Source organism: Podarcis gaigeae (assembly GCF_964106915.1).
Source record: "Podarcis gaigeae genome assembly, chromosome: 7".
Lineage (NCBI taxonomy): Eukaryota > Metazoa > Chordata > Lepidosauria > Squamata > Lacertidae > Podarcis > Podarcis gaigeae.
Window position 1 is genome coordinate 30,347,326 of NC_139683.1, and position 72,089 is coordinate 30,419,414.

At 43.0% G+C, this 72,089-nt stretch overlaps 2 protein-coding genes across 2 annotated transcripts; one reads left to right on the plus strand and one right to left on the minus strand.

Moving 5' to 3' along the window:
* Positions 1-1,270: 1,270 nt before the first annotated feature.
* Positions 1,271-7,239, plus strand: HEY1 (hes related family bHLH transcription factor with YRPW motif 1). Its single transcript, XM_083748026.1, has 5 exons — positions 1,271-1,614; positions 2,444-2,519; positions 2,608-2,691; positions 2,832-2,913; positions 4,362-7,239. The coding sequence occupies exons 1-5, from the start codon at positions 1,523-1,525 to the stop codon at positions 4,946-4,948; spliced, it is 921 nt and encodes a 306-aa protein (XP_083604152.1). The 5' UTR covers positions 1,271-1,522; the 3' UTR covers positions 4,949-7,239.
* A 13,551-nt stretch (positions 7,240-20,790) lies between these two features.
* STMN2 (stathmin 2) lies at positions 20,791-51,811 on the minus strand. Its single transcript, XM_083748106.1, has 5 exons — positions 51,567-51,811; positions 29,328-29,423; positions 28,912-29,084; positions 23,928-24,119; positions 20,791-22,366 (listed from the first exon to the last, which is right to left on the minus strand). Exons 1-5 carry the CDS (start codon positions 51,583-51,585, stop codon positions 22,307-22,309), a joined length of 540 nt encoding a protein of 179 aa, XP_083604232.1. The 5' UTR covers positions 51,586-51,811; the 3' UTR covers positions 20,791-22,306.
* Positions 51,812-72,089: the final 20,278 nt, after the last annotated feature.

Consider the following 72,089-nt stretch of genomic DNA (forward strand, 5'->3'; position numbering starts at 1 on the left):
GTTTAAAGGATGGTTCAAACCAGGTTGGTCACATTTCATCTTTATGTATTTTATTTACCAACCTTCCCTTATAGGAACAAAGGCTAGCAGTCATGAGGTTTTTCAAATTGTCCATCCAGGTACAAAGTAGGGCCAGCCCAACTTTTTCATGAATAGAAAGAACTACATGAGATGATTTCAGATCATTATTTACAATGAATGGTTTTCTGGCTCACTTCTACTATGCAGACAAGGTTGGGGACAACTCAGTTCACAATTGCCTTGCTGACTGAGCACAGTCAATTTCCTCTCCCCACCTAAAGTGCAGCCCATATTTATGGTTAATTTTATATATATACAAAACATTGAATTTAGTCTACAGTGTCCTCTGAATTATGGAATAACTAGCATGTCACTTGATTGACATGTTTTTAGCGACTGAAAGGGGCATGTAAACTGACTCTATAAGTCAGTTATAAGTTACCGCTTGTGATACAGAGCACAACTCTATTCCAGTCTACTCGAAGCAAACTTCCATTGTTTTGAATGCAGTTTACTCGCAGGCAAACGTGTAGAAAATTGCTACCAGTCGCCGTCAGGAAGCGACCAGCTGGACGTGTGCACGAAGTGCGGGCAGCACTACGTTTTCTAAAACGCTCTAGGGTCGGGCCTTACGCGGAGTGAAGTGCTGCTGCTGAACCTACAAGCGATTCTTCATCGCAAGCGCAACAAATGCCCGACAGCAGGCAAAGCCGGAGAGCGAATCGCGGGCTCCCGAGTTGTTAGCGATCCCTCGGGCTCATCCCCGGCTGGGCTCCGCGGCGCGGCGCCGGTGGCTGAGAACAGGCAACTCAGCGCAACAGCCGCCGTTGGCCCGAGTGCCACCGCCGCTCCACCCCGCGCCCAGGGGAGGTTCACACGCGGCAGCCGCCGCTCCTGCACGCCCCGCTCAGTGCCGCCGCCGCCGCCGGCCCCGCTTGGCCGCCAGCCGGGCACAGAGCAACTTTCCCACGGCCGCCCGGCCACGCGTGTGGCTCCGCAGGCCCCCAACTGGCCCCGAGCCCAGCCAGTTGCACAAGCGCGGGGAGGTCGGCGTGGGCGGAGGCGGAGGAGGGAACGGGAGAGGAGCTTCGAACGCGGCCGTGTAGCAAATCCTAATGCTTCCAGCCAATGAGCGGCGGCGGGCGAGAGGGCGTGCCGTCGAGTATCTCCCTGAGTCGGCGGCCATTGGCTCAGGGCGGCGGGGGCGCAGCCAATCGGAGGCGCCAGGGCGGTATGTCGGCTGCTCGGAGTTGCCTGGAGCCGGGAGCGCTTGGCGCGCCTCCCAGGCTGCCCCTCCCCCGGGTAAGAGGCGAAGCGTGGGAACGCGATGGGGGAGACGGAGCCAGAGGGCGAGCGGCGTCGGCGGTGGGAGCAGAGGGCGCGCTGAGCTGGCACCGGGGAATCGCCGCTCGTTCGCACCAGGCGGGCAGCAGGAGCAGGACCAGGACCTCCCCTCCCCATTCCGGACGGTTGTTTAGAGGGAGCCGGCAGCAGCAGCAGCATGAAGCGCTCGCACCCGGACTACAGCTCCTCCGACAGCGAGGAGCTGGATGAGCCCATCGAGGTGGAGAAGGAGAGCGGAGACGAGAATGGGTGAGGGTGCTGGGGGGTCGGGCCGCGGGGAGACCGGGAGGGGTCCCCAGCCCCTGGCACAGCAGCGGCACTTGGTCCGAGTTGGTCTGTGCCAGGTGCAGGATTGAAGCTGTAGGCAAACTCCCGCTGCTGACACGCAGAGACAACCATCTCCGCGGCAGCCCCTGGTGCGGCTTCGATCCTGTGCGCACTTACCCGGGAGTAAGCCCGGTCACGCTCAGCGAGAGTTAAATCAGAGTAACCATGCGCTACCGTCTCCGGTACGGCCCCTTGGTTGCCTTTTGCTAAAAAGCCGGTTCCATAATTACTGTACACCCGATTTATTTCCTAGTGAATTTGTTGGTGCATTAAAACAAAACACACGGGGAATCGGGTGGGGGGACGGATCTCACCCTCTTGATTTGGACGCCTTTGTTTTAAGGAGAGGAGGGTGCTTCTGGCTAGATTCCTTTGGTGGCGAAGGAAAGGCCCTCTGCACTCACTCAAGGCAACCTCGTTCTAGGTCGTCTTCTCACTTTCCGGAAGACTGCGGCTGCAACCTGACACACACTTGCCTGGTGGCACAGGGCCAGACGGCGAATCTTGGCATTGAAAACGGGAGGAAAAAGGATGGGTCTTTGCACAAATTAAACCATGCTCCATTGCCTGCTGCCCATGCTCTACATTTGGCACTGGGTTACCTGGGATTACCCAGGCGTTTCTGCGCTACAACTATTTCTGTGCCTACAGGCTTTCCAGCTGTTTATTGTGGAAATCACTGCTCCCCAACCTCACTCCTTTTCTGTGCCTTCTCAGTATTGACACCCGATTTCTTTCTTGCTGGTTTCAGAAACTTGAGCTCCGCTCCAGGTTCCATGTCTCCAACCACCACTTCCCAAATTCTGGCTCGGAAAAGACGCAGAGGGGTAGGTCTCTTTCTGCTCTGCTTGAAGTCCCTTCTCTTTCTGCTCTGCTTGAAGCCCCCTTGAAAAAATATTCCTGCTTCCCTTTCAGATTATTGAAAAACGTCGCAGGGATCGGATCAACAATAGCTTGTCAGAGCTGAGGAGGCTGGTGCCTAGTGCTTTTGAAAAGCAGGTAATTTTGAGGCAGCCCTCTGTGTATGCTGCAATTCGGGTGCAGTATTATTAGGCAGCAATGTGCTATTTCTGTGCTGCCTCCTTCCCTTGGCTTGACTCCAGCTGCCTTTATGCTGATCTTTGCCTTCAATTTCTTAGGGATCAGCTAAACTGGAGAAAGCTGAAATCCTGCAGATGACTGTGGATCACCTGAAAATGTTGCACACAGCAGGGGGGAAAGGTAAGGTCCTTAACCTGGCATGGAAGTCAATTTTGTGTACTAATTCCGATCAGATTTTTTGAATGTGGTTCCCTAGGTAGCCAAAGCGAAGCATCATTGTTGAGCTTGGGGGAGACCCAAGGTTTCTGGAAGTACTAAAAAGGTGGGGAAAGCCCTTAAGGTGTGTGTGGGTGGGGGTGTCCTCCCTCAACAGCTCAGGAAGGAATGGGCATGGGATGTTGACTGTCTGTTGCAGGGAGGAGTGGGCAAAGAAGGGGAATGGATTGGAGTATTCTGGAAAGAGCATGGCTGGCTGGCTGGAACTGAGTGGAAGCATGCGACACTGCAACATCTCATTGCAGGTCCCACTGTCTCTGTGTTATAATAAATTTGTTAAAAATTCAGCCACCCTTTAGCAGCACATCTGCAGCCTGCTTACTACCTACCAGTCTAAATGGTAAAAGCTCTACTTCAAAATAAGTGAGGTATGGATCTCACCTGAAGGGCAGGAAGCATTTGTGTTTGGCAAGCACAATTTTGTGTTCGTTTGCTAACTTCAGTGGAAAGTACAGCCAATTAAGTTTGTGAATGATCTGGCTGTGCATGATTTCCCTTTGGCTGGAGGAATCTTCCTGTGTGCCAAAGGCACTGGATCTCATGTACGTGTCACTGTCTCAGCCATTTAGTATTTTTCATTTTGTTCTAGTATCTTAAAGGCTGTTGGTAGCTGAGCTGCTAAGATTATAATCCGTGAGCCACATTGAAGGCTCCTGATGGGCCAAAAGACAGGACATACATTTAACAAAATGGTAAAATAAGAGAGCAGCATGTGTGCATATATATCTATATAGTAGTCATACTAAATGTTTAATATGCTGTTATTAAGCTTGCAATAAACTATATACTGGTGGATAGTAGCAGCAAATCTTGGACTGTACTTCATAACCCAGTAACTGCAGAACAATCCCATAAAAAACCCCTGGAGTTTGTGCTTCAGAGTATCTTGATTGATTGTGGACTTTTAACTGGCGCTTAGACTCTTTGCTGAGAACATCACAGGTGCTTATTGGCTGTTTTGAGGTTGGGTCTGTGTGGACTTGGAGCAGATCACTGAAATCTAGATCCTGTTCTCATTCATGAGATTTGGCTTCTCGAAATAACCAGCTTTGCACCTATATATTGCCTTGGGTTCCACGGTGGAAGAAAGGTGGAATATAAAATAAAATAAAAATTATGGGCACAGTCACAATGAGACATGCAGTGTACTTTCCAGACACTTCCCTTCACTACGGTCTGATCAATATTTCTATTGCTCATGGGTTTCTATAAAGTGAATGTGGAGGAGCACATCTTTAGTGGGGCATACCCTGGAGAAAACCCATCTTCTTGAGAGAGATGGCCGCAAATGAGGGATGGAAATTGCTGCCCATGCTTAAGACATCACTCTTCCTTCTGTTCCTTTCTTCTAGGCTACTTTGATGCTCACGCTCTTGCTATGGACTATCGCAGTCTGGGCTTCCGAGAGTGTTTGGCCGAAGTTGCCCGCTACCTGAGCATCATCGAAGGTCTGGACACTTCTGATCCTCTCCGTGTCCGCCTTGTGTCTCACCTGAATAATTACGCCTCTCAGAGGGAAGCCGCAAGCAGTTCCCATACAGGGCTTGGACACATCCCTTGGGGCAGTGCCTTTGGACATCATCCCCACATCTCCCACCCATTACTGCTGCCTCAGAATGGGCATACTACTACGAGTGGCAGCGCAGCTTCCACAGAAGGTCATCATCACCACAGCAGAAGTGGTCCTCCCCATGCTGAATCATCTTCACTGAGAGCGCCCCCTAATGGCAGCATTGGACCAGTGCTTCCCGTGGTCACTTCAGCTTCTAAACTCTCTCCTCCCTTGCTGTCTTCCATGGCTTCCCTGTCTGCATTCCCCTTTTCTTTTGGTTCGTTCCATCTGTTGTCCCCCAATGCTCTCAGTCCGTCTACACCGGCACAGTCGGCCGGCCTTGGCAAACCTTACAGACCATGGGGAACGGAGATTGGTGCATTTTAAGAACTAGCAGGGTGGTGAAGGGGTGCATTGTCTGTAAAATAGCCAGCTGAGCTGGGGCATCTGAACTCCTTTTAACAGTTTGTTATCAAAGGTACAGTTCCAATTTTAACAGAGTTTGTACAAAGAAAATGTTTCTCCCCACCTGCTTTCTATTAGCAGATTTTTAAAAAGCAGCAGTTGCCAGAAGTTTATCCATTTTTTTGTAAAATCTTCATAGATGTTAATTTAAAAATGATAATAAAATAGAATTTTGCTGACTCGTTCGTTATCTTAATGGCATTTCTCAAATGATCCTGCTTGTCTGAAAACACTGGATCTTTTTTTTTAAAGAGTAGAATTTTTGTCTTTCTCTCCCCCCCACCCCGCAAGAGAGCCTTAACTCACATTTTTGTTTGGTTATGGGGGTTTTGTGATACTGAGATGTTTTTCAAGGGAGAAATTGTTTGTAAACTATGTTTTGACTTTTGTATTGCCGAGCAAAAGCGTTGACAAATCAGATGGACCAGCTTTATCTCAGATGTTGGTGGTGGACCTGTGGGCCTCTGGAGCTCCCATCAGCCCCAGCTAGCATGGCTTATAGCTGTCAACATTTTCCTTTTTTAAAGGGAAATTCCCTTATTCTGAATAGGATTCCTCGCAAGAAAAGGGAAAAGTTGACAGCTATGGCATGGCTAATGTTCAGGGGATGATAGGAGCTCTAGTATAACAACACCTTGAGGGACACTGGTTCTCCATCAGTATTCTAAGAAGAATAGAATCTTTCTGTGACTAGTGCAGTGCTTCAATCTGCCTTGCAAGTTTATCCTGCTCCCCAATAGGTATATTTATCCCCATTACAGAATCACTGTTTTGTTTCTTGTGCCAAATTTTGTTGCAGTTTTCTTCCATTGGGGCAAACAACACTAAAAAGTTGCAGGTCAAATCCTAATTCTAGAAGCTTTACCACTGCAACTAAGTTCAACCAACTTTGTCCAGCTCCAATCCATTGGATGTTTTTTGTTTTGTTTTTTAAGATGGAGGGATTATGAACATTAGAGCTTTGGGGATAGATTGTGCTGGGTTTGGGGATGTAGGGACAGAGACCATCGCCTGCTATGTTGCTGGAACGTAGGATGTGTCTTCAACTTGAAGTTCCTGCAAGCAGATGTGCCAAGTTCCAATCCAGAGAACAGGAGTTGCCTCTAAATTAAGTTGGTTGCACTTGGGTTTCATTCAGTGGGACTTGACATGAGTCATGATGACTAAGAGTTGTGTCCAACTTTATTCTGTTCAGATTAGACCCACTGAAATGAGTCGTGTCCATAAATTTCACTGGATCTATTCTGAGGATGACTATTGGTGGACACTACCCTATAGTCTGCCTTGCCTTTCTTGACTGGACATGGAAATAGTCCTGCTCCTGCCTGCAGGTATGGGATAGCTGGATGGACAAGGGGCAGAATAGGTGGGGAAAGCCACAGTTCCTTGTCCCATGTTTTATTGGTGTGTTTGAAGGTTGCAATCTGGTAGACATCCGTAACACACTTAGCTGTATCCCATAAAAAGCTGCAATGTTGTGGTCATAACTGTGATTGGAAAACATGGCAGCTGAAATAGAATCTAATAGTTCCTTTGAGAACTTGAGCAAAGCTTTTGTTTTTTTAAAGCAAGTTTCAGCATTAACCCCCCCCAAAACAATTGCATAAAGAGCTGCTATCCAGTACCTAGAAACTTGAAGGCTTTATATGGCCTTCCATTAGTTGAGAAGTGAAAATTTGGTCCAGCACAAGTTTTAGTTGCCTCCCAGTGCTCTTCATTAATGTTTCTTGAGCCTGCCTTTCTATTGTTACATAATGTTCTGTTCAGAGCAAGCAAAACTGGAGAAAACGAAAGTGATTATTCTATGTTTAAAAATACAACCAAAATTAAGATACTGAATCATTGTTCGGTTTGTCTAAATCTGCATACTTTATCCTTCTAGTATGATTGTAGTTTTCACATCACAGAATGTGGGATTTTGTAGTACAGTGATCCTGCATTCCAGGGCAAAAGCCAGGTGAGCAGCAGCTATGGATAGCCACAAAATCGATTGCTGTGATGTATATACATACTGTGCAGAAAAGTACCGTCGTCACTGCATTTTTGTAGGGTTTAAAATGAATTCAAGAGGGTAATCTGAAGAGGATCCCTATCTATTCTCAACAGGCTTGTTCCTTTAAATGACTATTCTAAAGAGGGTTCCACCAAATTGAATTTGATCACTTTTGTATTTGCATTGTGCCTAAATAAAAGAATTGAGAACAAAAAAAAAAGTTGACTGGCAAGTTTGTCTAGCTACATGAGAGAAAAAGGGTGTTTTAAACAGATTATGGTATAATTACCTTTGTGTGTGTTGCTTTAAGTGTACTCTTCAGTGCATCTTCTGTTTTCCTGTTCTGTTTTCTAATTTTGGCCCATGAAGTGATATTTCAAGACATTGTTCATGAAGTGGACGTTAAAAATAACTGAAAATTTGATAGTTCATTTATGCAGTAGAAGAGGAGAGCACTATTCACATGTTCATTGTTGGGTGGGATGTAAGAGACAGAAAATCTGGTTTGAACCTACTGCCCCAGCTTCACTTATTATTCTGATGGTTTTAACAAACCCTGCATAGGTACAGCTGACTGCGCATAAACCTCGTGTACTGAATTGGAGACCTTGCCTTTTGCAACTTGTACATGGGGAAGCTTTGTTCCAGGGGTGGACAGATGTTTCATGTTGAGGACTGCATTCCTTTTGGTTGTAGCATCTCTTGGGGCCCACCTGCCAGGGCTAGGCAGGTCTAGTTGGTGGGTGGCAACCCAACATGAACTATGCTACTTTCCTTACTGGTGTTCTGAAACCTTCTGGTCTTCTATGATGAATATTAGGCATTTCCCCCGCAAAGTGTCCCCCTTCTCCCATCCCCAAAGTGGCACAAAGAAATTAAATAAACATGGTTGTGTCATTGCAAGTATGTCATATGAGCTCCACAGGTTGGATTTCTGCTTATTGTATAGTTACTTAAGGCAGCACCTGCATGTTTAGGAAATGAGCTGACAATCTAATTCTACAGGAACATATAAGGGAGATTCCCCAAATTGCTCAATGTTGCCTTGGTTCACTGAATACTATGGCACAGGGTGTGTGGGTGTACCTAGAATAGGGTTGTTTGGCTCTACAGCCAGCCAGCATTGCCAATGGCTAAGCATGATAGATGTTTTAGTCAAACAACATCTGGAGGGCCACAGGTTCCCCACTCCTGATATTTTTTTTTTAAAAATATCATATTAAGTAAGGCTGCCAGTTATCTATTACAATGGAATGGTACCAATTGGCAGAAGATTGGTGTGCACCTGGTTACTTTAAGTAGCATGTCAATCCAGCAATATAATTTGTCTTGCTTACCTGCCTGCAACGATCTTTGCAGGTTGGCTTTTCCCAACGTAGTGCCTTCTAGATACTCAGCTACTAGCTTTTATTAGCCACAGGCATCATGGCAGATGGTTGGAGATGATGGGAGATTCCAAAATATATGGAGGTTGGAGAAGGCAGACCAAGTGCTTCTGTATCATGAAGGGAAAGTTTTGTGCTTTGGGAAGAATCTACATACATTCAATTATCACTGTATTTCTTGTATTTCACTTTCCTTACACCTCACAGCTAACATGACTCTCTACATCTATGTGTTTTAACTACTTCAGAACTCAGGAAAACTTTCCATTTCAGGAATTAGAATCTAGTCCATAACAGCATGGACTGTAATAAATTGGTAAGTCTTTTAAGAGGCTACAAAACTCTGCATTGTTTGAACAGGTAGGAATGCCCTCTTTAACATAAGGCATATTTATTTCATTCTGTCTGAATTGATTCCCAAAACATTTCAAAGCAAGTTAATAATAAAAAAATGAAAACATTTAAAATAATTTCACATATAAAAACAAATTCAGATCCAGTACACATACAGATACAGAATGAGATAAAAACAAAACTTTTTTTTTTGCTTGTTGGAAAATGAAGGTCTTGCAACAGGTCGGGGATGCAATGGGTAGTGGTGTGGGGAGAGTATCAAAGGGTTAGGTGCTGCCATGAAAAGACCTGATTTCATCTTGCAGAGCAGGCTTCCTGATAAGATGGTCTCCGCATCTGCAGATAATGACAACATTATTGTGGGAAACCAAAGCTCATAAACTATGACACTTTCCCCCATTATAAACTGAATCCCTATTTAAGTCTTATTGCTCTTGCACCCAGAAAAGGTTACATTATTTCAAAATAAATAAATAAAATTAGAAGATCTACGAAATAACCATCAAATAAGGGTGGGCGGTTGAAGTTTGCTCAGGAGCTGTGGGACAATCCCCCCCCCCTCCACCTCTGGGCATGTTTATACACACATTTTGTGACTGCCCAGCCAAGGAATGGGATATAAACTTTCCTTCTTACTAGATGAACCCTGGGGGTATGAGCTGTAAACATGCTCCAGGCTTGCATCCCTGGCCTAGAAGGGACAGGACCCCCAAAGCCATGTGCTTTGGGTGGTAACTCATGAGTGTCCTCTATCCAAAAAAGCTTCAGGGTAGCAGTTGACTGTTATCATAATCTCCTTCACTAGCCAGACTGGCCAGAACAACTGTAGCTCTACAGTATTAAACAGGCAAAATACAGGAGTCCCGAGTGCCAATCAGGGGTTTGCTCCAAAATTCCTACTCAGGAATTAAGGCTTAATTCCAGTCCGAGGGCCCCCAAAACTCATTCCAACTTGAGTCACTTCCAAGATAAGGAGGGTGCCATTCATTCTCATTCCCATTCTCACCAGTTGATGAAGGCCACATTTAACAAACCTGAATGCTGGGTGTATAGATGCACTTTGCAATGTCTATAGTTTACAGTACTGTACGCACACAAGTGTGATAGAAATGGAATGTAATCCGGACACAAAAGTTGCTGAGCTTTTCTTGGCAAAGTTTTTGAGCTATTTTTAAGGAAAATCACCAAAAATGACACTGCTGACAGGGGTTGCCATATGTCTAGATTTTCGCTGACATTTTAGCGATTTCCACCTGGGCACCGCTTCCGACTGCAGTATTCCGGCTATGTCCAGGAAATTCCGGACATATGGCATCCCAATGTACCCAGCATTATGATGACATGTTAAAAATAGCAGTTCTCTGTATTGCTTTGCAAGGAACACATCCATTAAGTTGAACAATGTCCTTTGCATCATATCGATGCCTCGCTGTCTGTAGTTTCCCCCTTTGAATTTTATTTGAGCATTATTGCATCTTTTTTTTAAAGGAAGCTATAAACAACAAGGGGGAAATCCTGTACTAGTACTGAATGGTCCTTATTGAAAAGGGGCTTCCTTTCTGGAGGAAAGTGTATGTAGTCAGCACAGCACTCCATGAAACAGATGGATTATTATAGCAAGGAGATAGTATTTTATTGAGAGGGAGAGAAAGAGAGAAAACTGCTATTATCCTATACAAGAAAAACAAAACTTTTAAACTGGAAGTGCTTCTATCTCATCTCTGTGCTCCCTCCAGATGTTTTGGATGATATTTTGGGCCGGGCTGATGTCCAAAACATCAGAAGAGCTTCAGCTTGTCCAAGGCTGATTTAAGGACTAGGAGGAGGAAGGTCAGATTTCTTAGATACTTTTATAAATGTGCTTCATTTGATCATAGTGATCACACGACGTTATGCACATTTTAGGAACATAAGCATTGCAAAATACATCATTGTAAATACCCTGGACTCTTAAAAATAAGTTTGAACATTAATTGTGAGAAGCAGAACTCTGAAGCATATTGGCCATCATCAAGGCACAAATCCATACTTGTTTAACATCAAAATGAGAAGAAGACTTAAGAGCCCCATTCATGTACTTGTGTGTGTGTGTGTAAGGCCAGGGGGGTGTTAAGTTGTGGGCAAACATAGCAGACGACACAGCAATTCTTCAAACAGCTCTTCTTTATTCAGATGTCAGAACAGAACTAAGCTGAGGGATCAGTCAGCCTGCTTATATAGAGCTCCAGAACAATGTAACTGTTGCCATTTTCTAAAACTATCCAATCACTGAACATCACTTTTCGATCCTTCATTTGCATACAAACTATCCAATCACTGAGCGTCACTTTTCGATCCTTCATTTGCATAACTATCTATAGTATCCCCCTGCTGGCCCAGGGTGAGAACTTCAGTACATAACAGGGGGTAAATGTGGTCCTCCAAGCCTCTCTGTCTGGTCCTTGATACTGGAATTTCCAATGAATCAAAGGGGAAGTACAACACTGTCATATTGTTTGCAATGTGTTTTAGGAGTGGTTCAAAGTCACTGCTTGCCTGACACACTCAAAAGATAATTATTTCACCACAGGCCCCGTTTGCAACTCAATCCACATTTGCTGTGCAACTGCTCCACAGACTTTTGACCTCGCTCTGGCTAATGCGGGATATACATGGCTTGGATTGCAAAGGAATGTCTATGGCAATGCAATCACACAAGCACCTCATTACCTCTTGAGCTCAGGTCAGGTCTACTCAATTCTCAGGCTAGCCAGACCACTTTGGTTGCACGAACTGACTCCTGGAAAACCCTATGCAGAATGCTAAACTCATTTCCCAATAATAAAATATATTGCCTGTCCGTTTAAAACAGAAACAAACAAACAACAAAAAGATCCAACCTCGGCAAACAAATGTCAGTGTAATCAAGGTTTGCACAGTTCAACTTTTCTTTTTTCTTTCTTCCTGAGAAATCCTTAAATGCTTCTGCAGCTCTTTTGTTTGGTAAAGCAGGATTCTCTCCCACCCACGCTTGAAAGTGACACAAAACATCAATATTCCATTTCACAAGAACGATTGGCTTCCGTACGGTTTCTTGTGTGTGACTTGAACAGGTTTTTAGCAGCAGTGTGGTTTTAAAAAGTCTCACATGCTTTCATGATGTACGAGCAGTTAAACTTAAAGCAAAGTGTCGCCCTGCTACATCTGTTGCCTTATTACACGTGATATTTCCAGTGAGCTGATCTGCTTCAGTGCTGAGGTTGATCGACTTGGATTCTTAACACTGACTATAATATGGAAGGATAAATGGAAACACAGAGCAAAAGTTCCATATTTTGGACACCACCAGTGCTTTTCCTCTAGAAAAAAAGGGTGCCAGCACCGTGCACCCCTGAGTACCCCCAGAAAATGAACACCTGCCTTTGCTTGTCTTCTCTCTCTCTCTCTCTCTCTCTCTCTCTCTCTCTCTCTCTCCCTCCCCCCTCTCAGCCATTAAGCCCCTCTTGTCCCACAAGTGTCTCAAAGAAAAAAAGCCCCTTCTGAAAGGCTGACTGCTCTTTCGAGTGCTTACGAACAAATACTGTTTTACCACCACTAAACAGGTCATGGGCCTTGACTAGTATCACAAACACTAGCCTTGTACAATAGGTAATCCTTATTGGTTCAATAGTTTCAACGGTTATGCAGGCCTGAAGTTGTGCTCCCAAGGCAAGGGTGGAGCGGCAGCAGCAGTGGGGATTCTCAGGTTGTATCTGCATTTTTTACAGCACATGAGGAATGGGTCTCCTAGCTCCACCACTGGCTATGGCTTCTGTCCCCTCTTCTTGCTGGTTCCTCATTGATAGCTAGGACCCAACCTTTTGGCGTCACATACTGGGAGCCAAGCCTCTTGAGGCACTCATCTGTCATGAAGTGTGAATAGCTCATATGAACCTACTGGAAGCCCAAAGTTCACCATCAGAAGCCTTGGTATCTGGTCCATTACTAACTAGTGAAGATCAAAATGATGGAAACTTAGTGGCCCCACAGCTGTGGAATTATTATTATTATTATTATTATTATTATTATTATTATTATTACAGTGGTAACTCGGGTTACAGATGCTTCAGGTTACAGACTCCGCTAATCCAGAAATAGTACCTCGGGTTAAGAACTTTGCTTCAGGATGAGAACAGAAATCGTGCAGTGGCAGCACAGCGGCAGCGGGAGGCCCCATTAGCTAAAGTGGTGCTTCAGGTTAAGAACAGTTTCAGGTTAAGAACGGAACTCCGGACCGAATTAAGCTCTTAACGTGAGGTACCACTGTATTATTATTATTATTATTATTATTATTATTATTATTATTATTATTATTATTATTTTGTATACTGCCCTATATACAGCAGGTCTCAGGGCGGTTCACAGAATAAGATCACAGTATAAAAACACAAAATACATAATCAAAATGAAAACAAAAGCAACCCAATACCCCCCCCCCCCATTTTAAAAGGACATTGGATGTGCGTCAACCAAAGGCCTGGTTAAAGAGGAATATCTTTGCCTGGTAAATTCCCTCATTGGAAAGCTCTATCAAACCCCTCTCCCCTTTATCAATCCATCCATCCATCCATCCATCCATCCATCCATCCATCCATCTATCCATCATTTCATTGGTATGCCTCCTTTCCAAAGTTAAAGCCATGCTTAATGTGCCTTACAACTGGGGCTGGGTGATAAATTGTCTGAAACCAGTATGGTTCTCACATTGTTGGCTTGGTGATGAAAGGGATGGAACAAGTAAGAGGATGTTCCCAGGCAAGTAGGAGAATATATGTAGCTCCTCCCTCCTCCTCTCAGCTCACGGTAGGAGTCTCTCTCACAGAGTTCTCTCTCTGCAAAGTCTGAGCTGCATGCTCAGACAACATTTAAACTAGACCTAAGTATGTCTTTGTAACTGAATTACCATTTTAAGCCTGCCTGAACAAAGCTGCTGTTCAAAAGCACGTAATGCAAGTAGATAAATAGGTACCGCTCCGGTGGGAAGGTAAACGGTGTTTCCGTGTGCTTCTCTGGCTTTGCTAGAAGTGGCTTAGTGGCTAGTGACTTCCTGGCCACATGACCCGGAAAAACTGTCTGCGGAAGCAGACAAATGCCGGCTCCCTCGGCTTGTAAAGTGAGATGAACGCTGCAACTCCAGAGTCGTTCGTGACTGGACTTAAATGTCAGGGGTCCCTTTAGCTTTTCTACCAGGAGAATAGCAGCCTGCCTTAAAGCATTGGTTTTAAACAGAAAAGCTAAGCTTCTTTTTAAGCTGCAAAGAGATGGCACTCTGCAGAACTCACAAACATGAGGAAGGAAGGCTAATAAATATATCCTCTCCTAGCCTCTATTCACATCTTGACAAAGAGGATCACAGCTCCAGGACTCTGTTTCAGAGCAGAAGCATTGTCTATCGAAGCACCTGGGTAAATGATGCACTCTCTTTGTTTTGGCAAATGAATGAGATAATAATGAGGTAATATTTATATATATGAAACATGTAGAATAAGGCTGGGTACTTACTTCCTTTTCTTTGCTGGGGTTCATAGTTCATGTTAGCAGTTTAAATGGTATCATTTCCTTGCCATACTGATTGCAAAGCAAAAGTTAGAAGGTGGATTTCAGCTGGCTGAAGATCTTTTATTAAAACTCCATGTCTGTTACAAGCTGAGCTGAGTTCAGTGGATCTGACTTCCAGGAGTGATGCACAGGATTGAAGAAATCATGCTAATCCTAATAAATTAGGTATTACACAGCTAATTGGTATGCATGAAATTAGCTATGGGGGCTGTCATTATGAGCTCCTTTGCTTTAAGATTTACCACTGAACAACTGTACTGGTTGCTGGCTGTTGTATATCTGGTAAGGCTGATCAGTAGCACAATTTTTTTTCCTGCAGATGTACAGTGGTACCTCAGGTTAAGTACTTAATTCGTTCCGGAGGTCCGTACTTAACCTGAAACTGTTCTTAACCTGAAGCACCACTTTAGCTAATGGGGCCTCCTGCTGCCGCTGTGCTGCCGGAGCACAATTTCTGTTCTTATCCTGAAGCAAAGTTCTTAACCGAGAAGCACTATTTCTGGGTTAGCGGAGTCTGTAACCTGAAGCGTATGTAACCTGAAGCTTATGTAACCTGAGGTACCACTGTATTGTGTTCTTTCCACTTGTGTGAAGATTGGATCGTTGCTGAGGTCAAAACCCATAACCAGTGGCGTAGCGTGGGTTGTCAGCACCCGGGGCAAGGCAAGTAATTTGCGCCCCCTAACTGAGAGAGAGTGAGTGAGCCAGGTAGGGGCAGAGAGCTGCGAGTGCGAGTGCGCCCCCCCCAGATGTTGCGCCTGGTGCGGCCGCCCCCCCTGCACCCCCCATGCTACGCCACTGCCCATAACTCAGATGAACTGAGGATCACTGCAGAGAGAGCCTAGACATGGTAATTATGTTCACCAGTCATAGGTTTAGGAACTATATTATTATTATTATTATTATTATTATTATTATTATGCTTGAGAAATCTGTGTTTTCTTTTCATAACTAGTTGTTAGAACAAGTGGGAAAGTAGCTTATTAAAGCAAGTGCTAAAATGACTGGCTTTTTCTTCCATTCGTTTTCTTCTTTGAAAGCCTTTCAAATATGAGAAAAGAGCAGCAGCGATGAATAGAAAATGAACAAACAGATATAAAAAATGGTGCTGGTAGTGGGGAAGAAGGGATGAAATGCATTTCTGGCATAACAAATAACGGTGCAAAGGAAGAATGATATAGACGGTGACAAATTATTACAGCAAGATAATAGCAAGGTGTCTATTATTATTATTAAGAATTAGCTAGAAATATGTGATGGAAGCAAAACAAGCTGGTGTACTTGTGAGTGTTTTTGCATGCGAGAACACAATTATCTGAAGCTCAGAAGAAAAGGCATTTCTAACAGCATGTTTCTTAAAGCAGTCTGCTCCAACAAGACCTTGCATGTTGAGGAGCCAGCATATTATCGAGATGGGTCTGACAACATATGGCAAAATGGGTGTGTGTATTTGTAGGGAAGAAGCATTGCAGGAGCAGCTGTCCAGAACAGATGTCTTCTCCTTCCAGTGGATGGGCCCAGCCCATTTCTGAGATGTAACTCGGCTTGACAACCAATCTAAACAGGGAAGCAGCTCTTGCAAACAGCCGTCCGGTTGACTTTGTTAAGACGATTCACATCAGAAATGAATGCGAGCTGATCTGTCACTTGACTTGCAGTAGCTCCTCCCAGTTCCAGCTCGCTCGGTGCTCTTGCCATTGTCTCAAGCTAACATCACCTAATGGAGACGTTCTCCAAAGTGGTGTGTGACAGGATGATGCACAGCCCCAGCACGTTGCCGCTAGGTAGATCGGCAAGCGTGTGCTGAACACAACAGGGCACACAAAGTTCAAAGAGCTGGAGTGCTGTGTCTTATTGTGGTTCTGGTCTCTGCGGAGGGCTATGAGTGGCAGGTTTATTCGAGTGCTGCTAGAGCTTTCTGTGCAACTACGTACATGAGCAATTGCTGTGATTCAATTGCAGGGTATATTGTCACGCCTGCTTTTGAACACGTTGGTGGGGAGACGGGCTGTGTGGGTGACATTCAACAGATCAGCGTTGATCTGTATGTAATTTACTTTTAGATGCATGGCGACATTCCTGTTCTGAAAGCACAGGCTAGGTGATCTAGCTTCATTTTACGTCTTTCATGAGACTATTTGTGTGTTCTGCTGAATGTGCTCAGAATCCTCCATGTGATTGAGGATTCTAAACACAAATTGGTTGGACCCATTGAAATGCTCCCTTCAGACTTTCCCACTCAATGTATGAAGGTCTAAGGATGAAGGGATGGTGAAGCTGGAGATGAGGCCAGTGTGTGCAGCCCTATACCCCCCTCTGTGCATTTCTGTCAAATGCCTGAATGGGGCTATTCTTTAGAAAGGTTCTAGTCCTGTGTAGCATAGAGCAACATTTTGGCCAAAAATGCAAATGCATTCTAACTTGGCCATTCATAGATATATAGACTATTCTGACCTTGAAATAATTCACATAGGGAATGTTCAGTGCTTGTAGTGTATTGTTATTACTGTTTACCAGAAAAAGACTCACCTCAGAGATATATATATATATAGACCGAGAATGAGAAGCTCAGGGCTTCTTGAACGCGCTTTGGGGCTGCTGCTAATGTTATTGTTATGCATTCTTCCTTTTTAAGAGCTAGGAAATTCCAAAACAGCACTTACAAGGCTTAGTTTCCATTGAATAAGGGAGCTGTGGAGACTAGGGCGACATACACATGGTGCCTTTAGAGCACATTCAAAACACATACCCACCCTGCTTCGCCACAATTTGTTAAGGGCTGCTGGGAATTGTAATTCTGTGAGGTGCAAACTACAGTGCCGAGGATTATTTGAGGGAAAGAATGTGTTTTGTATGTGTGCATGCAATTTTAAAAATAATATTTGCTTTGTTTACAAATACGCAAGCAGAGCATGTACACTCCTATGAGCAGACGGCAAAACTGATAATCCTTCATCACTATTAAAGGACAACTTCACCCCAAGAATGACACAGCATTGGCCAATTCACAGCTCCCTCTGCTTGATTTTGCTTAAAAAGCAATTTCTTCATATTTAATGATCCTATATTGCCCTCTAGTGATAAACTAGGATTTTACATGTTCCTCAGAAATCTAACGTGAAATCAGATGAGGCCCTGGTGTGTGTTGGTGTGTGTTTTAAGAAAAGACTACAGCATTAATAGGACTTATGATCTGCAAATATAAGTGTTTGTTTGTTTGTTTGCTGCTAGTTTTGGATGTTTGAATTGCCTCTTACAGGTTTTCTGGAAGATGCTCAGGGATAAATTGATGTAGAAGAAGAGAGATCCACAGTTGTGACTTACCTCTGGGAAATCTGCATCATATATGCGTCTGATATTATATCTTGCAAAAAGGGATTTAACAGTTGCCAACAGATGAGGTAATGAAGAGAGTCCAGGCCACTGAAAACACTGCAGCTCTCACTGTTTCTCTCTTAGCCTTAACAGAGAATTTCTGTGTGGTATTTGTTCCAAAGCCCACTCTTCCCTCCCTCCTGCTCTGTATGTGGAGCTGGGATGTGTGGAGAAAATAATACATCCCGCTGTTCTATGCCCTTTATGCCCTGTGTTTCTTTGTTTGCATTTCTGAAATACAGGCGACTCCCCATTTACTTGGGGGTTATGTTCTGGCTCCCTGCTCACATAAATGAAATGCACTTAAGTGGGGAGTGCCTTCAGCTTATGGGAAGCCTGTACCCAGAGCCCAAAGGAGATGTCCCCTTTGGCCTCTAGGAAGGGTCTCCTCACATGCCGGAGGCACAACGGGGCTTTGCTGTTGCTCTTCAGGTCTCTCCCCCGCTTCCAGGTTTCCAGCGCCACGTGTATGCGTGGTTATGCATGACTTGAATGTGCGTCATGTTAAGCATAATTGTTTAATTCACACAGAAATGGAAAATACCTATGTCTTATTGCTGAAGGATTAACATGGTTTTTCTCCACAGTGGCATAGTATGGAACTCTAAGCTCCTAAATGGGTTAATGATTGTTCTCTGCTCTGAGTTGAATGTAACCTTTGATCATGTGATGAGGTTATTGAGTTGCTAATTCGCCATCTTGGAAGGGTGGTGGCTGGAGTCTTTCTCGACCCGCTATTTTTCTAAGTCTGGGTTTTTGGTTTTGGATGGAGGAACATTTGCTCATGCAAGATTCATTTCCAGTTTTGAAGAGGCACAATCCAGGCATAGGATTTCTGAGAACTCAGCCTGAGACTAGATTCTGAAAGTATGGCACAGCGCTGTGTGCTGTTGCCCTTGGAAATGTGCTTCTGATCCATTATCATGATGCTCATCTAAGCTCTGTTGACCAGGCCCATGTAGAGCTTGTCTGGGGTCTGAGTTGGGAGTCATGTCAGAATACAATTATAAAACTCAAACAAAAAAGCAGCTGGTCCCTGTTGGGCCCCCCCAGTCAGCTTAGCCCTCTGAGGCCTGGGGGAAGTGTACCTGGATGCCCCTGCTCTCTGCTGTTGACCCAGACAGATGCGTCTTTCAATGCCAATGGGAATATTCACATTGAATTCATATTCAATGGGAACATTCACAGCCCCCAATTGTTGTCTGAATATTTGCTTCCAGCTATAGCTAGATCGGAGGCTAGAGTTCAATATACGATTTCCCTTCACTCAGCTCTCCTTCTCCCCTCTTGTGTGCATGTGTACATGTACATACTCTCTAATATGACACGGCCCAAATCCGGGACACCATCTTCTGAGTCTGAAATCCCGTGTGAATCATGAGACCCATGTGAGATTGTGGACCTGGAAAACGCGCTTTTGGGGGCAAGACCTTGGCTCGAAATCACATGAGAGTAAAGTGCCCCAAATTGCTGTATTCTCACTGGGGGTGGGGGGTGGGGCAGGATGTCCCGGTTTTTCCAAGTAATTGACAGGTATGTGTGCACCGCTTAGTTATACTAGATGTGACTGAAAGGACTGACTGAAAATATAGGAACACAGGAAGCTGCCTTGTGCTAAGTCATACCACTGGACCACTGGCAGTTTCCAGGTCTTCAAATGAGTCTTTCCCAGCACTTCACAGAACTTTCTGCATGCAAAGTTATGTGGCCTACCACTGAACTACATATATATGGTGCTACTTCAAATATAAGACGATTAAATGGAAGCATTAGTCTTGTGGCGCTGTGGAAGTGATTCAGGAACTTCCACTGGTGCTCTTATAGGAACCTCTTGGTTTCGACTAGGGTTGCGTGCTCAGTTTTAAATGAATAAATACAGTGGTACCTCGGGTTACATATGCTTCAGGTTACATACGCTTCAGGTTACAGACTCCGCTAACCCAGAAATAGTACCTCAGGTTAAGAACTTTGCTTCAGGATGAGAACAGAAATCGTGCTCCGGCGGCGCGGCTGCAGCGGGAGGCCCCATTAGCTAATGTGGTGCTTCAGGTTAAGAACAGTTTCAGCTTAAGAACGGACCTCCGGAACGAATTAAGTACTTAACCTGAGGTACTACTGTATCAATATGAAGGACGCCCCCTCCCTTTGTTTGTTCATTGATACATTACAAATGAATGGGGATCTGCCAAATGAAAACTCATTCATTCACACACACATGTAGTGTGATGCCCTGGAGCAGGGGTCACCAACCTTTTTGGGCACATTTGTGAAGTGGAGAAGCTATTGTGAGCTGCAAGCAACCACAGCCTCAGATTATGAGAGAATGCTCATTTTGAGCCTTATTTCAGGAGGGAGGGTAAAATGTGAGTCCAAGGGAAGGCCTCTGCAGGTGCATATTCACCCAGAGGTGCCCCTCCCATTGGTGAGTGCCAGAATGTCTTCAAAAATGTGCCAATGGTCACCCACATTGTGAGCCGAAGAAATGCAGCAGGTGCTTCCATTAATGAAATGGAAAGGTTATAAGGTGGTATATCTTCTTTCGTCCAGGGGCGGAGCTACCTGCCCCGGCCCCCGGAGAGAGGGCGGGGCTTGCCGCCCGCACAGTGAGCATCCTTAGCTGCCTGCCACCTGCGTGGTGATTGTTGCGAGGGGCGTCGCTAGCCGCCTGCTGCAGCATCGTCCCTAGTATCCTGCCGCTCATGCAGCGAGTGTCTGGGGCCACCACCCGTGCAAGCTAGGGTGGGTGGGTGGCGCGGCGATGTCACCCGCCCTCACGGCTGACACCTGGTGTGCACCCGCCTTCCTCCGCCAGTACTTTCATTGCCTATAAAACAGGGACTCTTTATCCAATCTGAAATTTGGGTGGTCTGATGCCCAGTGTCATTTGGATGGGAAATGCCCCTTGGTTGGAAAATGACTCACAGAAAAAATCACAACCAATGAGCAAAGGCAGGTCAAAATGCTTGGGGATATGAAGTGAAACAAACGGACAAATGAAACGGGAATTTTCTCTCTTAGCTTATATGGACCGACACTTTTCACGCTGGGAGAAGGGAATGAGCGAGTCAGCAGACCAGTCCTTTTTAAGTTCACAGAACCCCAATTCTTTATTAATCACAGCTTGCTCACAATGACATACAGGAAAAATAGCACAAATGAAGAGTAGACTATGCAGGCAGCAATTCCCAGGAGGGAGAGGGACAACTTCAAACTGGCAGCTCTATGGGGAAAGCAGGCGAGCGATGCCACACCTGGCTCAAGCATCCTGGCTCCTAGTCGCTCCTGCTGCTTCAGCCCTTGTCATTCTTGGTACCTTTTTAAAACTAGGCAGGAGAGGAGAAGTCAGCAGGATTAAAAATAAGCTTGTTGAGTCTGGATGAAAAATGTCCTACCGTCTTGTCTTGTGCCGTAATGAAACAGATTAGATTAAGGCTTGGATCCTTCCCACAAAAGTGCACCTGGTTGCCCCACTGATTTTAGCAATGGTGGGCAGGACTGTGGCCTAAGATAAATAGAACAGGTCACAGCATCTACACTTAAAAGCTTCTTGACTCAAGTTAAATAATTTCTTCATTGGTGAAGAGGCAGATTTTGAGTTATTTTTAAATCCAGCTTCCCCAAAACCCATAAGCTTCTTTTGGCCAGATATATGATTGGTCATTCTCAGCTGCACGCAATGCCTATTTTTTAAAAAGTCAAAACTTGCTTCTGGTTGCCTCCTTGTCAGTGACACTTGCCTTTGAAAAACAGAAGCATTTTTCTTCAAAAGGCAGAAGAAATTGTTCCTGTGAATACTAATTTGCAGCACAACGCTGTGCATGTTTACTCAGAAGTAAGTCTCACTGTGTTCCGTGGCGCCTACTCCTTTGTAAGTGTGTTTATGCCTGCAGCCTTTTCTTACCTTCTCCAATGGGTGTTAAGTCCCATTGAATTTGATGGGGTCTGACTTCTGTGTAGAGATGTAACAAGAGATGTGTGGTGCACTGCAATTTTGTTGTTGTTGTTGTTTAGTGGAGCACTGAGGCTGTAATTAAAACATGACTGCTTAATGATTTAGGGGGGTGTTTCAGGACTGCTCTGTCAAGTCCCAATGCCTGTAATTTGCTTATTGTTTTAAGGAAGTGTATTGATCGCAAACCTTTCTAGGTAATTAAGCAATGGCTAGACTCTAGCACCATAGACCTTCCACTGACTTAGATGTTCACTTGGAATGAATGGAGGTTGCTGCAGGGAACTTCATAGGAACAGATCTAACAAATTCAACCAAATGGAAATAGACAACATCAAAAGCCTGTTACAGGACATGTAAAGATTATGAAATAACTTGCATAATGCAATACTTGTATTTTTTAACAAAAATGTAAGTATTTACAAAATAAGATCCAAGTTTTATTTTTAAACATCAAGCAAATCATTCTGCAAAAACTGCATTGTTTTATTTTTTTGTTTTGTTTTCTATTGAGTTCTTGATTCTTCTTCTTCTTTTTTTAAACCGTGTCATACATTTCCCATACTAATATCTCATGATCTGTAATAATATAGGCAGGGGAGTTTGAGGAGGGGTGGGGACTTATCCCACCCTCTCCACTGCTGGGCTCAGCCAGACAGTTCCACCTGGAGCTCCTTGTTTCTGCGGACCTCTGCAGCATGCCTCTCCTAGGAGGAAGAAAATAAAAATAAAAATAAAAACAGGAAACATTTAACCCCCACCTTCCTTCTCCAGAAAGAATTTTAGAAGACAACCATTATTTGGTTTCATGTACTGCAAAGTAAGCAAGGATATTAGAAGCATTTTAAACTAGGTAGAACAGGCAGGGAGCCTGTGGTACTCCTTCAGATGTTGTTCAAATCTACTGTATTTTCCATCAACCACAGCCAACATTGGCAATGATCAGAGATGATGTGGAATTGTAGACTGGAGGCCCGCTGGTTCCCCACCTCTGAGGCAGAATATAACCCATGCTCCTTGGCTAGGATAACTAATGGTCCTTTCCATTCCTCTTTGGATTAGAGGGAACTGGAGAACAGAGACAGAAAGAGGGTTTGGGCCACCCTTTAAGTGTGAAGCAGCTGTGCTTGATAGGGAGCAGAGTCATTGAACCCCCAGGTTCAATGAACTTCCACATAGAATTTCTGGAGTCATTAACATGGGTCAACATAAATGGTACTTAAGTGGGTATAGACACTAATAAATATGATGTCCAGTGTGTGGACAGGTAGTTGGTCTAGAGCAGCCTTCTCCATACTGATGCCACCTTCAGAGGTTGTTGGACTCCCATCCTCATTATTGGTCATGCTGCCTGGTGGGAGCTGGCTGCCCTGCATTAGAGTCAGGCTAGGCACACCTGAGAGGGTAGGAGGTAAGCAGACATGATTGTGCTTCCACACCACATGCCATCTTTGCACGCTTATCTCTGAATCCATCTGAAAGAAAGTTATGACATCTTTGGGACATCACCTTTAGACTGAGGCAGGAAATAAGCTGAAAGCATGTCTGCTGCCTTTGGTCCCTTTCCTACACCTTCTGGGGAAAGCAGAGTGAATTTCCCCCATGTCTGCACAGCTTTCTTGGGCTGTTTCTCTCTTCGCCTTTAGCACCTGGGCAGCCTTTCCCAACCTGGTGCCCTCTAGGCTGCATTGAGACACAAGGCATCTTGATTTAGTTTTTCTCATTATAATACTCTGTACTTCTGTCCCATTTTCTGACGTTCCTTTTGCACTGCAGTACCTGATGCATTATGGAACTGTGGCTTTTTAAGTGATAAAACTGGCATGTTGTGCTAAATTTTATTCACACCAGTTTGACATGACAACAAATGCTACCCTGCACTTTTTGCACATACATCTTCTATTCCTGCATGATTCCCCCATGAATACAGCAGGAAAGAACTGTATGCTGGCAAACTACCTCAAATTACATCACTTTACTCCCCTGATTTTCTGGGTTTAAGGGGCTGCAAATGGATTTTTTCTGGAATCAAATAACATGGAAATCAGCACTAAGCATGCACTATATTCCCTTAGTTTTCTAGAAGTGTCTTTTACATCGTGTGAACGTTCAAATCCATGCAGAAATTAATAGCTAGGGAAACACTGGGGAAATGGAGTAAACTGTCACATGAATCCAGTCCAGATGTTTTGGACTACAATGCCCATCATGCATATTGAAATACAGATGACCACTTCCCCCCTCCTAAAATAATCTCAGCCTGGTTACCTTCTCCTGGAGGCGTTCAATAAGAGCAGCTAAGTTAGCTTCACGGTTTTCTTTGATCTGTTCCATTTTCAGTATCAGTTTTTCCTCTGCCATTTTGCTGAAGTTATTGTTCTCCTCCAAAGCCTTCTGAAGGACTTCTCGTTCATGTTCTCTCTTTTCCGCCAGTTGTTTCAGCACCACAGCCTCCTGGGACTGTGAAAGGAAGGGGAAAGAAAGAGACCCAAGGGGGTAGTTTGTTTGAAAAGCATTCAGCCAAGGTTGGAAGGATAATGTGTGAACTTCAGTTTGTCTAAAGCAAGGATGGTGAAGCTGTGTGGCCTTCCAGATGCTGTTGGACTCCAACTCCCATCAACCACAGCTGGCATGGGTAATAAGGGATTATGGGAGTTGTAGTCCAATGGTATGTGGTCAGAGGTCTCCCACCTCTGGTCTGAAATGCCAATAAAAATGTCTGAAAATTTTTGAGAGCCTCTGACAAACATGAATCCCTGAGTAGCACTCTTACTAACAGAACCTCCTCCAAATATTCTGCCATTCTATTTTTGTTGTTCTATGGGATTGTAGGCAAATTTTATGGGTTGCTTTAAAAACTACATTTTGATTGGGAGTAATGCTTCTGATGCACCAACTCCCCCTTCCTTCTGCAGTCTAGCACCACATCTTATATTGTTTCAGCGGGTTCACCTATCCTCTGGAGTACATTATGTTGGGAAGGGGCAAAGGGAGCTGTCAGAAGGCAGAGAAATCAACAGAAATGGCTTCCTCTGGTGGGAGCCACTGCTAGATCACAGCCTGTGCATTTTGTATTTCACTCAAGTTATGTATTCTGCAGTATATTTGTTTAATTGATTGCAGATTGTCTCAGGAGTTAACATTTCCTCCATATCCTACGGAATTCACGATTTCAAAATGCCCCAAATGTTTTGTTGTTTAATCTGGCTTCAAACCCAAGGAGTTACCGAAAGTAATTTTTCTTAACTAAAGAGCTGGAATGTGTTTATAACCCTTGGATACTTTAGCGGTAGCATACTGTCTTGATTACTGCCCACTAAAAGTTACAGAAACAGAGAGCTAGTTTTTGAGTTTTATAAGACTCTTCTTACTGCTGCATGTTGTTAAGCAAAAAGGCAACCCCTTCACCATTGAAGTTAACTTTGGCTTTCCTCCTTAATACAGGTATTATTACATTACTGTTTGGATTGTTTTGAATGGGTGGACAAAACTATCTGCATTTAAAAATCTCTTTTACTTTCCATATTTAACTTTATTCATCTAAATATTGATTAAATATTTAAAGGTAGCATGCGGGGATGACCCAAATTCTCAAGGTTATTTTCCGTCCTGAAGCTGGCCTTTACTGTCAGCTGGGGGATGATTCACACAACCTGTGAACTGGTGTCAGATGATGACATCTGGTTGGGAACCTTTGGCTCCTCAGAAATCGCTGGACTACAATTCCCATCAGCCTTGATTATTGGCCATGTTTGCTAGGACTGATGGGAAGTGTAGTTCAGCAACATCTGGCAGGCCCAAGGTTCCTCACACCTGGTGTACACACCACTTCAGTTGTGTATTTACACACACACACACACATCGCCATTAACTACTCTGAATGTGAATTGGGTTCCAGTGATATAAGGCAGTGAGAAGTCCATGATTAAATCCCCTACAGTTTTTCAAAAGGAGAAAGATAATGGGAATATGGCACTGGAGGGAGAAGAGTTAACCCTTTCCCTCATGCACTTATTACAATTCATATCCTCCCTAGAGTTGTTATTTGCCCTTCAGGGGAAGCATACAGTTACTGTATCTCCCTGCTCCATGATAATTGCATTTACTCTCACTTACCAACTCCAGTTTTATACCTCCTGCTGTCTTGTCTAGTTTGCTCATTAAATATGGCAGGAAAACAAAAAAATCCTGCACATGGTATGTGAAATGAATACAGTCAGCTCACCAGGAGAGAACTAATATGTGCAGTGATTTCCATCAACTACTGCATGCTTAGTGGTTTTAAAGACTGGTGTGTGTGTGTGTGTGTGTGTGTGTGTGTGTGTGTGTGTGTTATCTTGCTTGTATTAATGATTTAATATGGGTTCAGACTGCGAGGGGCCAATTTCCACTTCAGAAGATCTCAGAAAGATCTGAGCTGCTCACAGAACTGAGCTAACACACCACACTGTTGAATTTACTAGAGGCTTGGGCCAGGCAGATCAATTGCAGAGTCAGGAATGAGCTCCTAAACTAGTCCCAAAGTATTCTTCTCCACAGTCAAAAAGAATCTGAGCATAGCTGTACATGTAACTATATAGTGGGGCAAGTTTGTATTCTCTATCTGAGCTCAATAAATTCTAAGATTAAACACAAACTTTGAGAGAGCGGGTCATGGGCAGAGACGCTTGTTTTGCATTGAGAACCCTGAACCTACCAGAAAAGGAGATCATGAACAGTCTTCTAGTATATTTAAGTAAGAAGCAAAGGAGGAGGCATACACCTCCCCTTCCCACTGGCTTGTTTTAAAATAAAGGTTAAAAATAAAGGTTTATTTAGCTTCTGCATTCACAGACTAGAAAAGGAAATTGGATGGCATTGCCCACCTGCTGTAACAGAGAAGATTTTGCTGATGATTAGGTGGAAGCTTCTTTTGCATATAGTCATTATGGTGAGTGATATTAACAAGCAAAAGATGGTCACTGAGCAGCTGACAGCATGAATACTTAAAAGGGTGAACATTATCCCCAATTCTATGGAATGTTAAACAGCAGGGGCTTCCCAATTACCTTTCACATAAATGCAAATCCATTAATAGGATCACATGTAATTTCTGCACCATAATCCAAAAGCTACTAAGAATATGAATCCCTTTGGAATATAATTCATATTAATGTTCTGGCTAAGGAAGATCCTACTGTACAACTCAATCTTTGCTTTTAAAACCTTGGAAGTTGGTTTAACAGCTAAGTATTTTGAGACTCCCAGTTTTAGAAACCTTCGCCAATGTGATCCCCTCCAGATTTTTTGGACTATAACTCCCATCAGCCACAGCTATCCAAAGTTTTGGGAGGACACTCAATTGGGGAAGGACTGGGTAATAGATGCTATGGCATGAATTCTGCCTTTCACTGATATTCAGATACATTTTTTTTAGTGGATTGGGGACCATATATTTGGATGGATTTTATTTGTGGTTCTTGAAAATGAGAGGGGTGGATGTGAAATAATATACTACTACAGGCACTGGTGCTAATAATGATACAGCCAACCACATAGCACCACCAAAGCACAGCTGTCAACTTTCCCCCTTTTTTTTGCGAGGAATCCTATTTGGAAAAAGGGAATTTCCCTTAAAAAAAGGGAAACATTGACAGCTATGCACCAAAGCTTCAATTCAGGGTTTAGATGACAAGCTAAACTGTAGCTAATTATGACAGAGGTGGAAGTGGGAGGGGAAATAAGCCATGGTTATCCTGACATAGTTCATGAGTATCATGACAGGGAGTTCACACACTACATTAAGCAAGTGAACAATATGTATACACAAAAAGTTGAGCTGTACACTTGTACAGTTATTCACTTGCAGTGTTTGAGTGTGCAATCTGTGTACCCAACAGTGGAGCCGTACAAATCAACAAGCGCAGAGTCTTCCAAACAACCACTTGTACTTGTGTGGAGATGGCTTGCACCTGTGCTCAGTGTAACCCGCAAGCAAGCCTGTAGTCTTCAGGTGTAAACTTGATACCAATTGTACACAGGTGAGTGCTATTGATCTAAGTGGGGAGGAATGTGAATGAGAAACTAGGTACAAAATTGGGATGTGTGAAAAAGCAAGTGATCTACCGATTTCTTGAATGTGTAGGGACTGATTTTTACCTTTTCTGAATTGTATTTCCTGTATACCACTTAGAGACTATTGCAGTTAGGCGACATTTAAATTGTTTAAAGCATAGTAGTAGCAGTAAGAGCAATAGTACACACACATACACAATATTGGCTCTCCTATGTGTCTAACTTCATTTTGAAGTGTTGTTTCACACTCCTGCCTTTGGGGGACAGTGTAAGAATTCAAAACAGCTAGGAATCCCATGGGAGTCTTGGGCACAAATAGATTTACCATGACATATGTTTTCTGATGCTGTGGGCTCTGGTCTACAAAAAGCTTATGCCACAATAAATATGCTAGTCTTAAAAGTGCCACAAGACTTTTAAGAGACCTTTGAAGACCATATCTTAACTAGGTTACAGAAATCCAGAGGGGTTAAGATGCCTGTTTGCAGAAATGAATGTGCCATAGTAGAAATTCATGTTAGCATCAGCTCAGGCCCCTTTTCATGCTGCAACAACGGGAAATGTTCTCATCAAGCAGTCATGCTATATCAGATTATGGTCCATCTAACTCAGTATTGCCTGGGATTTTAGGGTGGGGTCTTTTCCTAGCTCAACCTGGAAGATGCTGGGTTTTGAACCTGGGATACTTTACATGCAAAGCATGTATCACTGAGCCTTGTCCGCTCAGCATTGAATGAGTCATATGCTTGGTTATTCTTAAGTGACAGCTCCATCTGCTTTCAGACACAGACCATAGATTTATGCAAACGAAGCAGCTCATTGATTCAATGTGGAGCACTATGTGTTAAGGAAAGCAATGAAGAATTGCATCTTTCCTCACAGTTTCAATTCCCAGCATCTCCAGGTAGGGCCGAGGGAGACCCTTGCCAGAAACTCTGGAGAGCCACGGAAGAAGAAGAAGAAGAAGAAGAAGAAGAAGAAGAAGAAGAAGAAGAAGAAGAAGAAGAAGAAGAAGAAGAACAACAACAACAACAACAACAACAACAACAACAACAACAACATTTTTGCAATGTATAACTTGTAACCTGCACCATTTTTGGTGTCAATAATAACATGGATTGCAAGTAGATTAACTTGAATGGATCCCTTCTCCTCCTCCCAGTTACATGTTTTGACCGTGAAGTAAGTGGCTAGATACCTTTCTCCTCTCCTCTGCAGCTTCCAGCTTTTTCTGGATCTCTCCAAGGGACAGATCTTTCTTCTTTGGAGAGGCTAAAGTCCGTGGTGCTTCTGAGACTGGAGAAGGTGGCTTCAAGATCAGCTCAAAAGCTTGGCCAGAGGCACGCTTATTGATCTGTTTCACTTCCATGTCTGTAAAGGAAAAGTTTAAACATTTCAACCCAATATTGTGCTAGTAATCTGTGCTGATAAAAGACCAATGGCAACAGATAATGCACATGGCTTCTTGGGCTGCCACAGACATTAGAATACACACACACACACACACACACACACACACACTCACACTATATAAGGGTGGGTTAGCACCCCTTATAAAAGGCAGCCCAAGGAATCCTTTGCTAAACCAAAGAATATCCACTGAAAGTTACTTACCATCATATGTGTATATGTTCAGGTTTCGAGGTTCAGGGTAAAAACAGGAGCAGATCAAAGAAAGCATCGACAGCTCCTTCATCTTTTCCTTGTAGGCTGAAATGAAAGAGACTGTATTAATCTGTTTCACCTCTCCTGATTCCTGTCTTACAGAATGTTTAATTTAAATGGCAATTAGTGTTGCTGGTAGATCTGCAAAATGAATTGCTCAACTAAAACTTTGTAAAAAATATCTAAGAAGATGAAAGATTTCTCATAAATGGTGGCTTTTTAAAATAATTTATTATGCATTGAAGAATCTTTGATCTCTCTCATACATAAACACACACACTCATCGTTCCAGTAGCAGTAAATATGACTAAGGCTGCAGTTTCTGCCTTTTTTCCTCATCCATCAGGGATCGTCTTTCGCTTATGGGCAGTTAAAGACTGAGAACTGTTTATTTCCAATGAGAAGTGAAAGAATAAAGTCTCCCCACGAAGGGCACTGAGAAGTCTTGCTTCAGCCTCTCCTTCCCCAAGGCTCTCAAGTAGGTCCAGAAGCTCTAAGTTCTGCCCAACATTGGGGGGGACGACTGTCATGCGTGTGTGATGCCACACACATGATGCACAGTGTGCTGTCATGCAAACATGTGATGTGCAACATGAGGCCTAGCAAGGCCTACTGCTGTAATGAGGCCTGGTGAGGTGCACCGCCATGAAGCCCAGCCCTTCAAGATGGGGGTGGGGGGCACTCAACCCCATCCCAAAAACTTAGGGGGGTCTGAAGACACCTCAGCCATATGGAGTTGGCATCTATGCACAGGTCTTTCTGATGGCTCTTATTGGCCAGTTCTCTGCTGTGGAGAGGGGAGGAAAATTGGAACATATAATGTATGCCAATCTGCATTTATGAAGCCAGGATCCAGCACCACAGTGCCAACTATTCAAGTACTGAGACCTCCCCTCCAAGGTCCAGCTTATGTGAATGCAAAGAAAACTCACAAAGACAAGAGGCTACTTTTAGCCTTGAACTGTCTGTCTCATATATGTAGCAAGTACATCAACATCTAACCTGTATGTTTCTCAGCAAGATTGCCAATAGGATGTACTTTGGCTGGGATTCCAAAACCTACTTTCAGTATCCCCCCACCCCTCTTTGAGTGGCATTCTCATCAATCCCCTACCTCACTGCCATGTCACAAACTCCTGTCAGTGTCAAAAGAGCTCTGCAAAATGACATGGGGAGCCTAAACGCAGGTCCAAAGTCCATAGTTCTTTGAATCTAGGGCTTTAAGTAAAATATAGTAAGCTGTGAGTGGCGTGCAAAACATCTGAGGAATGAACTGCATAACAATGCACTTCATTTAAATAATGCTGCATGAAACATACACCGTAGATCTAAATATAAATTTTAGCTAACAAGTGAGATTGTCTTGTTTGGTTTTGAATGTATTATTAGTATTATTTCATACGGTCTGGTGGCCAAATTGCATGTGTATAGTCTGGGTTTGTGTGATTCTTTTAAAAACTAAGTAGCAGCTGAATGGGATGTAAACAATCCCATCAGAGAAATCTCAGTAGGAGGTAACTTTGGAAGAATCTCACAGCAAAACTGTACTGTGGCTACATCTGCATGTTACAAGAAACTACGGTTTATTATGGCAGTGGTGACCTTTGATTCTGCATACCCCTTCCTTTTCTCTCCATTCGAATGGCACCTAGAAGCTCAGAGACCTTTGCTTCTAAACTGCAGCTAATATGAACTATGGATTGTTGAAACAAGCCAACTTTATAATCCTTGTTTGAAGTTGGCTTATTTCACTCACTGCAGTCCAATCTTGCTCAACTCCCTTCCCAGCAGCTGCTATTTAAAATTTTAAAAAGAATCATGCAATGTCAAGCTACATATTTAACATATTTTGGACTTGAGATTATAAAATAGAATTGAAATGTTTTCAGTGAGGTTACAGATTAAATTTTTCCTACAGAGATGGATGTATGGACATACACTGCTATGCCTGCAGATGCCCCAGTAAAAATAAACACTGTGGATACTTGTGCACAAATTTTATCCTTCCTATCTATCTATCTATCTATCTATCTATCTATCTATCTATCTATCATCTATCTATCTATCTATCATCTATCTATCTATCTATCATCTATCTATCTACCATCTATCTATCTATCTATCATCTATCTATCTACCATCTATCTATCATCTATCTATCATCTATATCTATCTATCTATCATCTATCTATCATCTATCTATCTATCTATCTATCTATCTATCTATCTATCTATCTATCATCTATCTATCATCTATGGCCTGATCAACTTTAATGTAGGGAGGGAAGAAAAGCATAATTTGCTGTGGATTCCGTGATCATAAAAGCAGAGTGAGAAGGCCCCTCTATGCTTCATTGTTTTGCTTCAAAATACTGTACATTCTCTCTCCATTTCATAAAAAACATCACCACTCAGAGCCACATGGGAGAGGTTCATTCAGAGCTTTAACTGGAACATGGGGAAGCTGTCTACTGAGCACCTGTGAGTGTGCACTCACCAATTTCATTTTTAAGGGAATTTCTTCCTTGTAATTTTTAGCCAAGTCTTTCCATGCAGATTTCTTTAAAAGGAAAACACTAAACAGCTGTCAGGCAAGGAGTAGGCAGCCTCCCAATCTTTCTGAGCTTCCTAGAAAGCCCAGCTGAGGACGTCATGGGGTTTTCAGGAAGCACAGACATCTAAGGAAGGGTACAAAGTGCAGACCACTGGAGGGATGATTTAGAGACAAAAGACAAAACGCCTTTTGGCCGCCTTATTTATGTATTTTATTTAGAAATCTGTACCACTTAATTCATAAAATATATCTAAGCAGCGTACAGCAAACGAAACAGCAGCACGTTACAAAAATGCACAATAAAACCATTAATACAAATGATGAATGAATAAATATGGATATAAAAATCCTTATTTCGGCACGCTCGGCACCTCTCAGCCTCCCACCTCTCACCCAGGGCCCAAACAAACTCACAGATCACTCACAAAATCTCTCAGCCAAGAGGGTTCCTGGAACCTGCTGACACAGATACAGGCATAGCTGATTCCTTTGTGGTGAGCGGGCTCAAAGGGGAAACCATAATCTGGCTCAGCCCCACCTTGCTGTCTGCTGCTGAGCCTTTTGCTGCTTAGGCAGGCTTTCAGGATGCATTTGAGTTCCTGACCCTGAATCCAATTTCATTTTCTGCTTTGGGAGAGACGCCACGAGAGGCAGAGGCAGGAGGTTCAAATTAGATGGAGCATGAAATGCAGGCCACGCGAGGGTCGTATTTCCTTTAGTGCATCATAACTGCATTTACATTGATCCCTCGGTCATTCCATTGGCAAAAGCAGTTTCTCGAATTCTGAAGGTTAAATGATTCAGCTATGCCGTGTGCCTTTTGGGTTTGTATTAAATATGCTGCTGGTGTAAAGCCTGCATTTTTCTTTCAGTGTCAAACCGACACAGATTTGCTGGGCAGCTTTCTTAATTTGGTTCCCTTTGTGATTCACAATGTGGAGTTTCACGCTTCTGATCAACCACAATGAATAAATGGTTATGGAAAAATTACATTAATAGAAATCCTAGAACTAGGCATTAGCCTCATATTTCCTCCCCTAGTTTTTAAAACATTGCCATATCTACTATTTGGTTACATTGCTTCGACTGACAGTTAAAATACAACTACTGTAAAAAATAGTAAATAGGCACAAAGGGAAGTGATGTTAAGCACTGTGTTTTTTCTTCTTCTTTTGTTAACAACTGATGGAGTCAACATGTATGTTCTTTTATTTGTCTGCACCAGCAGTGGAAACCCTCCAGCCCTCCCACAACTGTCAATCATCCAGCATCACCTTATGTCACCTGCGCTTAGAGCATTAAGGAACATCCCACAGCTCATGTAATGCGCCTGATTGCAGCTGGGGCTTGACAGTCCATTTAACACCTTGAATCTGGATGAAATTGAGGTGCTGTTTGGTTTGGGGGCCTTTCCTCCACCCATGCCCTGCTGCTTTTGGCAGGGGAATGGACTAACTTGGTTGTTCAAACCTGTACTACTATATTCTTTTCTTCTTCTTCTGAGACTTGATTTCCTTCCAGTAGATGTCAGTAAACTTCCTGGTTGCTAGCGACCCTCCCTCCCACTTCTTTCAGAGACGTGATTTAAATTTTTCATTTCATTTCTTCTTTTATTGTTATTCTCCCTTTGTCTTCAGCCCCGTGTACTTTAGCCACACCCACTTCCACCTTGGGTCCTGCCACTATGGGAATTGGACTCTTGAAGGGTTGGCCTTGTTCAAATCCAGCCCTTCAGTTCCCCACCCCTGATCGACACCGTGAAGTAGGCCACAATTCATCCAACAATGCAAGAAGGAGACTGGCCATGCATTTTTATACTAAGAAGTCAGTTCCCATGGAGTTCAATGGGTCCTGCTTTCAGGAAAGTGTTGCGGATTGCAGCCTTAGGCCTTTTGACACAACTTGCTCATGGGTGCATAATAAGTTAATAACAGTAGTGGGGTTTGAACCTTCATGTCACTGTGGCCTTCAGGGTCCCTTCCAACTCTTCTATGATTCTATTATCCAAAGGCAAGTCATTAACCCTGGGACCACATGTAATCTCAAAGAATGGTATGTGGAATTAGCACATATAGTAGATGGTGGAGTAGAGGGCTACATGGAATAGCCATTCTTCTCAAGGTTAATTTTCTGCCATGTAGAAGAACGAAATCAGAGTACCGGAGACATGTGAGTAACCATTTCCCAGTAATTCAGGGGTGGATATTTCACTTCAGTTACTACTTGTCTTCCATACTTTTGACCATAGAAATCAGGGATAAAGAAGAATGTAATGACCCATCTGTACAATACATTTAAAGCAGTATCATAGTACTTTAAGAAGGGAAGAGAGATTAATTGTAAAACCACTCTGGCAGCTGTAGCTCTGTGAAGGAAATAGGGCTCTCCTAACAGATTGCTGCACTCTTAACAAACTACAGTGCCTAGGATTTTTGGTGGGGAAGCCATGATTGTTTAAAGTGGTATGATACTGCTTTAAATGTATAGTGTAGATTGGGCTCCAGAGCCAACGTGAGTGCTAAAAATCAACTGACTTTCACTATTATAGGTGGATTCACATAAATCTAAGATGAATTATTCAGGCTCACAACCAATCTACATGCTGCAGACTGTGCATTCTTACAGTATGCACTCCATTAGGGAAAACCACTTGCAAAATATGTATATTAGTCAAAGCTGCATCCAAAAAGGATTGAATTATTATTTTTTTAATGCTGATTGCTGCAGAAATGCGGAGAGCTGACTGGAAGTAGGTAAAATGTAAAGGCCCCCTGGATGGTTAAGTCCAGTCAAAGGCGACTATGGGGTGCAGAGTTCATCTTGCTTTTCAGGCCGAGGGAGCTGTCGTTTGAGAATATGAGAATCTGGGAGAACTGAAATTGATGCTACAGGTGTCATCTGTCATACCAGTCTTAAAGCCATCTAAGTTGGTTGTCATCAATCACTGATTTCAGTGGGAGTGAGTTCCATGGTTTAACTATGCACTGTGTGAAGATGTACTGTCCTGAAGTCAACTAGTAGTCAATCATTTCCATTAAGGTGAAGCAAGGAGCATGCCGCAGCATATAAACTCTCTTTAGGCTCCTGCCGAGTTGTTGAGCAACATGCTAATCTGCACATATCTTTGCTGCAAGGTCCATCTGCCCAAACATCCTGACTGTTTGGTTACCTCCCAGCTAGCTGGACAACCTAAACATAGCTATCATCAGGACTCCAAATACTCTTCATAGGCTAGGGGTGGGAAACTGGATCTGGCCAAGAGGCTAGACTCTTAACTCCCCCACCTCACATGGGCCCAGTTTGACAGGTGAGTGGGGCTGCCCATCTGTCAGTGACTTGACATCACAGTGGAACCAGGTGACCAGTTTTTATTTGCTTGTGTGGTTTGAAATCAAATCGTGTGGGGAAGTGGAATGGTGCTCTGCAGGCACTGACAATCAGATGATTTGTGGTGCTGGCAAAGCCCCTTTTCAGCTGAACCACATCTTTATATGCCCCATGTCAAGCATGTGGGTGTGGCTTGGCCAAAATGGTCTTGAAGGCCAAATGGGGAGGCCTGGCTAGCCTAATTTGGTCCATGGGCCAGACAGAAGATCATCACTACTGCCAGAAATTTATCCTTGCACCATGGCTCTCTTGCACTGCCCAGCATGAATCTTCAAAACAGAAATTTGTATGTGTCCGTTGAGAAAACAATGACCAAAGAAGCCATAGTGATCAGGTGGGTGCTTAACAATGATAATTCAGGGACTGGATTTATGATGCTTATAAGGTTGCAAAAAATAAGCACAGATATATGGGCATTGTACTTTTTCTTTTGGATGCCTAAAAAACCACTGGATAGAGATCTGATTGATATGCCATTCTGTCATTTCCATGTTGACCCCTTGCCAAGCTGAATTATTTGTCCTGCACTTACAGGATTTGATCCTGAGGTATATATTAAGGTAATACTAATATTGCTTGCTTACCGATGCCAAAAGGTAATAATATCCCCGAAGGCTTGAAATTGCCATTTTACAGTATCTTCATTCCTGCAGTTCTGTTTGAACAAGCTACAGAGAATCCATTCCTAGACTCATTATTGTTATGTTCACTTCTCAGACATGAGTTAATGTGTCGGTTTTGCTGAGCGAATGCAAACACTAATGCAAAATGAAATTTTAATTGTGCCTTTTATTTTCCACCAGAGGAAAGCAAGGGCTCTTGCACTGGCTTTTGATGTGACTGAGAGTGGGTATGACTCTGCTGCCTAGCATTTGCATCCAGATATATATCAATTTTTAAAAAGGGAGGAGGGGATCAAATTTGTGCAAGCATCCTTTAAACAATGAATTTACTTACATTTCAGTCAAGCCACCTAAAGAGCAAAAAAAAAAAAAAAGCTAAAACGACTGTAATTCTGAGCTGCCCTTGCCCCCGGGGGCATCAAAAGCCTGTTCAGGCATTCAATTCACTTATGCAATGAATATTGTATTTTTATAACCTGCCCTGGGACCTTATGGTGCAGGGCCGGCAAGGAATCCTGTTGGCAAATATATAATTATCTTGTAAATTGCTTTACAATGATATTGCAAATTGCTTCAAGATGCCTCATGGGAAATGATTCGCAAATAAAATATATAAATAAATCATGCATTTGGCAAGCCTTCTTGCTCCCTATGCTGGCAGATATAGCATGGTTCTTAAGTATCAGTTGCTGAAGGTGGGGAGGTGAGTGTTCTTCAGCTCAGCTTTTGCTTATGAGCTCTCCAATGGCATCTGGTTGGCCACTGTGAGAAGTGAGTGTTGAGCTAGATGGGCCCTTGGTCTGATCCAGCTGCAGGGTTTATCCTATGTCATGTTCTCCAGCACATGACCTTCCCTTGAAGGTCATTCTTCTGAAATCAGGAGCCTCCTCTGCCTATGGAGTTATAGGTGTGACTTGGATTCATAGTGAGATTAAAACAGGACTCTACGTCATGCAGGGAATTTCCACAAGATAAAGAGCCTCCTCACTTAGGAAGAATGTCCTTCAATGCAGATGTGATGCAGCATAAGTGGGGCCGAGCTTGCAGGGCTGCCTCTCCCCTTCCTTGCATGGTTGTCCTCATGTGAGTGAAGTGAATGCTAGCAAAGGACTCAAGCTGCTTCTTAAATCAGCAAGGCAACTATGCAGCAATCAAGGATTGAAAAGCAGCAGAAATTTCAAAAGGTGGTCAACCTCTGATGGTGGGAATGAACAACAGGGGAAGGATACCGAGTTGATGGCCTTTATCTTCATAATCCCCTGAGGCATTCTGGCTGCAAATTTTAATCAGAAATTGGTAAATACTGTACATAGAATCGTAGAACATATACAATTACAAAACAACTGCAAGTGAATCAATTAGAAGCAAACAAATGCAATACATGAAAGCAACTGTTTGCTGAGACCCTCTTGCTGGCATATCAGCATGAATTTGCATATGTTATCTTGATGACAATCAGCATGGAATACAGCTGGCATTTTTACGCTGCAAGCTTATCTCTTTAACTGTCTCCATGGCTTTTCTCAAAGAATCCTAGGTATTGTAGTTTAGTGAAGATGCTGATAATTCCCTGTTAGAGATTCCTAGTTCCTGCTTTAGGACTACAGCCCCCAGGGTTCACTGAAGAGAGGGAAAAACTCTTAACCTGGCTTGAGGTAAAGACATCACCAGTGCCCATAATTAGGTCATCATGGTACAAATTTATCTAGAGTGTAATGTCCCCAGGGCTTCTGTTACAACACTAAAACGCAATATTAAAAAAGTTTTAAACAATTTACAACCACAAAAAATAAGATGGGTCCTAAAAATATATACCCCCAGGATTCAAAAACCAGAGAAAAGAGGTGTGTTTTCAGCATTCTCTGGAAGCTGTATAATGAAGGTGCCAGACTCAGTTCTGTGGGGAGGGAATTCCACAGCTTAGGGGCCACCACAGAGAATGCCCATTCCCAGGCCACCATCCCAAACCTCTGAGGGTGGAGGAGCTACCAAGAGGGCCCCATCTGCCAATCTCAACACCCAAGAGGGTCTTTAGAGAAGGAGGTGGTCTTTCAGATATTTGGGGCCAGAGTCTACACTGCTTGGCAGTGGATTCTCAAAGAAGCATCATCTTGCATTTGTCAGCTGTATGAATTAAAGGACTTTCTAAGAATTTGCAGAGAATGTTCATAAATACTGAACTAATTCTGAATAGAGCCAAGGTGGTAGATGTCCATTCAAAGGATCACAAAGGAATTCACAGTAGAAGTTTGCCACATTTTCGAGTTAATTAATACTTCAACTTACTTTACTCTAACCCAGAGACCAGGTACCTCAGGCTGGGAGGACTAGCCTCTCTGTCTGCCCTTCCCAGCCCACACTTCTCCGCGACCAGCCCTGCTGCACCTTCTGCTCAAGTATTTTTGCATGACTGGAATGTGTCCCTGAAATCTGATAAGGCCTTTTACCTGCCTGGATGGAGGATAAAGATATGTGCATGCATGGGTGGAAACCAGCCTATTGTGCGAAGGTAAAATTCACATTCAGTGACCCGCTTACTTTTGCCTTGGGCTCCACCTCCCACTAGCATGTGGTACCCTCTCAGGAAGTTAGCCAAAGGAAATGCAACCTTGGCTGAAAAACTTTCCACATCCTTTCTCCAGCCTGTGCCAAAACAGCTTAATAAAGCCTAAGTTCTCCCGAAAAATAGTGCCCTGAGCCAGAAAATATGTTGACTAAATTCTACACAAGAGCTCCTAAATCAGGGCAACACAATTTGTGACCCATCTAGATATGCTGTTTCCCCAGAGGTATAGAAAACTTCAATTGCTCCTACAAGATTTGCAAAAGAGGTGTTATCAATCTCCTGCTGGTATTTGATAGCTGATGGGAAATAGTAAAAATACAGTCTGCCTGCAATTTTGAGGCCAGGCAAGCTGAATGGAGCCCACCTGCCATGTAATATATGCCTGCTCGACAGTTGCTTAGCACTACCCCCACCCCAGTGTTTTTACGCTCCCAAGCAGGCAGCAGAACCTGGGGGTTGATCAAATCCCTGATGGGCTATAGGGCTGCATTTAGCTTGGAGGGAGCGATCCCAAGCTGTGTAGGCTTAATTTATCTTTTGAGAGTACTTGATGGATGACACACAATTATATTTAGTATCTTGGAACTGGTGTACAATAGTTTTAAAAACACAAGTCTATGGTTTAGTAATATGCAAGGGTATCTAGCACCTGGCAGTAGTTGCTAGTTGCCATGGAATAGTTTTTGACAGTACTCAATGCTGCTGAATAGAATGCAATGAATTTAGTATTAGAGAGTTGGCAGCTTTTTCTATTTGTCAGCTTCCAAAAACTAAACAACCAATAGGTACTAACAATACCAAACCACTTAAAATTCTGATGCAATATTCTCCATTCAAAACATTCCTTTGGAAATCACATATTTTAAAATTTAAGCAGTGAAAACAGGAAATTTGCTGATTCCTTGTGAAAATAAAACTGTCTCCAAAATATGTACTGCTAACTAGTCAGTCTGTCTAGTCAGCATGAGATTGAACTATTACCAACAATCTTATTATATATTATTACTGGACTCAGTCCTGAGGTCTCATTTGCTCCCATGTTAAGAAGTGGTGGGAAGTTGATTTTTTGTGGATTTTTCCCTCCTGCGGCCCCTAAATATCTGTTTCAGTGGATTGGAGGAGCCCTTCTGGAACCATGTGGAAGCTGGCTAGAGGGAGATGGATGAGTCAGCCAAAATCACTTCCTTCCCTTTGTTTCAGGTGGAGTTTCCACAAGAGGTGTAGTGGTCCAGGATCATGAGGGGTTGGTGAGTCAAAGACCCATTACTCTATTTGCAGCAGGGTCCCAGCGGAGATCCTGACTCCAATGTCCAAGAGCTGTCCATTCATCATGAAATGTGAGGTATTTAAAAGCTACTGATTGGAGCTAATCAGAGTGAAAGGAGATGGGTCAGCCAGAGGATTGGCTCCTAGGATCACTCTATAAGAGGCAAGTGGGAACAACACTAAAGAGTTTTTCTGCATGCCCCCAAACTAAGCATTTAGGAACATTGAAAACACAGGATGCTTTGGTTTCAAGAGAATGGTGTGCAAATGCTATTATGTCAGTCCAAAATAAGGTACTGGAGCACTCCAAATTATTTGTCCACATATGCATGCATAAAATAGCAGATGTAGCTGAAAGGCAACACATGGAGATCCCAGCATTGATCTCTGAGATGCACCCCTAATTATTATTATTGTAGAATTTAAAGTTTATTGTATAATCTTAAAAGGGGCATGGTCGTGATGGGGCGTGGTTCTGATGAGACATGGCTGTGACTTATCAAGAAGTGACCCTGCATTTTAAACTTTGCCACTACATTACTGGTCTCCACTGGATTTAGGTCCCTTCTGGAAATGAACAAAGTATTTCTGTTCTTGGAAGGTAACTCTAGATATAACCCACAATGCTAAAAGTTAGGTGTACTTCTGATGTAAATTGGTATGATGCTACAGAGATATAGTGTTGTAGAGAATGTGAATGAAGAACCAGAATTGCTTTTGTATGAAACAAACATTTTTGGATACCTGTTTTTAAATGCTTCTTAAAATTAGGGCTATTTGGTTGAATGTTCAGTTGGGCTACCCACATCTTTGAGTTGCTGCTTTAGGATGTTTATTAGTCTTGCATATCTCCTGCTGCTGCTATTAACAGCCTCTATTCACCTGGTTAATTTGTTTTGGTGATTTCCTGGAGGCTTGTATGGTCTTCTAATTGAAACACAGACAATATATTTTGTGAATACCATAATAATATGAATACCAAGTCCCAGCTTGCATGTTTTGTAATTATCCTTCACATGCTCACTCATGAGAAGTGTAAAAAATTGAAAGCAGTCACTGCATTTACAAGTATGTCCTATGACCCTTACAAAAGGCCTCAGTAAATATCCCCTCAAAAATCCACAGTGCATGACATAGGGGAGGCATGCCTGTATCCTTTTGTGTTTCTGCCTCTTTTTCTGCTCTTTTAGATGTGGCAGCCATTTTGTGTTATTCCAGACACCACATAGCAGCCATTTTGTGACTGACACCCATGGCCCTTGCTCAAAATTCCAAATGTGCTCACTTGCCCCAAAAGGTTGGTGACCCCTAGAAGATGGAGGTCCATTCTGTAGCATGGATGCTACATGTAGCACGGATCCTTAGGCAGATACATGAGGACCATACTAGAATGGGCATGTCTAATGCTTTGACTTTTTTGCCACCTCTGAGATAAAGCATGTAAAGAAACGTCGTCTTCTCTTGCTGCTGATGTTTCTTGGTTACAGTTATGTGTGTACTGTAATGAATTTTCAGTGGGGGGTTTGGGGGGCGGTGTTGAGGTATCCTTTGTTATTGCTATTAGTGTCTGGACAATAACTTTGTCTTTGGTAGAAGTTGCCTTGAGCTCTTCAAAAGAACTTGTAAAATGTTTTTCAATAAATAAAGTCATAAGTGATAAGCAGGGCACTGGGCACCATGTTTCAAAACTGTAGTGGTATTTGTTGGTAGCTGGAGCCCATTAGGTAAGGGTGGTAGAGAGCGGTGATTATTGGTTTGTGGTTTTTTTTGTTCTTATTTTTTATCATGTATTTTGTGCTTTTATATTGTGTTTTTATGTTGTGAACCACCCTGAGAACTGTGGATGGAGGGCAGCGTACACATTTAATGAATAAACAAAAGAAAACATGTAAGGCAGAAGGCAAGGAGCCCCAGAGAAGGCGGGGCCAGAGACAATGACAAGACACAGCCAACTAACTTTTCCTCCATCCTAATCCCTGTCGAGTTCTACAACAGTAAGGAGGAAGAAACGGATAGGCTGGGCCATGCCCCAACTCCCCGATTGGTAGTAAGCAAGAAGATAGGCAGGTAGGATTTGGCTGAGGGCAGACTGGTGGGGAAGTGCCCCATTTGCCCTAATGGACCAGACTCTTAAAACACCCACACTTAGAAGATTTGCTCAGCCTAAGCAAAGGAAACAGTGGTTGGTTACCACTAGGAGCAGAAAAGAAAGTACAGACTGAAGCAGCACTAATAGGAAGGGAAGCAGGAGGGGAAGAAAATATCTTAGCAGGCATAGGGAGCAATCTAATGCACCCTTTCCACTGGAGTATGTCCCACTGAATTTAGTGATATTTCCTTCTCAGTAGATACACATAGGCTAGTTAGTCACATTTAATTAAGTGGGCCTTACTTCTGAGAACATAGGATCACCCTGATAACGCAGCCTAAAGTTTAAATAGTGCTTTGTCAGATTCATCCATCTCAAGTGCTCATCCTAACTGAAATACTTCAGGACAATAAAATATATATGTGAGTGTTTTAGGTAAAGTAGGAAACTTACACTGCAACCAGCTAAAGATAAATTGATAATTGTTATATATACAATTACTGAAATTGGGTGTGTGGCATGGACAGCACTGTCATTTTTATCTGAGTCACATTAAAGTCTTTGATATGTTCCTAGCAATTTTCTGCTTTTAGTTTTGTTCTTCTCATGACAATTATCTCAAAAATCCGTTTTAGTTATGGCTGATTGGAATACAACCTTTAAAAGCAGTCTTTGCAAATTAATCTGAATAGATCAAGTAAAAATACACTTGCATTTAATAGTACCATTAAAAAACCAGATGACTGAAAGAGCTACTTATTTTTAAGAAAATAATCCTCATAATATGACATAATCTTCAAATGTCATTTTCAGTATATTGCATGAAAATATTATTCCAAAACTCAAAATAGTAATTATTAATGTCACTTTTCTGCTCCCACAAATTCTATTGTGTTCTGACACAGCTGCACAATCAATATCAAATGTACGAAGTGGCACAGGGTGAAATTAAATCCTGGTTCTGTTTTCGGATTGCCCTAAGATATCCTAACAAAAAAAATTCTTATCAGCTTAGAAAATGGCTGGCTTAGAAACATGCATATACTTCAGGCTGTCATGTGAGCAGGATATAAAAGCTTATCATCATAATTCTACATGAGGCAAAATATGGTTCTTCAGAAAGGTCCATAGTTCAGCCTGAAGCGGCAAGGCAGAAATGGGTATACTAGCCCTTACATGCACAGTGTATAAAGTGAGAGTGTTTAACATTAAGCTTGTATAAGTAGAACTATGTGACTTGGCTCTAAAGTAGTGTCTGGAGATGGGCGTTAACTGCTTTCAGATTTGGAAGTGATACAATAAGACATTTTGCTTTCCACAAAATGTTCCACAGTATGCACACTCATACCCACAGTCAACTGTATTCAGAGGTTTTGCATATTTTGAGAAATGCAGGTGCTTTGGTATAGGTATTGTTGCCTATTACTACTACTACTACTACTACTACTACTACTACAACTACATTTATTATTTATACCCCTGCCCATCTAGCTGGGTTTCCCCAGCCACCCTGGGCGGCTCCCAACAGAATTAAAAGCATTATAAAACATAATAAAACATCAAATATTAAACACTTCCCTAAACAGGGCTGCCTTCAGATGTCTTCTAAAAGTCAGGTAGTTGTTTATTGCCTTGACATCTGATGGGAGGGTGTTCCACAGGGTTAGGGCTTTAAAGGTCAAGTATGCATGTTCATATTTATGTTCCATTATCTATGACCTCTAGGCCATGGGCCTCATGTGGCCTGCCATAGCTCGTTCTAGCAGAGGTGGGCAGGAGGGGTGCAGGGAGGAGAGCAAGAGATATGGCAACCATGGGAGAAGAACTTTGAAAGTGTAGATCAGTCCAACTGCTAGTTGACCTGATCTATAATTTCAGAGGTGTCCCTTGGGCCATTGACCAACAGTAAGAAAGACTTGTGTGAAACTCTGGACAGCTGGTACCACTTAATGTTGACTAGGGGCCACTATCCTGTGTAGTCCAACAACACATGGAAGACCACATGTGGTTGTGATTATGATTGTGGACATTGTATTATGATGCCTAAGTACTTTCTTCCTTGAATACATAACTTTTCAGTGTAGTGTTTCTAAAGAACTTGGATGCCATTTTGGTTAAAGTCAACAACAAGAATATATTTGGCTTCACAGATCAAATCAGCCTGTCTCCAGATTTCAGCATGGGTCATTCCAACATCCTCACTAATTTGTTGCCAGTTTGCTTTTGTTTGACATAATTCCTATGGGATATATGGTGGTCCAAAAGAATAGTCACAGAGCTGTGTCTTTAATCATCTGTCTGCCCCAATCACATGCAAAGAATGGAAGTCTGAGTTATAGTGAAGAATGCTGAACCCTTTGCTTATTACTATTATTGCTGTTGTAAGTTGCTTTGGGTTGCCTTGGGTAAGATAAAATGACTAGCAAATTTAATAAATACGACTACTGAAATTTGTTTTATATTATAAATGTTTATTTTTTTGGATGGGTTTGATTTTATATAGAGACAGACTGCTTTTGTTTCATTAGCTAGCACCTCTGAAGAATATTTTGGAGAAAAATAATCAAATGGATGATGACCTAGTGTGCCACTGCTAGGGTAATGTACAGAGTGTAGGACTCTGGTTCAAATTCCTACTTTTTGCCACAAAAGTATTGGGTGTCTATGGGCCTGCCATTATGGCTCCCTTCAGATATTATGGCACCAGACCCATGTCCCAGTTGCACAGAAAAATAATATTCAGGTAGGTAGCTGTGTTGTTCTGACGCAGTTGAAATAAATTAATTAAAAAATTGTCCAGTAGAACCTTACAGACCAACTAAGTTTGTTCTGGGTATAAGCTTTTGTGTGCATTAAGAAGTGTGCATGCACACAAACGCTTATACCCAGAACAAATTTAGTTGGTCTCTAAGGTGCTATTCTACACTCGGGGGGCGCTGTGGGTAAAACCTCAGCGCCTAGGACTTGCTGATCGCATGGTCGGCGGTTCGAATCCCCGCGGCGGCCGAGCTCCCGTCGTTCGGTCCCAGCTCCTGCCCACCTAGCAGTTCAAAAGCACCCCTAAGTGCAAGTAGATAAATAGGTACCGCTTTCTAGCGGGAAGGTAAACGGCATTTCCATGTTCTGCTCTGGTGCTGGTTCGCCAGAGCAGCTTCGTCATGCTGGCCACGTGACCCGGAAGTGTCTGCAGACAGCGCTGGCTCCCGGCCTATAGAGTGAGATGAGCGCACAACCCTAGAGTCTGTCAAGACTGGCCCGTACGGGCAGGGGTACCTTTACCTTTACCTTTAAGGTGCTATTGGACAATTTTTTAATTTATTTAGAAAAATAATATGGCTGTGTAGATATGATTTTTAACAGCAAAACATCTCCTTGGGTAAGGAATGTAGGAGCCTCACTCTGACTGCCACCTACCTTTCTACAACCCCTCTCTCAATGTGCTTTCCCCCCCACAGTCAAGCTCATTTCCAATATCTGAGCTCAACAGAGGAAGATTCCCCCCACAGTATGTGTGCATCATATGTTGTTAGACTCCACCACCCCAAACTATGGGCTATGCTGGCTGGGGCTCATGGAAGCTGATGTCCCACAATCTCTCAAGGGACATCACATTGGCTACCACTGATGTAGAGGAGAGTTGGAGAACCACTTTATAATGCTCCTTTAAATGTGGACCATCTCATTTTCTCTGGAAATGGAGCAGATATATGTTTAAATAGATGATCTCTGCCCCTGCCCAGGATAAATGCGAATAGGGCTTGTTCTCTGTCATGAGTGGCTTGAAGGAAGGCCAAGGCAGAAACCTAATAACCAAGAACTGTATAAATCAGGGGTGGGGAACCTGTAGACCACTAGATGCTGCTGAACCACAAACTCCCATCAGCCCCAGCAAGCATGGCCAATGGCTTGGGATGATGGGAGCTGTTGTTCAGCAACATTAGTAGGGCCACAGGTTCCCCAACCTTGATATAAATAGTAAGGAAACATTACAAACACAACTTGCAACTGCTAATAACTCAGACAGAAACCAATTTCAAATTTTAGTACAGAATTGTATAAAGCTGGGGGGAAATGACTGGAAACCAGTAAGAACTAGGTATCTGAGACTTCTCTGGCCTTGCCATATGACACAGCTTCTGCATTCCAGAGACCAGAACAAGCCAAAAGAGATTTTAGGACTATACATACTCTCTAATCCTCAGTTACACATGTTGTTGTTGTTTTATTAATTATATAGACAATTATATTCAGAAGTGTGTACTGGCTTTGGATCATTATTTTCTTATGTTTTTATCGAGAGAGCAGCTTCCTACAGATTTGGCAACAGGAACTCCTTGACACTTTCCGAAGACTGAGTTACTAGTCTTTAAAAATCAAGTTGAACAATATAAGCATGAATACCAAAGAACAGTGGACATTCTGAGAAAAATACTAGCATTCTTGTTCCGTTTTAGGCCAAATTCTGCCCTACTATTTTGTGCAAGCAACACATTTATTACAGTTATCAGCACATTTTTGTAAAACTGGCTATGATTTAGAAATCAAACCATGAAATAAAGCTGAAGTGCTGAAGATATGGTTTGAGGGTTATGACCTAAGACATTTCCCCACATTAAACCTAATATTCTAATAAATTCACATTAATGATGCTGGTAGATGAGACACAATCCATTAGCCTGTATCTGTCTAGGCACTTAAGCATGTGGTTGTCTAGCACCATGTGCCATAACCTAGTGGAGCTTTTAGACTGGAAAGCAATGAACATGCTCCTGTCAGAATTTAGCTCTTTTAAATTCCATTGATTTCAGTGTGAGTGTTATGTATGTGCTTAAATCTCTCTCCCGTTTAAATCAGTGGCACTTAAAAAGTGCTTAAATTTGGCTGTTCTTGATGTATTTAGAATAAAAGCTGTGGCAGTTTGCAAAGAAATGATATAGTTAGGTTTTGACAGGAAAAACATAACCAAAGCAGCAACAAATTGTCATGGGAGATGCAAAACCCCCCTTCAGATATGCATCAATATTCCTAGAAAATAGGGAACTATACATGTTTTTACTTAAACATTTTACATCCCCCTTTATCTTAAAATTGGGCAGCTTCCAGTAGCTTTAAAAATACATAAAAGATAAGTGCAATACATTAATAAAAATGAGATATTAAAACACTGTAATTTAACAAATCGAAGATCACAACCAGCTTCTATGGTAGAATAAAAGGTGCATTGAACAGGAATGGCTTAGCTGGTCTCAAGATGACAGATAGTGAACTTTTCTAAGAAAGGGGCCACCACTTTTAAGGCTGCTTCCCCAGTACGAGTATTTGCTCATAATTAACAGTAAGCACCTTAGCCCTAAGTGCAATTTAACTGGAAGTAAACCAGCTCAATTGTTGGCTAACTATAGCCTTCATGCTCACAGGCTTGGTAACAACAGATGGTGGGACAAAGAGTTGGTGATAGCCATCACCAACTCTTCCTGGTAAGATTTTACAGTAGGAGTAGTCATCCTCCATATCACATGTTTGAACTCAAAACTCCCATCAGTCCCAGCCAGCATGGCCAATCGTCAGAATAATGAGACTTGTAGTCCAGCAACATCTGGAGAGCCACAAATTCCAGCACCCTGTTTTGCAGGCATTTACAGAATGCCAGACTAGATGGGCTTATTTCAGCAAGCTGCCTCCTTATTGTAATTTCACATAGAAAGAGAATTCCTCTGACATGTACAGGTTTCTTAACTTTCCAACTAAACACCCATTGCTCACTCTGGCCTATATTTTAGTAGGAGTAGGGCTTCTAGGTCTGAACATCTGCCCCTGTCACATTTCTTTGAAAATCAGTAACTGGTGAGGACCTCTTTGCTGAGCTGAAATGACCAGAATTCATGCAGTTCTTGGAAAGCTGGTATCTTGATGTCAGGACCCATGTATGATGGAAAGTCAGCCTAAACCATTAAATAATGCTATACATCTGTTGTCAAATCAGTGTCTAGTTCTTAATCTATTCATTGATCCATTTTCTGTGGAAGTATATGTCCCGCAGTGCAATTATTTGTCTTAAAAATAATTGACAGCCTTCCAGCTTAATGAGAACCAAGTGTTTCTCTCCCACACTGAGATGAGGACTGCATATCTGCTTTCCCTCTGGAATAGTAACTCTACTTCCCTACCCTAGGACATTAATCAGAGAATTTTTCAACTGATATAGGAGTCACCCCCACCTTCCCCCTAGAACTCTGGTGCTGTTACAGGCTTAAGTTCAACAGATACAGCTTTTCCATCACTGCATCTTTTAGTAAGAAAAGGCAAAGAGCCTCAGTGAGGAAATAAGATGACAGCCATACCCAGTGGGAGGGGGAACAGATGGATTATATTTTAGCTACCAAAACATTCTTTCAAATTTGCATGTGTAAACAACTGAAAATAATTTTGCATAAGCAGTTTTTCACTAGGGATATTTAGAGGAGATGCAAAAGCCATCTTCAAATATTTGAAGGGCTGCCACAGAGACAATGGAGCAAATACTTTTTCTGTTGCTCCCCAGGGTGGGGCCTGAACCAGTGGGTCCAAATTACAAGAGAAAGGATTTAGACTAAGCGTCAGGAAGAGCCTCCTGCTGGTTTGAGCTGTTTGGCAACAGAACAAACTGTCTCAGGAGGTGGTGGACTCTCCTTCATCAAAGGTTTTGAAGAAGAGGCTGGACAGCCACCTTGGGACATGGCTCAGTGGTGGAACATCTGCTCCCCATGCAGAAGGTTCCACATTCAATCCCAAGCATCTCCAGGTGGGCCTGGGAAAGACCCTTGTCTGAAACCAGGCTTGTCAGTGTAGACAATACTGAGTCTGATGTACCAATGGACTCAGTATAAGACAGCTTCCTCTGTTCTAATATTCAAAATATTTTGGGGGAAGAGCTGCAGCTCACTGGTAGACCATCTCCTTTACATGCAGAAGGTCATCTCCAGGTAGGGCTGGGTGAGAACCCTGTTTGAAAACCTTGAGAACCACGGCCCATCAGGGTAGACAATGAAGAATTAAATGGACCAATGGTCTAACTCAGTCTAAGGCAGCTTCCTAGTTCCTATGTTCCTTTCAATAATGCTTTAGCAATGAATCTCTGCATTGGCAGGATGATCTCAGAGGTCTCTTTCAGCTGTATGATTCCATAACTTCAGTTCCATTTTTTTTATTTTTTAATAACTGAAAATGAAGATGTTATTGTCTATGCGGCAATGCAGCTATTCATGACGGAGTTTTAAGAATAAGGCACTGCATTTATTTATGCTAGCAGACAATACCCTTGGTAAGTAAGTAAGGCAGGCCTGAATAGTGGAGTGACTAGGAAGGGTCTATTAATCATCAGGGTTAATCGGCAGCCGCTAGTGACTGCCACCATCTCACCTGCATTGGATTCATGAAATCCTCCTTTGCCAAACCCTGAAGATCCCTTGCTGGCTCTGGCTATGGAATCCTGAACAGGGGCCTTCTGCAGTGACTGACTGACTACAAATTATCAATACTGATTACCCGATTGCAGCATTGGGGAGGAGTGGGAAGGGGATGAGGCCAGACTCCTGTCTGGCTGCATTGGCATAAACAGCTGTCTCATGCCCATCCCTCAGGAATAACAAAGCCCTCTGCAGGTGGGCTGGAGTGGCTTCCTGCAGCAACAAGCACCTTGAACCCAAAAGAAAGCAGCCTTTAAGGAGTGGGGCTCAGTGAGCATCCGTATTAATTTTGGGCAAGTGAGAGTGCAGCAAATGAGCAAGATTCCTAGGTGACACGGCTTTTGTTTGCAAGAGGGAGGACCAGGGGGAAGGGAAAAAAAAGAAATATGATCTCTCCCCAAGATGCCTGTGTGTCAGTTGGTATTTTTAGGGGGGAATTCGGCACCCCCTTATAATATATCGGTTTCAATTTTTGCAAAAGGTGGAGAAAAGAATTGGATATTTTAAAAAGCCATTTCAAGATGTGTAATGCTGGTCGCCAAACCGTCTCCTTTTACTTCCCCAGTACCCACCGCGCCCTTCACTGCAATATCTGTTTTCTCCACCATAAAGCAGTTTTATTGCAGACTCAGTTTTGGGATGGAGATGAAAAAGTCAGAGAAAGAGAGAGAAGGGGAGAAGGGGAGAGGGATCAGAGGGGCAAGAGGACAGGAAAGCCCGTGGCTCTATTCCAAACGATGCTAAATAAATAAACCAGGAGATTTTACTGACTTCAACAATAATCTTTCTTGGTATAAATTCCGAAAACACAGCTAGCTATGATCTTTCTTCCCCAACCTGCAGTCCTGACTGCTGGAGAGCTCGCGGTGAGCACTGCAAAGAACCTCTTTTCAGATGCGGAGGGAGGTTGGGTGCGGTGCAGGGGTGTGGCTGGGGGGCTGCTGAGTCTACATGTGTGTGCGTGAAGAGGGGGATTTGCTTCTGCTTTCAACGAGACCAAATAAAAACAAGGTCGCTGGAGGCATTACAGCAGGTGGGGCAATTCTAGCGGGGTGGGGAGAAGGAAGAGGTAGAGGTTTGTAATCCAGTGACCTACTTTCCCCCCCTCTCCCCCCACAATCTGGCTACTAAAAGAACCAGCCTCTAGAGATCAAGGGGATCGGAGAGGTTGCTGCAGAAGCAAACAACTGGAAGGGAGCGGAAAACCGAGGCTGATAAGCAATAGCTGCAATTTGGAAAGGGTGAAGTGCCTTTTCTTTCCTGTCCTCCAGCCCCTTCTTTTTTCTCCCTTGTTAGCTGAGCGTTGGGAGTGGGTGGGAGAGAAAAAAGCAGGGGAGGGGGAGGATTCCCCAGTGCGCCTGTGACTAGGCAGCAGCAGCAGCAGCAACAACGATATGGGTGGGGTCGCTCTGCATTGTGTCGGGCTGCTGGAGTCTGTGGCGTCGCTCTCTCTGCAGGTGCGCTCTCGCCGGGAACGCCCGGAGCAACGGCTGCATTACAGCCTTACACAAAGAAAGCCAAGACGACCGCAACCCTAAATCCCCACCCTACAACGGTGGTAAAAGGGAGGAAAAACACGTACACCACCCGTCCATCTTTAACACAAAGGCAGCGCAACCTAATTCTTAAACCCCTTCTTCACTTCCTCTTTATGCAATAATGATAGTTGGATTTAATGCCGTCTCCATCTGATTCAAAAAGGCTGACCAATTTCAAGTCGAAAAGGACTGGTCAGTTTCCCTCAATGCATTCTCCCAAACTCGCACCCCCTCCGGTTGCAAACACCAGGCGATGAGCAGGGCGTGATTTTAGGAGGCTGGAAACAACTCCGCATAAAACACAGAATAACTTGTTCCTTTTTGCCACACGCCAGTCCCAGAAAAGTGCTCTGGAAATGGAGCTTCGGGTTTACCTGACCCAAAACACTAAAGCAGACCGCTAGAATTGCAATCGGATTGCGCTGTTAATACTCCGGATAAACTGATTTGTGGCTAGGGGTGTAAAACAATCGAAGTGGATTTTTCTTTTTAAAAGTAAACCAGAGATTTATAAGGAACCCTCAAATTCCCAGCTGCTTCCAGGTTTTGGCTGTAAAAAACAACAAAAAAACAACAACCCAAGAAGAATAATAGAAATAAAAACAGTATTTTTGATTATAAGTATTATCAGCGCTCCGTCAGCACCACGGACAGCAGGTTTCTAGAATAGAGCAGCTATTATACAGGATGAAGACAAAAGAGACGGTACTATTTCCTTACCCATTGCAGTTTTAGCCATTGTGAGGTGTACAGACGCTCAGAGGTTGTGAAGGCAAAGAGGTCCAGCTACAGCAGTGGAGGGAGAGAGAGAGAAGACTAAGGCACTGAGTCAGCAGAGTGGGGCTGTGCAAAAGAAAGAGCAAGAGGCAGGAGCCCATGAATAATTATCACTCCTCTATCCAAGCAGATTGGCTCGAGAGGTCCCCTGACATGACTCCTGCAGAGCTAGAATCTCCAAGCATTAAATATTGATCTGCCAATGGTGATGGAGTATAAAGTGCCAGAATGCAGTTTGAAATGGAAATTGGCTCCTGAATGCTGCTACCCCCCTTTCGCTTTCATTTCAGTGGTACATTCCATGTCAAATGCTTAATGTCTTACATGAAAAGCCTATTGGTCTTGAAATCTCTGGCTGTTGCTACCTGTAAAACATGCACAAATGCACTTTAACACGTTTTATGGTACTAATAGGAGGAAGCAGGGGAGAACATTAAACAAAAATTACCTAGTATTATAGCTGATTTTGCGCCCATGCAGTGGATTTATATATTGGCTGTAATCCTATGTACATTATCCTGTGGGTAAGGCCTATGGAGGTCAGGGAGACCTACCTCTGAGTAGACATGCATCGGATTTCATTGTGAGTGTATTGTTAACACCAATAGTTTGCTGCTTTTTAATGTGTTTTGGTTTGCTCTTATAAACTCTTCTTGTTATCATGCATATCATAAAAATAGCAAGTGGCCAAGAACTGAAAAAGCAAAGTGTGGGATCATCACTGCAAACTTACAAAATAAGAATAGAAAATATGAAGTTTGACATCCACATTGTTAAGAAATATAGAATGATAAGGCAGAGAAAGTGTGATGACTCCCAAATGCATTAATGGTAAATGTACAGCTTCATTTGCTTATGTACAGTATGTGTCTGAAATTTGGGAACCGAGGAAATTCTATTGTGAACCCAGTGTGGGACAAGAATGAACCTGTTCTTTCCTCTTCTGCGGTGTGGTGGCAATGGAGAAATAATATTTTATTGGAATGTGGGAGGGATCAGTGCTATCCTCTATTCCATTAGTGTGAAAAGAACTGTTAGCTAGATGGAGTGTGTATAAACCATAGGGTTTTTAAAATGAAGAATGGAAATGGCCTATTCACCACTGTCTTCTAGTAATTTAGTACTCTAAAAAATATATGATCGTTGCTGGGGGTGGTGGGTGTTAGGTTTCACACGGGCCAACTATCGTGGATAATAAAGTGGCAGAGCTTGGCCTGAGACTAGCAAATATAAATATAAGCAGCTGAGAAATTGCAAAATGATCAGAATATAATCCTGAGGGGAAAAATGTGTTTCAAGTGGCTCCGCATCTCTCTTGTTCTCTCTGATGCAATTAAATATCCAGGTGATGATAATTATCTGATTCAATTTCTGCTGCCATGTTTCCCTTCCTTTGTCACAACTAAGCACTAATGTGATTGCCAAAAGGGCTGTGTGTGTGTGTGTGTGTGAGAGAGAGAGAGAGAGAGAGAAGGACTTTCCCTCCTCCCTTCTGATCCAATAGAGCAAAAACATCAATTTGTGCTTTCACCTGATAATTTGAGTTGGAGAGAATTGAAATTAATGTAAGATACAGACTCAAAGATGCTGTGCTAGAAAGGACTATGAACACAGCTTTGGTGAGCTAAGAACTAATACCAGTGATGTTCTTTCTTTTGTACTATTTGATAGTCAAAGTGATGGCATTAAGTAGTACCCTGAGATTTACCACAACACACACTTCTTTGTGAGTGAAAATAATTGTGAGGTAACAATGATGAAAATGATTGGTGGGAGGGATTTTTCAGGCATCCACTCTGTGTGTGTGTGTGTGTGTGTGTGTGTGTGTGTGTCATGTTAGGATTTTCACTCTCTAATTTTAAAACACATCTCACCTTTGTCTCACTTGAACACCCAAGGCAGGTTATAAGAATATCAAAAAGCCAAAAATGCTAAAATCACATTATTATGATTTAAAACAACATCATCCCAGAAAATCCAGTAGAGAACTAAAACTTTTTTTTTAAGCATCAGGGCAGATTTCATTTGTCATACTCCAAAAAGCCCCCCAGAACATCTGTGCCTTCACAATATTCTGAAAACCAAGGAGCAAAGCCTTCTCAGGAAGGAGGTTCCAGAGTCTGGATGCAATTACTGAAAATCCCCGTCCTTCTTTTGTTATGGGCTCCAAAGCACAAAAGCAACACTTTAAATTGGGGCCAGAAGTAAATTGTAAGGCAATAAAGATGATGTCATATTGATGTTATAGGCTCCATACAATGAGTCCCAGTTAAGATCCTCTCAGGTGCATTTTGAACCAATTAAAATTTCTAAGCAGCTATTACAAGCAGGCCCACATAGACAGTAATCTGGTCTGGCTGTTGCCAGGGCATGTACAGCTAGGACTAGGTGAGATGTTCCCGGAAAAGGCACAGCCAGCATATCAGCCAACACTGATATTGTAGTCACTGGTATATTGGTTAAATCTTGCCCAAATGTTCAGACTGGGACAGCAGTTTACAGTATGATGTGTGGACCCTGGAATTTCTCTTCAAGGCCTTGAGCTACAACACTGATGGAGAACCCTTTTCAGCCCGATGCCACATTCCCATCTAGGCATCCATATGGGAGCCACATGCTGGTGGTATTCCCTGGTGGGGAAAGGATTGCACAGCCAACACTGTCCTCCTGCCCATCAACTAATATCAGTGTATGCATGGTTTGGGGGGCAATGGCCACATGATCCAAATTGGACCCTCTGGTGGGCCAAGATTAGCCCACAGGCCAAAGCTCCCCCTACCACCATGTAGCAGGTATGATTCTCATATCATATCCCCACTAAGATGTTGAAAGTGCCAGGTTATTTGAAACAAATATTAAAACAACCATTATGGTCTTGCTGAGAGGGCAGATGGTTGATATTTTCCAGACAAGGGTTGCTGATGCACTGCGAAGTCTTGCGAGAGAGCCCAGGTGCTGCTTGACTTTGAATGAGACAATGTTAGCTGTACTGAAGTGAAAAAAGGGATTCATGTGTTGAAATAAAAGGACAGCTCTTGTAGCAAGAACCCCAGACACTGGTAACTTTCTTTGGATTTCCATGAAAAGGTTCTAAAATCTAGGCTAAGAAACAGAAACCAACCCACAATGAGGATGCAGATCAGAATAGTCATAATTATCAGCTTGTGGCTGCCTCGCACACAAGCTTTGTCCAGGACTTCGATTCTCAGCAGGCAAGCAAGAACGCAAGTGAGCAGCAGCACTGGAGCTGTCCTTGGTACTGAAACACTCTGCAGCTTTCCAGACTCTTACACTGCCAATCGAATCACTTAGCTGAATCATAAGAAAGCTTCCTTCAACCACAGCAATGACTGGAACTGGGGGGGTGGGGTGGGAATGAATCAGGGTCTAGCTTGGGGATCCCCCCGTGTGTATCTGTTGCTTCCTTTCTTTATATGATATTTTCTCCAACATAAGAAATCAGTAGTTTCTGTCAGTACCTTGCCACTCTCATTATACATTATGTTTCATTATATTCTCACTCTGTTCCTTTTGTCTGGCTATAAAGCATGAAAGCTAAATCCCCCCTCCCTCCCATCTGAGCTGGATTAGGAATAGGAGATGGCATGTAGAGGATGAATGGGTGCAAATGGCTGACTTCAGTTAACTCTTTGTGTAGCACAATGTGGCCTCTGTAGATACAGCCATAAAATAATCTTTACTTTTTATCTTAAAAAGCAGATTATCTCTTCTGAAACAATTTAAAAAGCAAAGCTCAGTAGAGAGGGGGTGTGGGGAAGGGGTTTCTCTCTCTCTCTCTCTCTCTCTCTCTCTCTCTCTCTGTGTGTGTGTGTGTGTGTGTGTGTAGTTTTCATTTACAGAGAAGAGAGAGAAAGGTAATGGCTTCCTTGAGTCATACTCAGAGGGGATACAAGAGCATTAGGGTATTGTCTTTTTTCCAGTGCAGGAAACAGTGGTTTAGTGGTAATTTATGATGTGTAGGAGCTCATCATGACAGGTACACACACACACACACACACACACACACACACACACACACACAGACCTACCAATAGTGCCTGATCAGTCATGATGTGTACTGGGTGACTTCAGGCCTGAGTCTACCCTAGGCTCATGTGCCAGATGAGATCTGTCTCTGAATCCCCACAAATGCCACTCTGGCAGATGACATCATAGCTCCTACTGTGAAGAAGCACATGCATTGCCCTTCCACTACACCATTGCTAGGGACTCTTCCTTCAAGCATGAAGTCCACCCAGCCTTAGGCCAATCCTTCCCTGTTAGTCAGACACTTTCCTGAAATGAGGTAATATGTGATGGTCACTTCATCTGGTGCATTTATTAAGCATTAGGGCTGGTAGAGTGGGGAACATCATGATGTTTCCACAGGATAACTTCCTGTTGGAATTTTCCTGTTGGTAATCAATGTGTCTATGCCACTTGATTTTTCTGCATAAGGCATCCAAACATTTAGGAACCTTTTGGCTGTTACTGTAGAATCTAGAAGGTAATTTTCTTTGCTGGCAGATTCCCTCCATTGCACATTTGTGAAGCAGCTTGAGGCTGAACATTTACAGAAGAGCATAAATGAGTCTCTTTTTGACTCATTCATTTCCCTCTTTCCCTTACTGGTCTATCTGATGAGTCTAACCCCAGATAATGCTAGTGGCCAATCACTGCACAGTAAATCTCGTAAGTTAATGATACATTGTATGAAGAAATACCTGATTTAATGTTTCCTGAATCATCCTTATTCTAAGAACACAATATGTAACATTATTAAGGTATGTAAAGCAGAACACTCTAAGACCACTGCTATCTGCAAAGCCTAATGCCATTCTGTAAGACTTCATGATGATCCATAGACAGCTTCTTTGTTCTCTGGGATTTCACTGGGAGGAGTAGAAAGGGCAACTTGAGCCAAAAGGGGGAAGGGTTTCTTTCTTTGTGGCTTGCTGCACAGATCGAGCATTTCCATATTTGAAAAGAAAATGTGGCAGAGTAACAGGCCACATTATTAACTTGTCAGGCACATAAAAATCTGCCTGCCCCCAGAGGGAACAGGGAGGAGACTGTCTTGAGTACCGTAGAGATTTCCATCACCAAAATCTGGGCTCAAGAAATTACATGACAATCAATGTCATGTCAAACCCTTGGCATATCAGTTATTTATGGGGAGCAGTTATCAGGCCGTCGATGGAGCACTCGGGGCTACAAATTTTTTATACTGAGTTCACACAAATTGTAGAGAAAAGTTGGGGGGATGGGAGGGAGTTTAAACCTTCAGGATTTGACATTAGAATTTGCCTCTTTTTAAACGTTCTCTTCTGGTAATTCTCTTCAGATGTTTCAAGAGCTGAGGGGCTATATGAAGCGTTTCTTGAGTTGAAGTGCATATATGAGTGCCCCTGAGTTTTGCGTACATTGTCATTCATGGAAATATAGCTCTCTCAAACATTTGTTCCTGAACAGGGTAATATCTAATAGCGTTTAAAATACCGCATCCTTAGTCAATACACTGTAAATGGCATCTCACACATTGCATTTTGCAAATGGAGAGCTGAGAAACCTCTTGCAGGTGTAAATATTTTAGCATGCTAGATGATTCTATGTACGCTGGAAAATAAGAAATTGAGATAATTAGGAATACATGATTGTATAGACACAGAACATATTAGGGATTATGTTTCCGGTTCAGATGATCAGAAGGTTTGGATGAGGGTTAGGTCTGGCTGAATTATTAGTCCCACTAGCACAATGCAGCCTTTCCTCCTCTGCTCCCCCTGTAGCCCCCCCATCAGCTGGAGAAATCAGGAGAATCCCCAGAACAGCACAGGGGGCTGGGGGCTGGGAGGAGATGGGAGAGTATTCCATCAGGCAGGCAGGCACGCTGCCTTGCCCCTGCTACAGAGGGTGCCTGGGGTGGTGACTTGCACACATTGTGGGCCATGTTGAGTGACATGCAGACACCCCATATTGTGTGTGCCCTGCTGTATAGAAGTTTGAGGGGTGGCCCCCTTCATTGAAAAATTGTGGGTGCCTGGGCCCCCACAGCCCAACATCTGGCAAGCAGAGGTGCTTATGCTGATGGACTTGCTGAGATTTCCATTCCACCTTAAGGAGCAGACATGGAACTGTTGTGTGTCACATGTCTGTTTACATACCAGCACAGCTTGCTGGGAACTTCTATTGTGAATATAGATTTTGCTTTTCTCTGTCTCTCTGGGAAGACAAAGAGAGAGACGACATGTTTCTTTGTCCTGATTTATGATTAATAAATCAGTAGTTGTAGTATGCTTCCACAAATCTCATGCCTATTCTGTGTGTGCAGTTCACTCTGCTGAAATAGTGTGCCCTGGCTTTGAAGCCCGGGTCACTGATGTACGTCGGAGCAGAGGCTGATGCGTCTTCGCAGTGGGCCAGCTGGAAGGAGACGACTTAGCTGGGGCTAGCCAGCTGGCCTTGCGACCCTCTGCATACCAACAACAGGGCTGATCTCCTTAAGGCTACTTTATATTCCATCCAGAATATTGGGGAAGATGACCCCTAGGTTTGATTATTGTCTACAGAGGCTTTGAACTGGATTCCCACATTGAAATTATTCAGCAACCAACAATAAAGAAATATAAAATACTAATCATGCAAACAACATAAAATATGTTTTATGTGTGTGCAGTAAAGCCATACACACACACACACACACACACACACACACCAGAACTGTATCCAGACCTGGTTGGAACCTTACAGGAGAAACCCTGTGAAAAGAAAAAGTCAGAAAGCATTTTGCAAATACTGTGAATGCATATTTTATAAATTTTCAGGACTAGAAGCTTGATTAAAGGTAAAGGTAAAGGTACCCCTGCCTGTATGGGCCAGTCTTGCCAGACTCTAGGGTTGTGCGCTCATCTCACTCTATAGGCCGGGAGCCAGCGCTGTCCGCAGACACTTCCGGGTCACGTGGCCAGCGTGACAAGCTGCATCTGGCGAGCCAGCGCAGCACACGGAACGCCGTTTACCTTCCCGCTGGTAAGCGGTCCCTATTTATCTACTTGCACCCGGAGGTGCTTTCGAACTGCTAGGTTGGCAGGCGCTGGGACCAAACGACGGGAGCGCACCCCGCCGCGGGGATTCGAACCGCCGACCATAAGATCGGCAGGTCCTAGGCACTGAGGTTTTACCCACAGTGCCACCCGTGTCCCTTCCAGAAGCTTGATTACTTTGTAAAAACTGAAAGCTGAATTCCTTAATGATTTTAAACCCTTAAGGGGAAAAATGGCTATAATAAGTCCATTCTGATACTCTTCTATACAACTTTGTGTTGAAAAAAGAATGCACAAGGATTATACTAAATTAGAACCTAATTAATTACCAGCACTACATGATAGAGAATATTGCTTCCTGCACTGGAATTTGAAGGCTTAAATTTGACTTTAATAATAATGGCCAGGAGGAATAAAACTGCTGCTGTAAATCATAAGAAAAGAGACTCCTTATTAAACACCAAAAGTTGAAAAAGACTGCAAGCTGTTATTAATATGTACCAGCTCAGAAAAGCCAATTAAAACAGTAGCTCACTGCTGGTAAAAAAGAGAGAGAAACAACCCCTGTCCAGCATCAGGGTTTATATGCAGCAAAAACAATTACATTGCAGTCATGTTAAGATTCTCATTTCAGAGTGAAAATAAAGAATGTCAAAAGGCTGTCTCTCTTAATTATTTACTTTCTTGTGCTTAGTCAACACAGTGATAGAACTTTGAACTTTCCTGTAGCTTGTTAGCAGAACATTGCCGGGTAAGGATAAATTTGCCTTCTCTTTTCTCATTCCTCGTTATTCTTGGGTTGTATGGCTTGGGCAGTGGTTGGCTGGCTGTATCTCAATCCAGATCTTCTAAGGTCAGTGTCTTGAACTTGGAGGATGCAGAGAGCAAAATATATAGCTTTGTTGACCCGGCAAAGAAACACACCCAGGTTCCAAGTAGACTACTGCTAGACCTAATCAATCCAGATATTCCTGCTGTCTTCCAGTCATGTGGGGAGATGTAACGTGAAAGCAATAGCTCAGAATTGGAGCATCTGCTTTGCATGCTGAAAGCCTCAGGGCCAAGACCCACCATCTCCAGATAGGACTAGGGGAGAACCTGGCTTGAAATTCTGGAGAGACACTGCCTGTCAGCGTAGACAGTACTGAGCTAGATGGAGTTTGCACCAGGCAACTCCCTGGGTACACATCTGTCCCCTTCTGCATCTGAAGAGGGCACTGAGGTCTCAGGAAATGCAGTCCACAGTAGCTTAATAGGTTAGGACCAAGGCTTTTCAGACCCTGAAGGTTGTTGCTCATGCCTGGAGTCTCTGCCAGGGGAAAAGCAGCAGCTGGATATTAAATTGAAAGGGCAGTAACAATTGGAGTTCCATTTTTTGGCAATGTGATCTCTCATTATGAGGTTTACAATGCATTTTTCTAAAACTTCTTTTTTTTATGTGTCTAGATCCAGCCCTTGTCTTCAGAGCAGACTTTCCCAACCTTGGGTCCCCCAGATGTTGTTGGACTACCATTTGCTTCTGGCCTCACCCACCAATGGCAGATGGTCCAGAAGGAAATGTAGTCCTCAGGCTGAGAAAGGTTCTCCACCATGGATTTATTCACTCATTCAACTTCTAAGCCATCTTTCATGAAACTAGACCCAGGTTTACAAAACAAAAGTCCTATCTAAGGGTTAATCTGGACTTCCTTTTGCACCACACTTTCCAGGCACAGGGTCCTTTGTCTGAGTGGGTTTTTTACTGCTGCATCAGAGCAAGTGGAAATCCACAGAAAATCTGATTGCCATTTGTCCCAGTTTAGTGCTAAAATGTAGGTTTTCCTGCGGGGGCGGGAAAGAAATGCTCAGACACTGAGCTTTGAAGCCTAGAAACACAGCAGAAAGGGGAGTCTGGATGAGCCCTGATTTTCCTTGCCTTTTATTGGTGCTGCTTTCTTATTTGTGTCTGAGTCTCTGCGCTGCTCATTGAATCTGCTCTGTTTTGTTATGCTTGTCATTGTATGCTGGCCTTGAACACCTGAAAGGCAATGAATAGATTTGTTTAATAAAAAATAAAATAAAACCATGTGCTCTGTACATCATACATCTGAAGGTCTTGGTGATCACCTGTGGGCCATTCCTTTGAAGTGACAACCAATTGTATGTTGCTATCCATTAACATCATAATGTTGCAAAGAGCATTTCACTATTGAAACTAAGTTGTCTTTGGCTATCTTCTATCTTCACTTGGTCAATGCAGGTATAAAGCATAGCTGTCAACGTTTCCCTTTTTTAAAGGGAAATTCCCTTATTCCGAATAGGATTCCTCGCAAGAAAAGGAGAAAGTTGACAGCTATGGTGTAAAGTTGCTTTTATCACACACAATAGTTAACAGGTCCACACATTCCATATTGCGGAACCTCTCATCTCTTTTATTATTGTGGGTGTTACTTCAGCGCTGACCTAAGCTGTATATAAGGCGAGTTAGCTTCTCTCTTAAGCAGGATTTGAAGCCAGCTCCATATTTTTAGTGATTCGTGCTTTACAATTTTTTTAAAAAAACAAATTACTACAGCATTTCTACAGTTGGTCTTCAGCAGCTAATTTATTGACATGCAACTACTTGTTTACACATAAATGTTAAAAGCATAAACTATTTAAAAGCAGACTTTATAAAGAGCAAATATCAAAAGAAAATGGTAAGCAGACAAGACAACACAGTTGTAACCAGCTAAAATTAAATGATTTGATCTAATTACTAGTTGTTAGAATTGAGCCATCAGTTTACCTGTGAAAACCAAATCTTGCAAGACAGCTTAATCACCTCATTAATATCTCCTATCAAAAATGTTATTTTACTATATGGGATTCCTGGGCTTTTCAAATGAACACTTGATAAAGAACATGTATAATGAGACAAATACATTTATTAAATGTCAAAGCCCAAGGCACCACTTAAAACTATAATTTTATGGTGAAATCTTATTTGAATAATACACACTTGCAAAATTACTAAAACGATAGAAGGATAAAGTAGATCAGCATTTTAATTATTATTTTTCTCCTGTTGACGTTTACCTGTTGGCCTTGCTTTTATTTTAATATTTAAACATCTGCCCAATTTGTTGATTTAGTGGAAATGAAAAACGATTCCACACGCTGATCCCTAGGGTAATATTAATCACCTCCAACACTGCTTCCTTGCACAGGAGATGGGAATTTGCGGTGACAAATCACCAGGCTGAAATGAACTATTGCAGACACCCCCAAATGTGAAGTGCTTTGAAAAATTCTGATTGCTGCAATGCACTGTACATGGGGCTGACTTTGAGCACTGTTCAGAAACTGCAGCTGATTCAAAACACAGCAGCTAGTTTGCTGACTGGAGTCACTGGTTTCAAACAACTACTACAGTAGCTCTTGGTCCATTTCTTGCATGTGTGCTTCTTTTCATTTTGGAAGGTGTCAATGGCTTGGGAGGAGTGTAGCATTGCCATGCATCTTACTTTAACAGAACAATCATTTCCTTGGAGGGTTGCCTGCTTTGAATCCAATTTAATGATAAATTTCCTTAAGAAGAAAGAGTGGAGGTCTTTGAAGTTCACCTAGCTCCTAGACAGCAGGCTGATCCCTATCAGTAGTGTTGATGCGTTGCAACCTGGGAACACCAACCTGACAATATGGATGGAGTAGAAGACCAGGCACAGAGGTCTCCTGGTTGCATTCTTTCCCCCGATGCTGAGACGTATTGTCTTCTTATTTGAATTATAGTCATTATTCTAAATTCACATCTATGTGTGTAAATTAGTGTCTGCCATGTTTTTGTGTGTGAAGCATTTTCTTATTTTGGTAATGCAGAAGTTCTTCTTCTGCATGGATCTGCATGGATTTTCCTCTGCAACAGCACTCTGTCTGCGTGTGTTTCCCAGCAACTGGCACTAATAATAATAATAATAATAATAATAATAATAATAATAATAAATTTACACCCCGCCCATCTGGTTGGGTTTCCCCAGCCACTCTGGGCAGCTTCCAACAAAAGATTAAAAATACATTTAGACATCAGTCATTAAAAATCTTCCCTAAACAGGGCTACCTTCAGATGTCTTCTAAATGTGAGATACAGTAGTTGTTTATTTATTTGACATTTGATGGCAGGGCATTCCACAGGGCGGGTGCCACTACCGAAAAGGCCCTCTTCCTGGTTCCCTGTAAATTGGCTTCTCGCAGTGATGGAACCGCCAGAAGGCCCTCGGCACTGGACCTCAGTGTCCGGGCTGAACAATGGGGGTGGAGACTCTCCTTCAGGTATACTGGGCCGAGGCATATGACCTCTTGACAGTGGAGGTAGGGATGACACATAGAATGTGCATTATCTTCTGCCTCATGCAATGGGAAACACTTGAGGGGAAATGCCTAAATAGGGCCTGTGTAGGGCAGGAAAGCAAGAGATGAGCCTTAGAGTCAGTCCAGGCATCTCCACCAAAAATGGCCAATCTGTTGAAGTGAAGGAGTGCGCCCATAACCTCTGCTGCTCTCTCACAAATTCAGATCAGGGCCATTTACAGGCAGTTAAGTCATGTTCCCTGTTTGTGAAATGTCATGACTAATCTGCTTTTTAACTGTGATGTCAGGCTTAGGTAATGATCACACTTATTTAATCATATTTATCATATACACAGCACGGTTTGAGCACTGAAAGCACTTTCTCATCCATTATTGCTGGAAAGCAAATGGGCATTTTGTTATCTCTAGCTGAAGCTGAGGAAACAGTGACTAGCCTAAAACCCTTTGCTGAGTCTGTGGCTGAACTGAGATCAAATTAGAAGCTGTCTGGCTTGAACTCTCTTGGGCTGCAATCCTAACCACATATACCTAGAAGTAAGTCCCAATGAATTCACTGGTGCTTGTGCCCAGGTATTGCAGCAGCTGAAGATTGCAGCCTTAGCCACTAGGCAGGGCTACATGACATCCCGGTCTTTCATTCATTTGTATCCCACCTCCTGAGCAAAGCCACCAAGAGGCTGAGAAAACTTGTATAGAATGCAATGGCCCCAGTAAATAACACCACTATTTTAGAAATTTAGAAACCATAAAAGAAATGGGCTGATGGGGGAAGGGAAGGAAAACAAATGGGAAACCAGGTTGCATACGAATTGTTAAACTGCTGAGCTCAAAAAACAAGCCCGAAACAAAGCTAAACAAGCAAAAGTCTTACAAGCAAAAAAAGGCCTAACTTCTTTGAATACGAAGGACGGCAGTAACAAAGAGGTAAACTCTGACATGAGAGCAGGCCCAAGATAGTGAGTTGCTTGCCTCTTCTAACACAAGGCAGTTGGCTAATCATTCTGCTGCCCCCTTCATAGGTGGTGAAATTGGAGGGAGGGCAGCGATTCAGGGGGTGAGGCAAAATGTGGGTGAAGGGGGGCTTAGAACCAGCAGTGCCATTCTTCTTGGCACCTCTGGCCCACGGCTACCATTTCCTCCCTCAGAACAACCCTCAGAAGAACGCAACATATTGTCAAAGTGTCATGCCAAGGGGGATCCTACAGGCAAATATGGCCGCTTCCATCACACAGGAGCAGTGCTGCCACAGCATAGCAGATGTTGGCAAGAAAAGACAGTCTGCCTTAGGGATGGATGAAGTCTTTCTATTTTGGTCCCCCCCCCTCTCATTTTTCAGATCCTAAGTTCATTTCTTCACATTTCCGCACCGTTTTCCATTTTCTTTTCTTTTTTTTTACACATTTTAACATAGCACAAGCAATTCACCGTATTTGGAGAAGTGCATATTTTGAAGGTTGTATTTTGGTTTGCATTTTGTTATGGAAAGGAGGTGGGCTTGTCTTTAAATGAAACTGAATCAAACCTCTCTCCCATTCCTACCATAGTCTTAGCTTCTGTTTTGATCCCCAGCCTCTAAAATTTCAACTCAGCCTTAAACTCTTCTAGGGCCACCAGGCATGTGTGAGGGGGGAGATTTGGTTCAACTGAAGCAGAAGCAGGTGTGAGGGGAGGTGATTGTTTCTCTGCCTGCCTGCCTGCCTGCCTGCCTCTCCCTCCCTTGGCTCCAATTAACCACTTCATTGCTTTGATTTACTGGCACATTTGGCTTTGGAGTTAAAATGAAACATAAAAGCTGTAACTACAAATGATTTAAAATAAACGCAGAAAATATACAATTGGAATATATTGCACTTTTAAAAATTAGGTTAAGAGTGGATTTTCAGCAGTGCCACATACAAATTCCAGGAGGAGATGCTGGCATAGATTTGCTATAACAAATTACTATAAACCAGACCTGCATCCGACTTATTCACAAAGTTATTTTTGGGTGACAAAGTGACAACCTTGCTTTTTGACAGGATGTCTAATTCTAGGGATTAATTTTATCCAAGATGTCCTTCCCTTTTCCTGAGTTTAGATTTACCATATGCCAGGCATGCAAAACGACTATCATTTCATATTTTTTTTTGAAGAAATTAATTATAACTTTGTAATCTTTATATTCATGTTCTGGGACAGAGTTTTGGAGACCAATTCAGCTAGTGTGTATATATTTTCCCTGGAGCCTAAGGCACTTGATCCTTACAACAACCCCATGGGGTAGGTTAGGCTGAGAGTCAGTGGCTGAGTGGGATTTTGAACTTGAGTCTATCGAGTCCAATTCTGGCACTCAACTCTCCAACAGCTATTTTATTTTAATCAATCAATCAATTTTGTTTCATTCTGTTGCCTATAGGTTTCAATAAGCCCTTAGAGCCTTCACAGAGTTTGAAAAAGAAATATGGCCAAAGGGTAGTAACATGGCAGCTGCTGGGAAAATTAATGGGGAGTATTTTTGCAAAGCATCATGAGTCAAAGAAGATGGCAGAGATCGTACTCAGGAGGGGAAAATAATTTTACCCTGCCCTGATTGTGCTTTCCAACACCCAGGAAACTCAGCAATATAACTGGAATGTACCCCATTTTAAGGTGTCATGAATAGTTGGATGTGAAATACTCCAACAAGCAATACAAAACACAGCATTTGTTCATTAACAATAATAATATCTCTATCATGGTACATAATATTAACTGAAGTAGGGAACTGACTGTGAGATTAACATTAATATTTCTTCTGGGGAAAAAAAATATACATTTAGAAACAGAATTACATTATAGACTTCTTCCCCTCTCTTGGAACTGAACTCTGCTGTGTGAGTAATCTCATTACAGATAATCCATCTTTAGAGGCATCCTCTTTGCAGGATAATCTTGTCTGCTTTTCTCTGTGATCCATTAACTAACTGGATTCATTTCCTAAATACCGCTGCTGCCTGTTCTGTTTAAAGATTACTTTCCTTGGGAGTTCCTGAAAGATAAACTCATTCTGCTAGGAGGCGTCTGAAATCTATTCGCAGGTTTCACCTTTGGTTGGGACATAGGAAGTATCTTATACTGGGTCAGATGGTTAGTCGATCTAGATCAGTATTTATAACCTTGTGGGCAACCTAGCAGCAGCGTGCCAACAGTGGGCAGGACCAGGCAAAGGTGCTGCTACTGAGAACACACTCCATGAGTTGCCACATATCAGACACTCAACAACTCTGGCACCGTTGAGAGGCTGTCCTTGCCTGATCGTAATGTTTGGCAAGCAGGTGGTCCATCAGATGCCCATGTTGGGCTTAATATGTCAAAGCAATCACCTTGACTTTGGCACCTGGTGCCATTCTTTCAGAACTGGTATTGTATGTTCACAAATTTTGTGGCTTCCAATGTGCCCATTGCCACATATCAACCTGCAGAGTAGTTTGGGAGACAATCGGACATGTCCCTGTGGAAATAAGTGACAGCTTGGTGTCCTAGTGTGGCACATTTGCAAGACATCCCTCCTTTCTGGTGAGATGTGAATGCCTTCTTGATCTGTGAAGGTATCGTGAGGCTCTTGGAGGAGTTATTTCAGCCAAAGGACGGGGAGAGGAGCCTTGGAGCTGTTTGGATGACGGCTATATCCTGGCTCCTTGCCTGTCTGAACAGAGGGTGCAACTTGCATCAAATTTTGAGTACGCTACCTTCCAGTACACTTTTAAAAATTATTTTATTTTTTGCATTTATTCATCACTTTAGGCAAACAAATGCCTCAGGGACATGTACAACTTCCTGAAATGCAAAACTGAAAACAATGAACAATCCAACATTTCAGTTCAATAGGCCTGGTTCTTTGGCTGTTGTACTTTGCCCTGTGTTCTCTGCCTGATTTTGTTGTATCTTCAGCTCAGCTGACCTCCCAACCCTCTGAACCTGGATTATGTGACTGCTGTGAGCCTTTAACTTTCTTTGGTGCTCATCAGAGATGCCTACTTGTCAAAAACATTGTGGGGTCCCAACACAAGTTTCTGACGTCACGTGCATGATGTCACATGGAGCCAGGGGGTGGAGTCGAACATGGCAGCAGCATGTCCCAGTGACAGGCAGCCCCCATCCTCACCCTCTTCTCGCCACACAAGGGAAAGATGGTGGAAGCTACTCCTAGACAGTAGTGGTGGCAGCAGCAGCTGTTGACCACTGAGCCATGCCCTGCCTGGCCACATGTTCACCCTCTGAAGAGAGAGGTTTTATATGAATATTAGCATGCAGTTTTTTAAACAGTGCTGTGCCTGAGCCACTGCTTGTTGCATCTGTGCAGATTGGCCTGCACTGTAACTGACTGCAGAATTTCCATGCCACTGGATGTGCGAAATGTCTTGTTGGTCTGGAAAAATACCCCAGGGCTCAGTTTCCCCAGTGATGATCTCATTCCCTTCATTTCACTCCATTTCTGAAATCATTCTCCGCTCTAGGACTGGAGGGCAGTTAGCAAAGAGAGAATATACGGTAGTTCTGCTAATGTCAACGCTCGGTGATTCAGCCAAGAGCACAATGACAACTGTCTGTGACTCTGCTCTGCATCACAATGGCCTTTGGTCATTGACAGATGCCACATGTCACAGATGTCACTGTTTAGGAACAAGGTTCTATACATTAATTGATAGATTAATTAGCCAGAAAATGATGTTGTTCCGACAGAACAATCTGGCTTGTTAGAATGTAAAAAAATGGGCAGTATAAAAACAAGGTCCCTTGTTAACATTGCAGTCATGCTTCTCCTTTTGTCTTGCAGCATTAAGGCTGATCTCATGGACTCCTTTTACAAAGGCTGATATGCAAAGGTGCTTTTCTCTTGCCCCTGGCTGGCCTTCCTTCTCCTTCCAACATTTACAATACTGAACTCTTAAATACATTGCATAAAATAATTGTGGAGCACTATAGGGACGCAGGTGGCGCTGTGGGTTAAAGCCTCAGCGCCTAGGACTTGCCGATTGAAAGGTCGGCGGTTCGAATCCCTGCGGCGGGGTGCGCTCCCGCTGCTCGGTCCCAGCGCCTCCCAACCTAGCAGTTCGAAAGCACCTCCGGGTGCAAGTAGATAAATAGGGACCGCTTACCAGCGGGAAGGTAAAAGGCGTTTCCGTGTGCGGCTCTGGCTCGCCAGAGCAGCGATGTCACGCTGGCCACGTGACCCGGAAGTGTCTCCGGACAGCGCTGGCCCCTGGCCTCTTGAGTGAGATGGGCACACAACCCCAGAGTCTGTCAAGACTGGCCCGTACGGGCAGGGGTACCTTTACCTTTACCTTTATAGGAGTCAACTTCTAGGGGGTCAATGTCCCTCCCCCCCCCCCAATATTTCAGGGATCAACCTCCTGCCCAAAGTTGATAGGCATTGCCATTCAAATGGTGTGCACGTGCTGTGTCATGTGATTGATTATGCAGGGCGGGGCTTACCTCCCCCCATATTTTATTCTTGTTTTATGCACCCTTGTGTAGCAGACTACACCACTGAGCACAGTAATACAGAGCAGAATGCATAAGTACTGTGTTCAGCAACAAACCTCCTTTTCTTCTGAAACTGCCTGTATTAATTTGTCTTTCGCAGTGTGGTTCAGTGTCCAAATATATCTGCTATGCTTTGGCAGAGTAGGGCCAGTCAGCAGATATCTCCACGTGCCTTTCTTAACCAGTGCTATTTTTCTAGAAAAAGTGGTGCCGGAACTCACAATGAACATATCACTCTTTCTCTTAGAATGGCAATGGCACTCACCTGAGAGGTTCCAGAACCCACCTAAGAGGTACCAGAACTGAGTTCCTGTGCATTTCCCCTGAAAAAAGCCCCATTCTTAACCCCAAAAGGTCTGCATCACACTCTTCTGAGATTTAATACTTACCCAGTGGCCAATGGTCAGCGATGATGGGAGGCTCTCAAGCCCTCTTTTAGGGTGTTGCCATTGACTTTAACCAGTCAATGGATGTGGATAACAATAATATCAATTATCTGATAACATGATTCTGATTGTTAGATTGTTGTGTAAGATGGAATAAAATGTAGGTACAGTAGAACAAAGGTCATAGTTTTGTTCTTTTAATGAAAAGTTTTTGATTTAATCAGAACCTTGGCATGGTTGCCTTTTGTAACAGTGTGAATAAAACTGATAGATGAATAAAAAATTACTTAATTGATTTTCTGTTTTTGATTACATTGGAGCTAATTTTCTTTCCACTTAGAAGTCAGCAATAATGCCAAATAATTCCAAATGCAGCAAGGCAGTTCTTTCAAAATTATGCTGCTGTTTTTTAAGAAACAAAATACAATATAAATTGTTCTCTCCCCCCACCCCCCGCCCCAAGAATCGGATTGGGGAGAGAAAGGAGGGAACAAAATCAACAAAATACATAGATGGAGGGGTAGCCGTTGGGAACTAGGAAACGTAACAGATTGCAGAAAGAATGAAATTGATTAATTTCTTATTTCTCCCCCCCCCCCCAAGTCAAGAAAATGCAAAGTGGAAGAAAACAATGGTATACAAATTGAGACAGTCCCAGCACATGAAGATTATACAAATAAGATGAATTTTAATTCATTACCAGAACATTTTATAGACCTCCTGCTATTGTCTTGAACAAGAGAGAGGTTACAGATAATGACATATAGCTGCACAGGCTACAAGAGCACCTTAGCACATTTCCATTTGCAATTCTTAGCATTTGTTAAGGCTGTGAGTGCACTTCAGGTCTAAAGTTCATTCAAAGCACATTCTCTCCCTCAAAAAATTCTGAGCACTGTAATTCACCCCTTGCAAAGTTATAATTCCCAGCAATCCTTAGCAAATTAATGTGCCCAGAATTCTAGGTATTTTCCACGAATTTGTCCAAACCTCTTTTAAAGGCATCCAAGTTGGTGGCCACCATTGCCTCCTGTGGGAATAAGTCCTGTAGTCAGTGGTGTAGCGTGGGGGGTGCAGGGGGGCCGGCCGCACCAGGTGCAACATCTGGGGGTTAGGGTGAGGGGGCGCAAATCCACGGGTTAGGAGGTGCAAATTACTTGCCTTGCCCCGGGTGCTGACAACCCACGTTACGTCACTGCCTGTAGTTTAACTATGTGCTGCATGAAGAAGGACCTTTGTTTGTCTGTCTTGAATTTTGCAGTATTCAGCTTCATTGTAAGTCCATGAGACAGAGAAAAAGATTTATTTATCCAGTTTCTCCATGCCATTCTTAATTTTATAAATTTCTACCACCTCTTACTTGCCTTTTCTCTGGACTAAACTGTCCCAATTGCTGCAATCGTTCCTCATAGGGGAGTCCCTCCACCCCCTTGATAATCTGGCTGCATTTTTCTGAACCTTTTCCAACTCCACAATATACTTTTTTGTGATGAGGTGAGTGAGAAGTGGGGAGTCTAATGGTTTGAGTATACTCCAGCCTTTCCTCATGGGGAATCTTAGAATCATAGATTTGGAAGGGACCATGAGGTCTTGTTGGGTTTTTTAAGTAAGCTATGTAGTTGACTTGTCCATTTGACAAATCATCACTTTGGCATATTTCCCTCCCTTGACTGACTAGCTACCACAAACTATTTAGCTAGTTTCATATTCCAATGATGTATTGAAGAATCATTCAAAAACAACACTACCTGATGTGCATACATAGAGTTATCATCTAATGGAGATACCTTGAACTTTTGGAATGGCACGAGGGATACAAAATTTCTTGAAGGCCACAGACTTTTTAATGTCAGTGTTGTTTTTTAAATTCAATTATTCAACCACAGTGTTAATAGTTTTTAAGCAGTGTACAATGAGGTTATAAAAGATATGCAGAAAGATAGAAACAGTTAAGATTAACCCTAAACTCAGGGACAGAGCAGTTCTGCAGCAACTTATCATTGGGATATGTTAAGAGGAGACATCTGACAGGACATCTCTGCAAAAAGAGCTAGGAATTTGGTACAGGGTTAGTTCAAAGTACTAAAGGTAAAAGGTAAAGGACCCCTGGACAGTTAAGTTCAGTTAAAGGTGACTATGAGGTTGCAGTGCTTATCTCACTTTGGGGCCAACTGAGCCGGCGTTTGTCCACTGACAGCTTTCCGGGTCATGTGTTAGCATGACTAAACCATTTCTGGTGCAACACTGTGACACAACCAGAGCACATGGAAACGCCATTTATCTTCCCGCCGCAGCAGTACCTATTTATCTACTTTATTTATTTATTTATTTATTTATTTATTTATTTATTTACTTACTAACTAACTACACTGGTATTTGAAGAAGAAAATGAGTTTATTAAAACATTAAACTGAATTGATTATAGTGATCTGGGGGCCCACATTTGATGCTGACATTGAGAATCTGATCTGTGAAAGATAAGTTGATATAACTTCTGAACCTAATCTTCTTATTGGTCGAAGAGCTGCTATGGTGATTTAGCCTTAAATCTGTAGTAGGTAACTTTGTGACCAGGGTCAGAATTGTGAGATTTCCCCAGCTTCGGCCCATCTGAAGCTGAAGCTGATACAGGCTCGTCTTATCTTGAGCCCAAGCAGAGCGTAGTCACACACAGCAGAAGGATAAGCAGTATGTGCCACATTCTTAACTTTATTTACACTTCTATGCTGAGAGAATACAAACGTGCATCTTGCCTCTGCAAGAGCAGAGAAGCAACTCTTCTCGCAAACTAAGAACACCGAGAGAACAGTGAAAAACAGGAAACCAGTGTACGTCACATCCAGTCTCCCATTCCCATGGGAACCCAACAGTAACGCTGACTGTGGAATGCAAAACAATGTCCCGTGACTGCATTTGCTGCTCAGTGAGGGAAATAGAAACCAACAAGAATATGGCACCCCAGGCTTCTGTATCTGCCCTCCCTGGAATCTCCCCCGTTTGCACCTGCTCCTTAGGCCACAGTTTTCATCCTCCTTGAGTACTTTGCCTGGTGGAATGTGTCCTTGGAACTATGATAGCACCTCTCACCAGCATTGAGATGTGGCTGTCCAAAACTCTGGCTTTTGCATGGTATGGTACAAAAGTAAGAGTAAGACCTGTACTCTACCCACTTCTGCCACTTCCTGTTTTGCCAGGCAAAGCATTCT

Bases quoted from the DNA above. Each gene is read 5' to 3' on its own strand.
- HEY1 (XM_083748026.1), top strand. From the start codon at position 1,523: ATGAAGCGCTCGCACCCGGACTACAGCTCCTCCGACAGCGAGGAGCTG. The intron at 2,692-2,831 runs GTAATTTTGAGG...TCAATTTCTTAG, and splicing joins CTAGTGCTTTTGAAAAGCAG to GGATCAGCTAAACTGGAGAA. The intron at 2,914-4,361 runs GTAAGGTCCTTA...CCTTTCTTCTAG, and splicing joins GCACACAGCAGGGGGGAAAG to GCTACTTTGATGCTCACGCT.
- STMN2 (XM_083748106.1), bottom strand. The intron at 29,085-29,327 runs GTAAGTAACTTT...TTTCCTTTACAG, and splicing joins GAACATATACACATATGATG to ACATGGAAGTGAAACAGATC. The intron at 22,367-23,927 runs GTAACCAGGCTG...TCTTCCTCCTAG, and splicing joins TTGAACGCCTCCAGGAGAAG to GAGAGGCATGCTGCAGAGGT.